The 72,089-nt window shown below is 42.4% G+C and overlaps 2 protein-coding genes across 2 annotated transcripts; both read right to left on the reverse strand.

Moving 5' to 3' along the window:
* Window positions 1-9,439: 9,439 nt before the first annotated feature.
* On the reverse strand, window positions 9,440-25,082 carry CAV1 (caveolin 1). Its single transcript, XM_082006465.1, has 2 exons — window positions 24,883-25,082; window positions 9,440-10,418 (listed from the first exon to the last, which is right to left on the reverse strand). The coding sequence occupies exons 1-2, from the start codon at window positions 24,985-24,987 to the stop codon at window positions 10,077-10,079; spliced, it is 447 nt and encodes a 148-aa protein (XP_081862591.1). The 5' UTR covers window positions 24,988-25,082; the 3' UTR covers window positions 9,440-10,076.
* A 9,307-nt stretch (window positions 25,083-34,389) lies between these two features.
* Window positions 34,390-42,559, reverse strand: CAV2 (caveolin 2; the record flags this gene model as incomplete). Its single annotated transcript, XM_081999106.1, has 3 exons — window positions 41,813-42,559; window positions 41,429-41,616; window positions 34,390-34,540 (listed from the first exon to the last, which is right to left on the reverse strand). The coding sequence occupies exons 1-3, from the start codon at window positions 41,960-41,962 to the stop codon at window positions 34,390-34,392; spliced, it is 489 nt and encodes a 162-aa protein (XP_081855232.1). The 5' UTR covers window positions 41,963-42,559.
* Window positions 42,560-72,089: the final 29,530 nt, after the last annotated feature.

Below are 72,089 nucleotides of genomic sequence, written 5' to 3' on the forward strand. Positions count from 1 at the left end.
CCAACCGTATCCGGGGCTGCATCCAAAGCAGCATGGCCAGCAGGTCAAGGGAGGTGATTCTGCCCCTCTACTCCAATCTGCTGAGACCCCACATGGAGTACTGTGTCCAGCTCTGGAGCCCTGAGCACAGGAAAGACATGGACATGTTGGAGAGTGTCCAGAGGACGGGCACAAAAATGATCCGAGGGCTGGAACAGCTCTGCTGTGAGGACAGGCTGAGAGAGTTGGGGTTGTTGAGCCTGGAGAAGAGAAGGCTCTGGGGAGACTTGACTGCAGCCTTCCAGTACTTAAAGGGAGCTTCTAAGAAAGATGGGGACAGACTTTTTAGCAGGGCCTGTAGCGATAGGAGAAGGGGTTTTAAAGCAAAAGAGAGCAGATTTAGACTAGATCTAAGGAAGAAATGTTTCACAGTGACGGTGGTGAAACATTGGCCCAGGTTGCCCAGAGAGGTGGTAGATGCTCCAGCCCTGGAGAGATTCAAGGTCAGTTTGGACTGGGCTCTGAGCAACCTGATCTAGTTGATGATAGAATCATTAAGGTTGGAAAAGTCCTTTAAGATCATCCTGTAAGATGACCTAAGATCATCCTTTAAGAACTCTAAGATCTAAGATCATCATTGACATCCAACCATCAAGCCACCACCACCATGCCTACTAAACCATGTCCCGAAATGCCACGTCTACACATTTTTTGAACACCTCCAGTGATGGTGACTCCACCACCTCCCTGGGCAGCCTGTTCCAATGCTTGACCACTCTCTCAGTGAAGAAATTTTTCCTAACATCCAGTTCAAACCTCCCCTGGTGCAACTTGAGGCCATTTCCTTCTGTTCTATCGCTAGTTACTTGGGAGAAGAGACCAATACCCACCTCACCACAACCCCCTTTCAGGTAGTTGTAGAGAGTGACAAGGTCTCCCCTCAGCCTCCTCTTCTCCAGACTGAACAACCCCAGTTCCCTCAGCTGCTCCCCATAAGACTTGTGCTCCAGACCCCTCATCAGCTTCATTGCCCTTCTCTGGACACACTCCAGCACTTCAATGTCCTTCTTGTAGTGAGGGGCCCAAAACTGAACACAGTATTGGAGGTACAACCTCATCAGTGCCGAGTATAGGGGCACAATCACTTCCCTACTCCTGCTGGCCACACTGTTTCTGATACAGGCCAGGATGCTGTTGGTCTTCTTGTCCACCTGGGCACACTGTTGGCTCATGTTCAGCCAGCTGTCAACCAGAACCCCCAGGTCCTTTTCTGCCAGGCAGCTCTCCAGCCACTCCTCCCCAAGCCTGTAGCGTTGCATGGGGTTGTTGTGACCCAAGTGCAGGACCTGGCACTTGGCCTTATTAAACCTCATACAGGTGACCTCTGCCCATCAATCCAGCCTGTCCAGATCCCTCTTCAGAGCCTTCCTACCCTCAAGCAGATCAACACTCCCACCTAACTCGGTGTTATCTGCAAATTTACTGAGGGAACACTCAATCCCCTCATCCAGATCATCGATAAAGATATTAAACAAGACCAGCCCCAAAACAGAGCCCTGGGGAACACCACCGGCCACCAACTAGATTTAACTCTCTTCACCACAACTCTCTGAGATTGACCATCCAGCAGTTCTTTACCCAGCAAAGAGTACACCTGTCTAAGCCATGAGCCGCCAGCTTCTCCAGGAGAATGCTGTGGAAGATGGTGTCAAAGGCTTTACTAAAGTCCAGGTAGACAACATCCACAGCCTTTCCTTCATCCACTAGGTGGGTCACCTGCTCATAGAAGGAGAACAGGTTGGTCAAGCAGGACCTGCCTTTCATGAACCTGTGCTGGCTGGGCCTGATCCCTTTATTGTCCTTCATATACCCTGTGAGCTCCCTCAAGATGAACCTCTCCATAATCTTTCCCAGTACTGAGGTCAGGCTGACAGGCCTGTAGTTCCCAGGATCCTCCTTCTGGCCCTTCTTGTAGATGGGTGTCACATGGGCAAGCCTCCAGTCGTCTGGGGCCTCCCCTGTTAACCAGGACTGCTGATAAATGATGGAGAGTGGCTTGGCAAGTTCCTCCACCAGCTCTCTCAGTATTCTTGGGTGGATCCCATCAGGCCCCATAGACTTGTGGGTGTCCAGGTGACATAGCAGGTCCTTAACTGCTTCCTCCTGGATTATGAGGAGTTTATTCTGCTCTCCATCCCTGTCTTCCACCTCAGGGGGCTCAATTGCCTGAGGATAACCGGTCTGACTATTAAAGACTGTGGCAAAGAAGGCATTAAGTACCTCAGCCTTGGTGACAATGTTCCCCCCCATATCCAGTAAGGGATGGAGATTCTCCTTGCCTCTCTTTTTGTTGTTAATTTATTTGTAAAAACATTTTTTGTTATCTCTTATGCCTGTGGCCAGACTGAGTTCTAGCTGGGTTTTTTCTCTAATCTTCTCTCTGCATGACCTAATGATGTCCTTGTACTCTTCTTGAGTTGCCTGCCCCTTTTTCCAAAGTTGGTAAACTCTCCTTTTTTTCCTGAGTCCCAGCAAAAGCTCCCTGTTCAGCCAGGCCAGTCGTTTTCCCTGCCAGCTTGTCTTGGAGCACATGGGGACCACCTGCTCCTGCGCCTTTAAGATCTCCTTCTTGAAGACTATCCAGCCTTCCTGGACCTCTTTGCCTGTCTCCCAAAGGACTCTCTCAATCAGTGCCCTGGACAGGCTGAAGTCTGCCCTCCGGAACTCCATGGTAGTGATTTTGCTGCCCCCCTTCTTACTTCACCAAAAATCGAGAATTCTATCATTTCATGTTTGCTAAGCCCAAGATGGCCTCCCATCACCACATCTCCCACCAGCCATTCTCTGTTTGTAATGTCATGTCCCTGCTCACTGCAGGGGGGTTGGACTAGATGACCTTTCCAACCCTATTCTGCGATTGATTGATTCTATGATTGGTTCTGTGATTGATTCTCCACCTAGGAGAAGGTTATGAAATACTATTGAACAGGGCAGTTCAATTGAGTGATTTTATTTGCATAAGCCTTCTATCCAGAATCATCTACATAACTGCTGGAAGTTCATGCTGAAATGGAGCCAGAGTAGAAGACAGATCAGAACAGAAACAGAGCAAGGACTTTAAGACTCCTGCAAGTTGTAGACATTCTGCAGACATTGTGATGAGCTAATATGGAGGTGGCTTTGGAAGGAAAGAACTACTTTGGGCTGAAGCTGCTGAGCAGAGCAGCAGGGCTCTGTGAATTCCCTGTAAATCTCTTGAAATAAGTGAGGTAGGGCTGAGCATCCCTATGAGCTAGTGACATGTCTGTGTGAATGAAGGAATTCTTGGATATTGTGGTGACATAACCACTGATGGTGAAACAGGGAGAAGACCTAGCTGAAATGGCAGTAGTGACCAGAAAAGGGCAATAGCTGAAGGAAGTATCACGGTTGTGGCTGTGGAACTGTGTAAAAAGTTTAGTGCAAAGTAGTACAGCATGTGCCTTTAATTGTTGTTAATATAAATATATGATTAATTCAGCATTGTTAATTCTTCCCAAGTTTATTTTACATTCCCTTGTCTCTATACAGGCTTAATCTTCTAAATGAGAAGTATTGCTTATCAAGAGAGTCACGGTCCAATGTCCCCAGGCCTCAAGCTGAGGGTTCAGACTGGAGGGTTTTGCTAACGCTAAGAGGAATCCCTCTGCATTTAAGCCCCGTTCTTATTGCATCTTTGTTTCACAGGGTTCTCCAGACTGTTTCAGAAATTCAGCACAGATGAAGCAGGCAGAATTTTAGCTGCTTCCAAATGTAGTTGAATCATTGTCTAGTAGGGAGTAACAACACCTGGTCTTGTTAAGAAAAGACAGCTGAATTGACAGATGTCTGTAACAGTTGAACTGGAGTCTACACATCATGAAATAAAGAGATAAAATACAAGCCAGAAGATTAAAAGTCGGGGGATGACCAAGTATCAACAAATGTCAAAGGCACTTGTCTAAACCTACAAGACCTCATACGCTCTATTCAGTTGTCAGTTCCTATTATTGGGATGTTTACTGTCCTACAAGGAACCTAAACTACAATGGAGGATTTCTGTTAGTGAGATAAAGCATAAGTATAAAATGAGTAGTCTGGCAAGGCAGCATACGCTCATCGCAAGGAACACAGGCTAAGTATTGCCCACCAGCACATCTGGCTTGCGCTTTGGGTTTGCATCGAGAGAGTTTTCATGAGTCTGCTGCTGGCAGCATGGGGTGATTCTGCAGCCTGCTTCCCAGTGTGCTTCTCCAGGACGGGGAGCAGCTCCCAGGCTCGGTTGTCCGCCCAGCCAGGCTCCTGTTGTGTGCATCTGGACATACACACCACGTCCAAGGGAAATTTTAAGCTGACTTGTCAGTGCATTTAAACCTAGCTCTATCTGACCATACGTATGGTTATTCCCCTTCAAGGTAAGTCACACTTAAGTAGAAGTGTGCACATCATGATGACACTTCAATGCCTCAGTTATTGCTGTCTCTGTTGGTGCCTGCACTGTTCATATTTGCTCTCCTGTATGATTCTCCTTCAGTTCAGAATTCATCTGCAAAATGTTACAGGTAGGAACTGAAGAAAGGTATTAAGAGTCATCCCTCTCCTTTTTTTCTTCCAAAAGTCCCCATCTATCACTCTTAGAGGGAAATGCGCCTGCTGTGCACAGCTTCTCCTCATTCCTTGAATATGCAAGGCAGACCCCTAAGATTCTCTCATCCCGTCGTTCTCTCTATAGAATATACCTGTTCCTTTTGATGTACTTCATTTTTTTTTTTTAGCACCAACTTTTTAGTTTCCACATCACTTTTTTCACTTTGGATATTCTGCCAGTAGGATTTCTCGCAACATGTACACCTGGCAAGCTACATCTGGAGCTCCAGTTGCTGGAGATGGGCAGGCTGAATGTTTTGATGAGTAATAGTCAGAGATGAACGCCTATATTCTGATAGTTGCCAGAAAGTTACACAGCTACAGATCGCTTGCTCCTTTAAGGTTCCTCTGAGCTGATCCACTGGTGTAAGGCATTTTGTAGCTCAGAAAAACTATCCAGGAAAGAATTGTCAGTGCCTAGATGTGCTGTAAGGGTACTCCGTATCTTGGATAAAGATTCAGAGGTGTGATCAACTGGAAAGGTTGCAGCTATGACAGCCTTAGATTTAAGTTAATCCCTGGGTGCCAAACAACCCCTGAAAGCTGCTGTCAGTCTGCAGAAAACAGAACAACCTTCAGCCGAGGGCCCTAGTCTTTCAAGATGGAAAACAGAATTATCTCTAGAAGTGCTAGAACTGGAGATTATAATGCCTTTATTCCCCCCTGCTCTGCCAACTGCTTGATGGGTGGGAGAATCTGAGTTCTGAAGACTTTAGACCAATAATGGTGTCACAAAGCTCAGGCAGTGCCTTTAAGGCAACCTGGCACCTCCTGGAAGCCATCATGCCACATCAGGAGTCTATGGTTAGCTCCTGCACAACGCACATAGAACTGGGCTTATAAAAATTGTAGCCTAGTAGTCAGCACACTGAGCAGTGAGCAGCTTAAGTTTACACCTGGGAGTGCAGTTAGAGGAGTTTGTCTCCTCTATCTCAAGGAGCAAGATGCTAGATTACAAACCTCAGACAGGCGTCGTTTCCCAGCTCATTAGTGATCGCTGAGCCGTCACCTCCATTTCCTGCAGGAGAAGGCGGCAGCCAGAGGAATATCTCAATTGTAGGTCCCAGCAGTGCGTAGGTGTGACCTGGGCACATTTGCGGTGAGTTTTGCTGACAATTATATGCCAAGGAAATTCAGGTGTCTGCAGGGTTATGTAAATTCAGGTTTCTGCAAATCACCTACCAGCACTGAGCCTAGGGCCTTTTCTGGATTGTATCTCAAATCAACACTAAAATGTGCCTTGCCTGTGAGGCAGGACACAGGCTCGTCCTGAGTCTAATCACTCTCTTCCCACTTTTTCCATCCTTAGTAAAAGTAGTTACAAATCTAGTGCAAATACTATGAATTTATATACTGTCATAGTCATAAAATGTACAACATTTTACCACTGTGCCTCCAGAAGGCCATAGTAGAGAAAAGCATCTTGAAGACAGGATGTGCCAATTGTACTACACAATTAAGATTTTAATTAAAAAATCTGCAGAAGAAAGCAAGATAGAAAAAACATAACCTGTATCACATGGTGTCCCAGTGTCAAATAACACAAAGTGAAAAAATTAAGGTTTGTAAGACACAGATGAAGATAACAAAGGTGTTCTAGCTTAGCAAAGACACTCATTCTAAGCCTCTTTTCTCCTCCTCAGGAGATGAGGAAAAACAGGAGGAGGATACAGCAGACACACAAGGCAATGAAAGCAAGCAAGTGAACAGAGAACAGTTCTAGTTTAATCTAAGAGAGGGTCAAAAGGTAGCCTGGATGCAGCTATGGAAATTCTCCACCATTAATAAAAGCGTATGATTTGTCATTAATTTCAATAAATGTATTTGAAAAAAATATTCTGCATATAGTTCACTGTTCTTAATCAAATTCAGAGGGATCAACCACACAACCAAGCAGTGCACGCTCTCTCATTTCTCAAAACTTAGGTGCTCCAGCTAGTTTTAACGGGAGTGTCCAGCTCCCCCATACGGGTCTCAGGGTTCAAGCTAAATGGCAACCCAGAGGATGAGAAGAGTGGCCAGCAACAGCCAGGAAAGTTTTCTGGTAGGAGGAAAAAGTGGTGTTGAGCCCACCTGAACCCACAGATCCTGAGGCAGCTTACTGCACTGACTTTCATATCTAGAAGTATAAGACTGTCTACACCACATTTACAGCCATGATAGGAGATTGCCTGATGCCGCTGTCTAACAGCTGATGTCTAGTCCCCTAGAAGACAAGCTATGGATCTTGCTATGGGGTGTACCATGACTGTGGTATTGATCATGAGTGTTGCTGCATTGCGAGCCTGGCAGGAGCATAGGTGTGAGATTCACCCACAGCACAGCCCTGTGACCACTGCCTAGGGAAGCGCCAGGGATGGGGCAGTCCCACGGGAAATCCGCACACCTCCCTCACGAAGAGTCTTGGAGCCGTGGCATTACAAATGGGTAAGATGAATAGATGCGTCTGTCCTGAGCCTTGCAAAAGTAAGATGGTTTGGAATACCGGAATCTCAATTGCTTTTTTTTTTTCACATTACAACCTCCCTTTTACCTTTTAAAACCTTTTAAATTTTCTTACAATCCATAGTCCAATTCAAAGTACTATTTGCCACCATTGGACTATTAACTACCATTAAATACACCATTCTGCTATTGGAAAAACATATGACAGACTACCTTAAGCTGGTATCTGCCACTTGAGCATTAAAATATGGTTAATAGATCTGTAGGCCAAAATAGCCTGTTTTGTGTACTAGTTTAACAGTGTGACAGGTATTGTGCAATAACCCCATAGAAAAGAACTGTCCCGTCACAAGTTGGGTCTATACACGGCTGGATAAAAGCTGTCATTCCCCTATTTCCATACATTAAATGCTTAGGCTAATGAACTTTTTTTAGGAACAATCCTGTTTGCACTGGACTCAAAACAAAAGCTTTAAACAATTTTAATTGGAGATCTGTTGGGACAGTCTAGAACTGAATTTTGGATGGCCAAAGACTTTTACATAAAATTAACTAAAAGCAACTCATTGTATTATGATACTACTCTGCTTATTGGATATTAAAATTGTCTACAAGTAAACATCATTATCCTAATTTGAAATATGGGGAAACTGAGGAACAAGAAATCAAAGGAATTTGTCATCATTAAGCATTTAAACAAGCTTATGCTCCCTATTTAATGTTGTATTCACTAGTCCTACTGCCTACTTATTTAGCCGCAGAAAATATTTACTTGGAAGAAAAATGTAATTTTTTGCTGGGGAGAAACTTCCCAAGTGAGATCCGGAACCACATTTTGTGCTTTTTTTCTTGAGAATCAAATGGCATCGCTTTGTTTCTTTATCAATAAATATTGAGGTTTTCTTCCTAATAACGTGAGATTTGTTCGCATGACTTTCAAGGAAAAAGAAGTCAGACAGGAGCTACCATTAAACATCTTTTTATTGTAGTCTTTAATGTACATGCAGAATTAAAAAAAAGTGTCAGTTATATCTGTAAGCGTATAACAACAATGTAAATGTCTTGGATCAGCAATGTATTTGGATTAGGGACTAATAACTCTAAGTGAACAGACATCTTTCAGGATATACAGTTTATATGGTAAACCAACAAGGTTTTCTTCAGAGTGATTTTCTTCATAAAAAGATAAAATATTTCTTGTTTACAATCTTGCTTGTTTTTAATACTGAAAAAAATCTATAATAGTACACTCTCCATTATGTACATAGAAAAACATAAAACTATATCCATACCAGTGTCTGTTTTAAATGCAAACAATAGTAGTTAATAGCTTTGTAATTTTTTTGTGCACCCTCTCCCACTGTCTCCCCTCCCCGCCCGTAAAAAATGCAGCATTTCCTAAAGTTTTCAATGCTTTGGCAGAAACTGAACCGAAGGCAATCCTGTGTTAGGTAAAGCAATAGGTGAAATATGAGCGCTAAATAAAAAAGCTGTAGGTGTACCAGACAGCTCCATGCTCATCCCAAGGGCCAAATCTTGCACTCTCCGAGGTCAAGAACTGGTTTGCTGGAGATCCCAGCTGGAGCAGGCTCAGGCCCCAGCTGGGTTTACAATAAAGCTGATTAGCCTCACCACTATTTTTACAAATGCTTCACGCGAACCGTAAGAGGGTGCAGAGAGCACCTCTGAACACAGTACTGTCACGAGGGCAAAAAGCTCCTGCAGGTCGCAGCATCAGAACGCGTTGCAAAGGCTTTGCTTTCTACGCCTTGCGCTTTGCAGCGTGGTAGTTTCACACAACACCCTCCGTTTAAGACTTCCTGATGTTGCAGCTCAGCTGAAAACGAACAAACCAAGCCACAAATGTGAAGTTTCCAAACCATCTCTTGCGATGGATTAGCTTAGACTCAGCAAAGCTGAGGGTAACTGGCGTTCTCCGGAAAATAACCCGTGTGCTAGTGGCATGCTGAGAAGTTTTGGAAGCAGATAGAAAAGTTTTTCTCAGGGGCAGCTCCTCCTTGGCCTCATGCGGCTTGTGTTTGGCACACTTTCATTTTCCTTGTAACTCAGGATTATCTCTGGCATACCTGCGATATGTATTTATATGAATACTTTGAAAAAAAAATAAAGAGAAGCCTATGAGATAAAGCACCTAAATGCTTTCTAAGGGATGTGTCGTAAGTCACAGTCAGGAAAACTCTTCCATAATGACCAGTTTTAGTTCTCAAGCTGCAGTTTGCTTCTGCAATCCTAGTGAAGGTTAAAAAACGACTGCAAACTTCCGAGAGAATGAGACAGAAAGGCACTGCCTGAAGCTTTTTATGCACATGAAAAGCTTTCATGTGTCAGTGTCTCCAACCTGATAAAGTGTTAGATTTTCAGGACATATATTAGTTCAGTAATTTGTTTACTTGACTAATTTATTCATAGTGCACCATATCTGACCATGACTGTAAATAGCTGCAGTCAACTGACAATCCAATTGAAAAAGAACATTCTCCTAAAACCTGCCAGCTGGTCACGTTCACTCTGCTGCAATAGCTCTGCGCTCTTTGGCCACAATAAAATGAATGGCTTTATAGCGTTGGAAAGCATTTTTGTCGTTCTTCAGTATCACTGTGGATTTATCTCACAAGGAATGAAGGGCGAGATAAAAAGGCATCCAACAACACTTCAGTCTCTGAATTGAACAGCCAGCAAAATGATATGCAGCTGGCATGGAAGAATAGCCATTTAAGGTTAGTTTGAAATGCAGACTGAAGGGAAAAAAAAGAAAAAGGGGAAAAAAAAAAAAAAAAGGCAAGTAGTCCGGTAAGAATAAACAGTAGAAAAAGAAACTGAGCAAGTGATTCTTTGTTTTGGGCCAGTATATCCACCACCAGTTGCTATATGTTGCTTTGCGAAACACGAAACTGGCACCAAAACACTCCAAACAACACAAAACCCCTACCCCCTTCCTAGGCTGATGGCTCTCCTTGAAATGTCCCTCAAATCTCTTTCCGTACTGTGGCTCGGATGCTGCTGAACATTTTGCCTATGGCCTCAAACAGTGGGTCGCAGAACGTGTGGATGCAGATTGAATAGACACGGCTAATGCACTGGATCTCAATCAGGTAGCTCCTTATGCACGGCACCACCGCCCAGATGTGCAGGAATGACAAAATGGCAAAGTAGATGCCCCAGATGAGAGCCATAGGAATGCCAAAGATTGCTGATAGTAAACGATAAAACCAGTATTTCGTTACAGTGAAGGTGGTAAAACTGGCCTTCCAAATCCCATCAAAGCTGTGTGTTCCCTCTGGCTCAGCAATCACATCTTCAAAATCAATCTGCAGCAAAGAACACAAAGTCAGGTCAGTCAGATGTTCACACGAAGGGTGGATTCCAGAAACACCTTTCCTGGATAGCAGTGGTCTACTGCAACACAACACCGAACCACGTTCTTCCTACGTCCCAACATGATTCAACCCGTTTTAACACATTGTTTAAGCCATGAATCTTCAGTAACCATAATTTTCCAGTGACTGTCAGGGAGCCTCAATGATTAGCTCAAAATTAGACATCTACCTTCTAGATGGAGATACCACAAAACTGAATATATTTTCCTCTTCTCCTACAGCCCTAAGGGTATGCAGTGCCCTTAAAATCTGCTTAAGGAACAAACCAGGTAAAGAGAATCACCGTGTTTGCATTGCCTAACTTAACTCTTTCACATCTTTATGAATGGAATACATGCAGTCACTACTTTGACTTTTTACACACCTCAAGCATGTATCAATAAAATGTGTTTTATCGTCCAAATTTTCCCATCCTTCCTTGTACAGCATTGACAAATTTTGACAGCAAATAAACAGTGAGGCTAGCTATTTAAATATATACTCTGAAACAGGCATAGATAGTTCTTAGCAGACTGAAAAATAAAATGCTGGATTTAGATCTGCATTAGGTAGAGCTCCTCCTTAGTCTGAAAGGGTTAGGGAGCTCTTTCATCTTATTAAACATAAGGAGGCTCTTCACATTAGAGCTGTGTTGTTCTAGCCTATCTTGTTTATGCGATAACAGTCTTCATGAAAGACGTGGCTAGGCTAACATACTAATATTTAGAAGGAACACACTCTTCCACATATTTCATAGTTTTGACTATCCATAAATCGTTCAAAAAGTCACCTAAGGAAGCAGTGCATTCCAACAGGCATATTTTACCACTCTCTGTTGAAATACTGAGCTATTCAGGAAGCTTAATTGTCATAACATTTCTATTCAAAAATTAACAAAATTGCGATGATGTTCAGTTCCATGTCACACAAACATGTGTTTGATATAACCCACAATACAGGATATTTCATTTAGTTAGCACAACCAATCATATATGTACTGCATTCAACAGGAAAGAGAACATCACAACACTATTCCCCTGCAAGAAACTAAATGAGTGTTGAAGTCAGATGAAAGAAAAAAAAGAAATTGCATTCCTGGGACTGGATCCCAAAGTGAGATGACAATGCTGCCGTAAGTGAAGACTTACAGGAGCAGGGTAAACATGATATGGGCCAGCGGCCTCAGAAACTTGGGCAACAGGACCTCATCATGCTGGAAGGAGGTGAATATACACCCACTAAGTATAAAAGTATTGCTCATACCGTAGGAAAAAGCTCACAATCACTTATTTTAATCTAAAATATACATAATAACTGGAAAGAACCCCTCCCACTCTCCTGTTTAATCTCCAATCACCTCCAAACAGAAGTTACCAACAAAGGGAAAAATACTATAAAACTACTGGACTTTCTAGTTTCTTAAACAAAAAAGAAAATTCCAAAGCAAAACTGCACAGTCTAGGTGCAATTTACTTGAAGGGCTTGAAAGTCCTTGGGAGAAAATTTCTGAATCAGCTGTGATATCAAATATCTGTCTTAATTCAACACATTATTAGGCCTGTCTGCCCATGCTTCTCTAGACATCACATAACGCAAACTGTAAACCTCCTCTTTATCTGCTACTCTGAACTAGGCTCTAGTGATCTGAAAGCGATCTATGATTCTTTGGGATGGGAATTCATCATCATCACCACCATCACACCTAAAGGTAGCATTTGGGTTGAAATTCTGTCTCCACAGAAACCAGTGGCAGACTTTGCGTTGGCAGAGTACCCAAGGAACACACCTCAGCGCTGCACACTCGTCCATAAAGGCGTGCAGAGACAAAAGTCTGTCTGGACTTTCTGAAACTGAACAGCACAATTTTAAATAATAGCTACAAAAAGAGAAAATGAAAAGAGTTTGAATCACGGTTCTCTTCTGCAATAGTTCTATGGGTATACAATAACCTCTGAGTCTGCACACAAAAATGCTGTGCACGTGAATTTTTGGTAAAAATCTTAGAAAACAGTTTCCTTCAAACCAGTGTCTAAAGACAGCATAGAAAGTACACTACATTCACCGCTGCGTGGAGACAGGAAAATGGAAATTATTTGGGCTCTGTAATTTCAGTGGGTGCAAGACTGAAGCTCTGGTGGAAATAACTAATTCTGGGGAAGGCATCACAGCTAACAATATGCACTCTATTTTCAAGTGGGGTTATTAGATATAAAAATTCATGTTTGAGGACTAAACAACTGACAAAAAATTAGCTTTATGAAGTACTTTGGCCATAAAATAAGCACATGAATCAGTCATTAAAAATTAGCTGCAGTCTAGCAAGACAGAGCAAGGAACTTTGCTGGATGTATTGTGATCTTTTTACCAAATGAACCAATCAGCTCTCCTTGTATCAATCATGGGATTTTAGGACCGCACCATGAAAGAAAGAAGAAAAGGTTGCATTTGTATACATGGAGAAGTCAATAATATCTACTGATGACGACATCTAATTGTCTTATATCTACCCCTGCTCCCCTCTGCCCCTTTCCCTCCCCAATATGATTTTAAGAAGATCTGTATTTTGTTCATTGAAATATAGATCATTCAACTGAATACACATGTTGGAAAAAGGTATGCCTGAGTTTATGGAGCAAGTATATTTTCTTTCTGGAATACACAAGCAAGTATCTGTTTCTGCAGCTATTCAAAAGCAAACTTTTCATTGCAGCCCATATCCCATGTTAGCTCATTTTCAAAGCAAATGGGTGTTCTTGGCTTATCATCGTTTGCCTTGAAATCACATAATAAAAATATGCAGATGATGGCAAACCCCAAGATGATTACAGCAAAAAAAAGTTGCTTTTCAAAAACTGCTACTGCACAAAGACTACTTTTTTTCTCATAGGTTAAGCATAACTGTCTTATTCCAAAACTTCTGGCAATTTATTGCATGCTTCCCACCAGCTGATGTGATCATTGGCAGAGCCAGTTTGTGCACACAGCCATCACATGCACTTCAGTACGTCAAGGACTATTTAGGGTCACACCTAAACTCTTTTTATTCAGTTGTGGCGGAGTCTCTTGTATTTTTCCAAGGTCCATAAGGGAAATATTAAATCTCAGCAGGAAAGCAAGTTTGCATTGAGGTCCATCAGCCTTTTCATGGTTACATCTTCAATTTAGCTGTGGGACCTATTTTTATCAGCAAAGCATGTTTTTGGCATGCAAAAAGAAACCATAGGTTAATGTGAAGTTCCTAGAACTTTTAAAATAAATAGTAAGACTGGCCTGTAATTTGATTCCTTTCACAATAATTCATTATAATGAATGCTTTACTGAAAAATGGAACACAGTAAACTCTTCAGTTTTCAAATCAAATAGTAAACTTTCTGTAATCGTGATTCTTAGTAACTGATGTTTTTAGCCTGTTGTGCACTCCAAGATGTCCATGGAGTTCACCCTGGGGAGCTGACAGAAGAATCACACCATGTAACATTTCCAGATGGACAGCCCTGTCCTCATTCCAGGCGATGATGCTAATATTAGAACACTTATGATATATCTTTGGTTGGGATTTCCCAGCTCAAGTGATATACAGTTGTCCTAAAAGTACTTGGGAATCAATCTGCCTGTGAGATGGTAATAGCGGTCTATCCGTGCCACCAACAATTGTCAAGAGATTACCTTCTTGGAGCAATTTCAACAGCTCTCAGAACGTTTCTACCAATGCGCAGAAGCTGAATAGATGGCCCTGTAGGAACCACAGCTGATGTTTCACTACCATATCTTTCCCATTTCATTATTCCTCAAGTCCCATGTTCCACATTGCTCCAGTTTGGATATGGGAGATACCAAACTTAACTTGAGAGTGAAAAGATGGAAAAACAGCGTTGCAGCTCAGAGACTCTCAGCTGAATACGGTGTTAAAATGAAGCTGTTATCTCCCTGAAAGCCATAAGAATGTTATGAAACTACATACATGTCAAGAGAGTCCAGCTACGACTGGAATGCGAACATCCACGGTGCTGTCCAAGACCAGACTTATCCGCAGCAGTGTACAATCTAAATTACAGAGGTAATCTGGGCTCTTCTGTTTCTCTGCTGCTAACAGATCATGTACAGAACCACTGGCTGGGAAATGCTGTTTATTTCACGGTTCAGGCAGTACAGCTAAGTCCTTATGCTGCAGGAACTGAGATTATCACCCAGATTCTTCCTGCACTGAACCACTCCCATCAAAGATCCTGTTTTTAACTCATAGGGATCAGTCCTCCACAGGCAGCGGGAGGAATAGGTGACTAGATGCATTTTGCCTTGCTATGGGTTCCATTTACATCACTTGGCTTACTCACTCCTCCATCCCTCCTATTACGCTGTTATGCTCCTCTGGTCTTTAGTTCAGTCGCACTCAGTGACAGCGAGTGTCATCAAGACAGATAACGGTAGTCCAACTGAACTAAGTAAAGTAAAAATAGGACTGACAGGAGAAAGAGCAGTGGCCAGAAATAGGTTCCTAGGGAAAAAAGACACTCTAATTTCTGGTAATGAATCTAACTGGCTTGCCAGAATAAGATACCTTTTTTAGGGTATTGTTCTCAAGGGCACTTTTGCCAAAGCATCACGTGCATCTGTGAAGAACTTTTGTTTTATCTACATAAAGGCATGCTCAGGTTAGGCACAGGTTCAGTAGATTGCATGTTCAGCATGCAGTTTGTTCCTCCAGAGCTGTCAGGGTGTGCTGTGAAATCATGTTGAGTTACCTGCCAAGCAAATGAAAATACAGGCACGTTCACTTGCAGCAAGGAGAGAAGTAAAGGAAATTTGTTTTGACCCTCCAAAGGATGCTAATAACTTGCTACAGCCTTCTGTTTCAGCCAAAGCTATTAAACACTATCAACTCCTGTTCCATGCCTACAATACACTTCCTGACTTCAGCTATTCTTTGTTTCCTACTATTCAGTTGGGTAAAGCCAGTTTTTACATTGCTTGAAGCTTTTGTCTGATTCTGCTATGAGAATTACCGCAGCTTCTTTTGCTCTGCATATGTTTATTAAACTTTTATCAGGAAATTAAGGAACCTGCTTTGATTCTAAAAGACATTTATTTACAAGAAAGGGAAACAGTATGGGGAATTTGTCATCTTTTTTCAAAGTCTGTTAAAGAAAAAAACCATTCATTCAAAAAGCTTAGCCGTGTGAAGTTACTGTTTTATCTAAAAAACCACAGCTGACTTACGAATATATGCCTTATATATGAAAATAGTTGACCTGTTGACTGTACCACTTTAGTCCCTATGTATTAAAAGCTGGCAGGCTGGAAAAGTGTGTTAAATGCCAACCTCAAATTGCCTACTTACCAGTTGTGCTTCTCCTCAAAAGTTTGTTCTTTGAGGTACGTAATATCCATTACATAGAAAAATTTACTGTACTGAGTCTATCAGAAAAAAATTATTCAGGTCATCAGCATTTTATGGGGGCTTATAGGAGTAAAGCTGCTCTTCTCCCTTCCCTCACCTGCCAGACACCAGGAGACTCATTCCCCCTTTCAGGAGTCCTCTGTAATCTCCATCTGGCAAACATTTACCTGCAGTTATGTGGAGAAGCTGGTACTTTGTTCCTGAAAACATAAGAGCTTCATGATGCCCAGATGTTCTACTTCCTCATTAATCATTGTTGTCGACAGCAAACATTAGGTGCTGTCAGGTGTGTAGTAAAGGCAAAACTCACTCTATTCCAGAGTATTTCTATGAGCCTCAGGCTACAGCACTGGTGACTACAAAACATGAACATCCATCAGTGTTCAGAGATGGGCTAAGTTCCATCACAACACAAGAAACCGGCTCGACTCTTGGTATGGCGGCAAGCACCTAACAAGGGAACCCAAGAATCACTCCAGGCTGGGGTGCAGCAAGATTAGGCTCTTCCTGTCAACCTTGAACTCTCTCTTCAGAGCACACTGCTCTTCTGGCCAGATCAGATGGCACAACACTCACTCCTTTGCACGAAAAAAGAGATGCCATGAGCGCAGATGGCTAGGACCACAGGTTTTGTGTAAGGCTGCTTAAGTGCAGAAAAATGACAAACAAGTAATTCCGAAGCGAATGAAACCCTAAACAAGCAAGCAGAACTGTTCCACCCCAGCTACGTGTTCAAAGTGACCAATGAATTTGCCAGTCTCCCTGTGCCTGCTTTCCATAATACGGCAAGAAAAGCGTTCTGCTGGCAGATCTCTTAATGGAAATAGTGAATCTTTCCCGAGTACTATAGAGTATGCCAGAAAAGCAAACAATGCTTTAACAAACAAGGATATTCATGTTGAAAAGTGGAGTCGAAGGACTACACTCTTCTAGCCAGAGAAGAAAACCAGTCCGGGCAGGAGTGACCCCTACTGCACTCATAACAAATATTGAAATGGATTATGAAAAATACTTAATAATGCCATGACTTAGAAAAAGGTCGTGACTGCAGATCACCCTTTCACAAACTGAACATCAACGAATATAGCCAAAAAATAATTCGCTACTAATTAGTGAGAGAACAACCTCCTGCTCCCTGCCCGTTCTGAATTACTGATTACGGACTAGAAAAGCCCTGGTGAAGGGCTTTCTTTTATCAGATGGGCAGGCTCATCGAGAGCTGCGGAAGTACTCGTGAGAAAAATGCGACTGATGCCAACGGGTCAGCACTGTAGCAACCAGCCGTTCTCCAGAGATCAATTCCTGAAGCACTTGCCTGTCCTGCCTCGATACAGCCCAGCAGAAGGAAAGACCAGCAGCCTCGAGGAGACATCTGCTCCTCTGAAACACAGCGACACTTCCTGCGCAGGTGGGGATATCATGTCAGCCCGTTCCTTGGAAAATATGTTGATGTCAGTCAGAAAATAAAGTGGCTGTTTTCCTCCCTGGAAACTGGGCTGCTGGGAGGTTATCGCCGTTTTCCCCAAGAGAAACTCTTAAGAGGCTTCCTTTGTTTTGTTATTTGTTTCGTGTTCCGCAGTTCCTTGTTTGATACAGCTTGTTGTAGCAAAGAACTCTGTTGCGTCTGTATGTACCTCAACATATGTCTGTCCATCTGTATGTTTAAAGAGGTATCTTCATCAACAGGAACACCGGGTGAAGTTTTGGCTACACTAAAGACAAAGGGAATTCTTTTATTGATTCCAGTGGGATCTGGAGTTAAGCAGAATCCAGAAACATTAATAAAAGTAAAAATATTCTGAAAACAGATTTTATATTCTATTTTTATATTTTATTTTATATATATAATATAAAAATAAAATAAAACATTTAATTATGATATTGCCCTCAATGCAGGTTTACAGACCTGCTATTAAGGTAATAAACTATTATGTATAACTTTTTAGAACTTTAGAACTCTAGCCTCCTCCCTCTGAAATTTAGGCACTAATGGGAAATGGAAATATAGTGACCTTAGACTCTTTAGTAGTGCAATGGAGAGAGGCACCTTTGGCGGGTGCTTTAGATCTGGAAACCGCTTTTTTCTCTTTATCATTTGTAAAGTGAGTCTAAGGAGGGGAGACTCTTAACTAGGTATGCCACCCACAAACACATTCCTGTTAACTGCTGCAATTCTTTTTAGCAAATCTGTATAACTTCTTCTCACCTGTTGCTTAATTTCTACCTGAATATGCTTATTGCTGACAGTGAGTGTGCAGTGATGCCCAGCTGCCTATCTGTTTCTTTAAAAAAAAAAAAAAAAAAATTGTCTCTGCATTTCTCCTGTTGGAAGATTGTACTTCTTATGGAAGATCTTAAGTCACTGACCCTTAAATATGAGGTAACTATTTCTTCAGTATTTCACAAAAATCAAGACATCATTAATCTACAGTTCTGGTCCTGTCATAAACTGCACTAGAAGAGAGATACATGAACTTGGATTTCATAAAACAACAGGAGACTTTGTGGCTGTGGTCTACAGGAGATATTAACCTGATCTTGAGGAAAAAAATGGGGTTTTTTTGTAGAATCTGTTTGAATTCCAAGAAGGATTTCAAAGTTGACAGAGGAAGTGTTGCAATCTGTCTATGAGCCTCCCTTAGGCTTTTTTGGAACTCCAAGTATAAATTCAGCACAGCAGGAGTTTGGACAGGGAATGTGATGCTTTCACCTTCAGCTGTGAGAACATCGTCTCACTTCTTAGCTACGAAACTGAATTTATCAGTTCCCATTTATTTGAAAATAAAGTACATGGGCCAGATAAAATAGAAAACTACGGACAAACACCATCCTTGTACAGGCCTACTAACATCTATAGCACAGCTCTTTGACTATCTTGAATAAAATCAGGTGCAAGTTTTATCAATTAATGTGCTCATGAGAGTGGGGGTAGTGGTACTGAAACTATTTGTCCTTTTGAATGCTAATCTGATGACATAATTTCTGACAAGAATGATATTGCATAAAATTCAAAGTTTGTTTTGAAACTCTTAAAAGACATTTTCATAAGAAATCTGCCAGAAAAATATAAAGGGACTAACAGAGTTAAACCTGCCTCCCCAGTAAATCAAATGAAATTAAATGCCATAACTTCTCTTTCATCTTCAAAATAACAAATCCTTTTCAGGCCAAGATGGTTTTTATTACTGTTGTTTGCCTGGAAAAGAGAGATGGTAGTTCTGGATCAAAAAGCTCAAAAAATCAATTGCCAATGTAGATTTCATCCCGCTGTCTGTTCAGAGAGAGATAATAATGAGAGCTGTGGGAGACACAAACTCATTATCTTAGTTTAGCACTATATCTCTCTTCAGTTTTCCAGAGATCACAAGTTTTATGGAATCATCCAAGTTAATTTATATTCTCTTCTCTCGGTTGCCTAAAATACAACAAAGATCAAATTCTCACTGGGCACCTCATTGGTCCCCAGTGAAACCACTCTACACATTTATCCCTCTTCCCTCTGGTGAGTTTTGGATTTCAACAATTATTATTTTTTGTTTTAGGCATCCATACTCTCTGCAACAGGAGATGGTATTTCTATTCATACAGTGGGATAAAAATTCTAAAATGAATTCAAATTGTTCTAATGTATAATCTGAATTCTGTTGCATTTATCAGAAATTAAAAGTATTTGTCTCCTCTCAATCTGAGATAGTGTCCAATAAATTCTAACAAAAGGAACATCCATGCTGAATCGTTGGCTCTGTCCCCATGGCCATCAAGTGAACATTTTCCTATGGAGTTATGAGTCATGTTCATGCTGAGAAAGAAGGCAGTGCCATAAGGCTTTAATAATACTATGAGCTTAAACACAAACACATTTTTGGGGGGAAAGAAGCTTTCATTAGAACAGATGTCATTATTATCTGTAATCTCACGGACATTCAGAAATTCCGTATCTGGGAACTCCTAATTAATGTGCAAGAAAACTGTTTTTCAGAACTCTAAAACTTCGCTTAGTCCTCGTATAAACTGGCATTCATAATGACTCCAGTTTTTAATCTCTCGCTCCTAAAGCGATTGGAAGAAATATCTGAAGCAGAATTACACCACGTGGGTAGCGAAAGTCAAACGTTTGAAAATTCTTGCATTTTAAATCTAAACCCCACAGCTGGATGTTAATATGACGGAAAGTTGCAGAATCACTTCATTTGAAGGCAGTTTTGTAAAAGTGAGGTGCCACGTCTAGGCTACCTGTATCGTCAATGGGGAGGAACACGCCCTCTGAGAGCACCGCTCGTCCCGTCCTGGGGTCAGGCCTGAGCTCCGTGATGGCAACCTGCCTCCAGAGATACCTAACTGCCCCCACCGCCAGCAGCAAGGGCCCAGATGACAAGCTTGGATTAGAACATACACGCACACATGTATATTTACATATTCATACATCATTTATACATTTACACTTGCATGTATTTATATTTGTATATTTGTATATTTACATGTTTACATATTTACATACTTACATATTTATATTGATGTCTTTAAACTTACATATTTATCTGTTTTCTCAGGACTCTTAACATCAGCTGAAAACAAAGAACGCGGGGTCTGCATTAAATTCCACTTAGTTCCTCGTTTCAGGAAAAGCACCTGACTGAGCTCTGCTCTTCTCTTGTTTTACCCTGCTGAAGCACAGAACTCTGTTCCTCCCAGGGTGACGCCTGCTGTCACATCAGAGTGACAGCCCTCCACGCCGTAGCCCTCCCATCCAAAAAGAGCGGGGGACGATGCCTGCTTTCCTTGCAGGAGGTTCTCAGCTGTGGAGATGGGAGGTGCTCTGCCTACTCACCTGCATCTCACCGTGCTCAGCGCAACAGGGAGGGACCGCAATTGCGGAGGATTAAAAAAAAAAAAAAAGGCAAACGTTCTTTAAAAAAACTCTCTTTTTCTTAGAAAGAGGCAGAAATTGTAAAAGGCTTTAAAATGGCCGAGTGATGTTTTCCTCCCTAATGCCTACATAAGGGTGTTATGGTATTTGTCAACATCTGACGAAAAATTCCAGACTTTTCCTTGCAGCGAGCTGAATTTCCTTAACTTCATTAGTTTTAAGAGGAAGGCATGAATACACAACTGTTTAAAACTTGGTACAAAAGCTCTGCATCCTTACATCTGTAGCCAAGTACTGGAATTTTTTTTCCAGAGAGAAAAGGCCTCTTATGCAACAAACAGCAGATAGACACCACTTGTTTAAAACAAAATAATAATTATGTTCTGGATGGTAGACCAGGCACAGGCCTCTCCTCCTGGCACACCACCATAGGAAAAAACTGTAATCTGTAAAATGTGACGGCATGTTCGGTCCTCTCTAGGCCCAAAGGAGCAGACTTCGCAGGGCCGGCATCCCCATCCTGGGCAAGGAGCAAGGAAGCACTGAGAAGACCAAGCTGCAGGAGAACTGTCTCCCTCCTCTGTTTCTTCCAAATTCAGTAAACTTTGTGCAGACTTGACCACAGATACTTTGAGAAACTCTGAACTCCAAAGAGTTGGAAGGCTGTAATTTAGCCACCCTCTGGAAAACACAAATACTGTGTTGGGAAACAGGAAGAGCAAAAGCTGAACTTCAGGCACCTCCATGTGAGTCCTGGGTCATCGGGGAACGAATGAGAGAAAAAACCTATCAGCTTTCTATCCTGTTTGTTGCGTCTCGTCACCCATAAATAAAACCTGTGGGACACAAGTCCAACAGTAGACTCGTCCAGTGAAGGGCATAGGAAGCAGATACAGCTGTGAGGCAAAATAGCTGTATAATCACCGGCGCGACTCCCGGGGAGCTCCCCGGTGCACAGAAGCTGTCTCTCCCTCGCTAGATCCCCACCTTGCCGCCTGCACCACTAGCCAACTTGGCAAGCCAGCGCCTCAAGGAACGGGACCACCCTTGCAAGTTCTCCCCCTGCCAAGGTGACGCATGAGGGCAGTCGTGTGAGGAAGAAACCCCTTCCTTTCCACTCCCCGCTGAAGGAACTGGAACAGGAAGGAAATTCTGGTAACTTTACTAGATCGTGCTTCCTCCAGCACAGAGCTGCCAACTCCGCTGCTTGCGGACCTCAGGTTGGGTAAGGCCTCATTTCCATCCCTCTCTGAACAGAAATCCAGTCATTCGCCCCACTTTTCTGGAAACCTCCCAGCACTTAGCTTCCACCTGGTAGCTAGTTTGAAGATAAACCCTAAAGAAAGTTGAGGTCACCAATAACTTTGGTATAAAGCTGCTCCATGTGTCTAGTTTTCATAAAAGGATCTCGACTGGGTCTCTCCCTCTTGCCTGGATCCCTGCCCTATTGCTGCCTGCACCGTGTATCTGCTGCAGAGGAAGCGGTGGAGATGCTGCATGTTGCACACCAAGGGAACATGTCTCCAGCTTCTCACAAGCAAGGGTTATTTTTAAAATGTGCTATGGGAAGTATTTGAATGCAGACAACACTGAGGCCTTTTAGAGAGCTGCTTACAGAGCAGATTCCTCATTCTCTGTCTAATCATTTCTATTTCATGGCTGACTGATTTGTCCCCAGTTTCCATGCTATTGTGCCTCATAGTCAAGTGGCAAGAAATGCATTAAATGCTGGGTAAAAAGCAGAAGGTTCTCAATCTAGAAAAATGCAACGGCTCTAAATAAAACTGAGCTAAGCCTGAACCATACTTCTGGCTTACAGTACCACCAAACATTATTTTTTCTCTGTCTTTCAGTACCCAGCTGAGACCGTGGACTCCTTCTGTCATACAGGCATATTTTTTACTCTCTGCCTGGATGATTTACAACTGAAGTAAAGGCTGATACATGACAGAAGGGGACCACAGACTGATAGCTAAGGCAGTAACTGAATCTGTGCACCTTCACCCCAATCTGAGCCTGTCCCTTAGGTACTGATTCTGAACTTCATGGCTACTTCTAACAAGCTGAACCTAAAAGTAGTGTGCAAATCAACTCAAATTGTGGCAAAATTCCTCCCTCTACTTTTCAGGTTGGACCTATCCATGAAATAACTTATAAAAATCAAAGCAATTCTTTTTTATCCTTGTAACATGACAGAAAAATGTTGTTTCACAATGCCCACTTTTTTTTACAAATGCTGCTGTTTTATGGTGCTAAATGGATGCTGTCTGGTTGCCATCAGATTAATTTTGATGCATTCCTGTGTCTTGACGTGACTACGTGCACTACCAGGAGCTTACTTGCTGACACAGAGGCGGTACTGGTATTCTGGCTGTTTGCTGGTTTTCAACGAACGTGTTTGTCCACAATTATTTTGAAAACACAAACTAAAAAGTTTGTTTTTCTGTTCCTGTAATTCTTACTTTTCAACTGTCTTTTGGATGACTGGACATAACAGCCTTTCTTAATCATTGCCCCGGTGGGAGGTAGAGAGAGCAAGGATGGGCTTTGTCCGCTCCAGTTTCTTTCAAGTACATTAGGAGTTTTTTCCATCAGTGGTCTCCCGCTTTTCCCAGCAGGATCTTTCTTTCCCTAGTTAAGTCTGTGGACACTCGGATTCCGACTTGCTTGGGGGCTATGACTCATCCTCAGAAGGTTTGGTTGCTTTGGGGACTTCTTCTGTTGATGTACGCAGTAAGCCATGATGCAGTCTCATTCTTCAGCTCTTGCATTCCCTGTCTACTCAGCTGCTCCTCCATGGGTGCAAGAAAAAAGAATCTCTCTCTCTCCTTTTTAAAATCAACCATTTTAATGGAAGTTTTGTACCATTAGGTACACTGATGATTTTTTTCTCTAAACAAATAAAAACTTTATTCCTTTTCTTCTAGATTGCAAAGATGACAACGGCTCCTTAAAGATAAAGCCTGCTCGGAGGGATAATGCTTAGTGCTGATCCAGCACGATGGCTAGTCATATTCATCACCTTCAAATTGCATTGAAGTCAGTGGAATATGAGGTTACTCGGCACCTTGCTATATTGTCTCCATGTAGCATGAATCATTTTACTGACACACATTCAGGAACCAGAGTCCAATCTTTTGATTGTCTGGAAACAATGAAATATTTCTCTTTTTCAATAATGGGTCTTCCTGACCAACAAACATGGTGAACTGCACACACTCTGACTCTGCTGGACACTAAAACAAGCCAGTTAGTGACTTGGTCACTCACTACAGCTGGGCAACTCCTGTTTTCCTTCGGTTCTGACAAGCCCAGATGACAGCATCCTCAATTTTCACATGCATAGTGTAAAATTTGTCTGCTAAGAGAAAAATCAACTCTGTGATTTTTCTGACCAAAGTGACTTTAAGCAAAAATCTCCATCGACGCTGATTTGTCAAAACAGTTCAAACTCTGAATTAAAAACCCAAACAACAACAACAAAAATCTAGACAAGGGCACAGTTAGATTTGGCTTAGCTTGTTTCCATTTATCATTTCTTGAGGGAAGGAAAAACACCCAAGGAAAACAAAATAAAGCAAGGACAAAAATCCAGACGACCCCAGGACCTCTGATTTTGCACTTGGCCATGGGAGGCTGGTCTGTCCCGCAGGCCGTGTCCAGCAGCACAGCTCGGACCGCACGGGTTTGGTGCCACCTCCCTGCCCTGCCTCTATACGTGCCCGCGGGAAGGAAAATCCCTCTGCCGGTGTTGCGTAAGGTCACGGAACGTTCTCCCCGGAGGGAAACGGGGCCGAGCTGCCGGCACACAGCTGCAGGGAGCCCCGCGGCGGGACGTAGCCCCGCGGTGCCCCGACCCGGCGCTCCGAGCCCGGCGGGGAGAGCGGGGGCAGCCCGCCGGAGGGTGTGCAGCCCCGCCGCGCTGCACGGAGCTCCCCCGGGCTGCCGTGGCCCGCTGCCCGCCCCTCTCCCGCTTCTTTAAAGAAAAAGATAAATAAATTACGAAGGCACACCCCACCCCCACACCCCGTCCTTTCCCTCTTGCAGCAGGTGGAGAGAAGCGGTTCGCGGGCTGCTGTCGCCCTGGCAGGAACAGGCAGCTGCCCGCAACTGGCATCGCCCCTCGCCTCGTCCCGCCTCGGCCCCCTCACCTTGACCACGTCGTCGTTGAGGTGCTTGGGGTCTCGGTTGACCAGGTCGATCTCTTTGGTGTGCACGTCGTGCACCGCCTTTTCGCTCAGCTCATCTGCCATCATCTTGTTGTTGGGCTTGTAGATGTTGCCCTGCTCCCTGATGGGCGCCGTGTAGAGGAAGCCCTGCGGAGAGGGAGAGCGGGCGGGAGGGGAGCGCCGAGCCGAGGAGGGCCGGGCAGGGCCGGGCAGGAGGGCGGGCTGGGGGAGGCGGCCCCGGGTCCCGCGGGGAGCGCGGAGCGGCGGGAGCCTGGCTGCGGGGCGGCTCTCGCCCCGGCTATTTAACCGCGGCCGCGGGGCGCACACCACACCCCCGCGGTGCCGGCACCGGCTCCCGCTCCCGCCGCCAGGCGGCCCTGGCCCCGCCGCGCCCCGCACCGCCCGCGCCCAGCCCCGCTCCCCGCGGCGCTGCCCCGGGGCGGAGCGCAGCTGCCCCGCGCTGCCCTCGCCATACCGCCCTCTCCGCGCGCACCGAAGCACGGCGCCCTCACCGTGCCCCCTCCTCCACCCCGGCGCCCTCGCCGTCCTGTCCTCACTATAGCGCCCTCACATACTATACCGCCCTCACATACTATACCGCCCTCACATACTATACCGCCTTCCCCCCACGGCCATCACCGTGCCCCCTTCAGCCCCGCGCCCTGGCCGCAGCGCCCTCCATATACCGCCCTCGCCTTACGGCCGACACCACGACGCCCTCACCGCGGCCCCGGCCCCGCCGCCGGGGACGAGGCCCGCCGTGTCCCCCCCACCCCGCTGCCCCTGCCCCTCAGGTGCCCGGTTGCCCTCCCTCCCCGCCGGGCGCCGGGCGCGGGGTCCGCCGCCCAGCTGCCCCCAGCCCCGTCCCGCTCCTCTGGCCGGGCGGGCGGGCGGCGGGGCAGGCAGCGGGGATGCCCTGGCTCCGTCCCCGCCGCAGTCCTACCTCCGAGTCTACGTATTTGGTAGCGGACATGCTGCCGCGGGCTGGCTGGCGGCTCCGCCGCGGGTTTCTCTGCGCTGGAGCGTGTGGGACCGGAGGCAGGAGAATCCCGCTCTGCGGAGCGGCCGGCCGGGGGGGCGCAGCTGGGAGGGTGACGGCTGGCCGCCGGCCAGGGGCTGCTCCCTGCCTTCGGCTGGGGTGGATGACAAGCCGCGGTAGGGCCCGGCGTATCGCAACGCGGCTGGGAGCAGCCGGGGGTGGGAGGAGAAAGCAGCCCTGCCCCGGCAACCTGAAAGCTGGCGGACCCGGTCCCGGATGCCTGGGCCACGCCGCGCGGGGACGGGGAGAGAGGGACAGGGTCTAGGACAGGGATAGGGTCCCCTCCACGCCGCCCTCCCTGCCCCGGCCGCCCCCGACCTCCCGGGCAGTGGCAGGTCCTCGCAGACGGCCAGGAGACGAGGGGAGGCAAGGAGGCGATGAAGAGATGGAAAACTTTCGTTGTGTTTCACGTCCAGAGCGAGCGAGGCGTTTGTAGGGCTCCCCCCCACCCCCACCCCCCGCTACCGGCACTGACAGTAGTTTACACACAGTCACCGCTGCCCCAGGAACAATTGTGGAAACTTGGACATCCGTGGGATGAAGAAAAAGAGATTTTCTCAACTGGTTCATTACAAAACTATGCAAATATTTAACAGTCTTGCACTTTAACTGTGCTATATTTTTTCCCGAGAGGACACTGACCCATGCATGGCTGCCACGCATATTACCCACTGGGATTTACTTTTACAGAGGGATGGTGGGACGCTGACATTTTGCCATGCTCTGTTCTCGAGGTCCTTTGTAAGCTCCGGGGGCGTATGTTGGTGTAAAAGCTATAAGGAATCATCGCCATATTCAAGATGGTCCAGGTTAGGGTTTCAATGGCACTATGCATCTATAAACTGGGTTTTATTGGTTTGGATTTTTTTGGTGTTTGCAGCCATCAGTTTTCTGTTAGGAAATCAGACCATGCTGAAAGATTTATAACATTAACAGAAAAATAGTGACCTTAGTCTTATGCCATTTAGCACAGAATTGCAGCAACAGAAGTAGAGAATTCTTAACTGTGGTATATTTGGCTTTGGCAATTCAACAGAGAAACGACCTCGAAAGGGCCCCTGGCTGAGCGGGATGTAGGCTCCACAGATGTAAATAACTGCACCTGCTGGAAGTGCGGTCCACACGGACACATATTACTGATATGGTCATCAGTTAGCAGTGAACTTTAAGAGTTTATATTGCTCATAAACTTTAGAACAAATGCTTTGGATGGATTTTTTCCAACTTTCCAAGTTAGTTGTAATTTTTAAAAGTAACCTTTTTATTGATGCAATAATTCACTTAGGCCATCATTAAAATATCTTCGTCTATCCAAGCATCTCAGTGTGTGCACAGGGTCAAATGGGTGGATTGAAGGACATAGTCTGTGCATTTTTTAAACCCATCTGAAAAAAACCAACCACAAGATGGTCCTTTGTTTTCATATTTAGGAAAGTTCTTCAATTAGTCAGTGTCCTGCACGTAAATGAAAAGGTTTTGACCCATCATTCAGTATTACTGCATATCTCAAGGATGACAAAAAAAAAAGAGGTATTTCTTATTTTGAAATGCTGAATTCATTCTGGAGTGCTTCTGCAGAACCACAGCCCCTTTTAAAGGACATTTCTGAATCATGCAACACTACTGCAGCTAGAAGAATATTGGAAGCTGGTGGAATTTATAAACTTTATGAGATGAATCCCAGAAGAGGCTGCTTATAGAGCTGAAATGAACCATCACATCTGATGAACCTTAAAAGTGCTCACTTGAGCTTAAATACCAAGAAGACAGCCTACAGAGAAAATGGCATGGGCACTACCAAGTTGCAAGCGTGAGGAAGTTACACCTGCAGAGATGGAGAGGGATGGAGCCATGGCCCATTGCCTCTAGCACTGCTGTGTGAGAAATGCACGCAAACTCAACAGCCAGAGGCTTGGCGTGGATGCGCCCAGGAGTTCTGCAAGGAGCTCCCATTACATACAGGAAGAGCATAGCTCAGCTGGAAAGGGCCTGGTAAAGACTTGCAGGAATCTTCTGAAAATGCAAAGGCTCTGGTCCCCTCCTCAGTTACTATGAATGGATTATACAGGGATGGCCTAAAATTTCCAGGGGTTGTAGACACCCAAGCTGGCCTTGGAAATGCCACGTAAACTGTCTTCTCATTGAGCTTTGCTGTGTCTTTAGTAGCCCAGGTCAGCTGTTGAACAGGACTACATGCTACCTTGGCTGGCCACCTCACTACCTTTCTTCTTCCTCCATCACACCAGCCTTAGGCATTTCATGCCTAATTTTAAAAAGTTTTTGTTGCTTCAAAGTCTCGCTTTAACTGAACTTTCAAATCTCAGGATTACCTCAGTTGAGAACTCGCTCTAAACATGGAGCAAAGTGTGTGCAAGTTATGACCTGTTTTTCCCTATTGAGAAAAGGAAAGGTTTTGGTATGGGTAGGAAACATTTCTTCCCAGAAGCCAGTGCAAAAAAAAAAAAAAAAAAAAAAAATTGGATTGGACAAAATTCCTCAAAAAACTTCAGAAAATGAGTCATGAAACTGGAGTGAATGTGCATGACTGCTCACTGAGTGTCTTTGTCTGCTATCAAACACTCCCTCTCCCTCCACTCCTCACTCCCCCCCTCTCCCCTTTTAAGCTTGTGTAATTATTCCAGTTATGGTATTAGCAATACTCCTGATCTATTCCAATGTGAGCAAGATCAGAATCAGCCCTGGGAAACTGTATTCTTTAAGCATAGTTTAAACAGCAGCCTGCCTTATGCAGAGCACTTAAAAACCCGAGGCTCAGGAGAGGAAGATCATCTTTTTTTTAGTGTCTTCTGTTCAACTGCTTAACTGCATCCTTTTACGTGCATTTTTTGGATGTTTTGCTGGAGGAAAGCCTGAGCTGCCAGAACTGTTGGTAGTGAGCTTTTATCAGCCCTGCTGCTGTCTTCCACTCTGCCGCATGATACCAAGCGTTGGGATGGGTTTAACACGCAGGCCAACGTTTTGCTCATTCCATTATTTACAGATTTGCATTCTTGGAGGATTCATGGTGGTCATCCTGTCCCCACTCTCTGGAGGCTTTCTGTGTTTTAAATTGTAAGTCACCAGATCAGAACTTTTCCACTGAGATGGGTGCCCCTCGCCACCAGTATATAGGACCGCACTTTCATATATATGTTTGTTATTTGGCCTGTTTGTTCCTTCCATCAAAAAGAGTAGTTATACCAGGAGGGATGGTGAGATCCCCTCACATTCCTTCCTTCTCACAACCTCTAGCTAGGAGTGATTTCCCTTTACATGGAAGTGCTGCTGCCATGAAACGTTTCACAATAGCCTGAGGACTAGAAGAAGTAATCCAATGCTTGAGAGACCTGAAATCAATTTTTGCCTGTCTGAGGTGTGTCAATGCATTTGGACTCGCTCCTGGGAAAGCATATTTTGGCAAGTGCCCTATTCTGCTGATGTCCAATAAGTGTATTTTAAGGGGTCCAAGGCATTCTCTTCCCTGCTTTTGGGGTTCTGACTGGGCTTAGATGCGAGTAAGATGCCAAGTTGCTCAAACAAGGGCAGTTCTGGGCATGACCAAAGTAAAATTGTAGGTACTGAGGGGAAGTTACATGAAAGGGAGGTGCCTTCTGAGTTTAGACATGTTCCTGGTTGGGTGGCAGCTGGGCAAGGATTACAATTTTGTATTGAAATGCCTGACTCTCATCTCAATCCTGCAGTAGGTGTGTACATTTTATTAGAGATAGTCCCTGTAGGTCTTGATCAAGATCGCTTGTAACTGCCTTGTCTGGAGAGGCAAATAGATTGAAAGCTTTAATTCTGCCAGACCTTGTGCAAATGAAGTCACTCTCTCCTCAACCCTTTTCAATATCAGATTCCTTGACAAATACCAAGCTGGACCATGAACACTGTTCCATGTCAACACTGTTCTATACCATTCTGCCAGTTCTAGCATATTATTAACTGTTCAGGTGTCTTATAGAACTATTAGACTGTGAGAACGAGTCTCATTAATGGGACTTAAATACCCACTCCTTGAGGCTTACATATGATGGGACTTTTTCTCACCAATCTCTGCTGTCTAAGCATTTCATGGCCAACCCTAGCTTATATACTTGTAGCATTGTGATGGTTCTGATAGTGTAAAGTAAAAAGCAAGGTGAGGTAGGTACATGGGGTGAAAAAGCAGCTCTTATTAAACTGAGGCAGTTGGAAAAATAGACAAGCTTTTGTTGAAGTTTGCAATAGAAGTGTGAATCTCTACACTTTATTCCATTTAAGTATCTAAAGTAGGATCTGATTCAGTGCCTTGTGAGGCGGTCCTTCTTCCTCCCACTTGCAGTTGGAGAGGGAAGCCAAACAACAGACAAAACCGAACACCTAACACAGATGACACTCATCCCTGGCCTCGAGTTGTGAGAGAAGTGTGCAGAGAAGAACCTGCCCCACTACTTACATGGAGCTCTAGTTTCGTCCATAGGCCTGCCCAATTTCTGCAGCAAATAAAACTTTTTTTGTAGCAGAGGAAAGGAGCCAAGCCAAGCCAAACATTTTGCATTAGTCAGTGCAGAGTGTCTTCTCTGGAGGATGATTCAGAGCAGGAACCCATCGTAGTTCCTCTGAATTGCTTCTACAGAAGACATTTTCTTTTTGTTGCAATAAACTTAGGAAGATTAGTGTCACCAGGTTAAAATTAGCCTTTATTAATTCTCCCCTCAGTTGTAAATCCCTGCATGAAGGAAGCACCTCAGTTTTTAATGCATAATTGCTGGTTCACTATACTCACTGGAGGTCTTCAGCTCCAATTTTCACGAGCACAATGTACTAACAGACAATGCCGGTAGCGTGTCTGGTGTTCGACCTTGTTCCATTTGCATTTTTATTTACAAATACCCAAAACACATGTACTTTTCCACGTATTTTCAAAGGAGAGTTAATACAGCTTAACGGCAATAGTTTTATCTCTGCAGGTGGCGGAATGATCACACCCTGTAAAAATAATGGGCTTATTTACCATTCTTTGGCTTCCACTAAACAAGAGTGTGTGGTCTGAGGTCCCAGAGCTGCAGGGATGTTCTGAACTTTTCAGTCAGTGTGTGTCTAAGAGAGCTTTTTGGATAGGTGGAAAAGGTTCCCCATTTACTAATATGTCAAAGTTTCTATTAAGAATTAATTCCAATTTATATGGTGAACAAGTAGGGTGGGGAAAGGTAAGACATGAATATAAAAGTTCTAGAGTCAGATTTGAAGGATTTTATGAAATAGCTCTCATAAGGAGGCAGGTTAAATTTCTTTATGAATTGAAAGAAAAAAGTCCATAAACACAAATCTGGGATTAATTCTGTATGTTAGTTGTGATCTTCATGAAAAACAAGATGCTGAAATATTTTGCATGACAGAACTGAATCTCCAGCTCATGATTATAAATCTAAGGTCTGCAGTAACAAGAGGCAAGCTGGAATCGGAAAATCTCACACTTTTTATTTATTTATCCTCATAACTCTACCATGATGATGGAAGGTCTACTCTTGTTAAGACCAATAATATTTACTCCATTCCAAAGAGGGGAAGAAGATGCATCAAAGTAGAGAACCTGAATCAGGCATACATTTTCCTGCATTTGTTGCGGACAATGAGACTAAGTTTCTGGACCCACTTCTTGCCTAAATTCTCATTTGCAAGTTGCTGTTAAGGGATTGGCTGGGATGGTTTGCCCACATTTGAAACAGATTGGAGATGAATTTAAGGAACCTGTCAGCTATTGACAGTATCAACTGTGGCAAAGCTTCGGGATATCTGTCAGAACCATCAAATTCATAAAATCCAGAGAATACTTGCCAGCTAGAGCTGCCCGGGGCAGATTCACACCTAAGTATTGAAGAGTCTGTATATATTCACGCTTCCTTCCACTACTTTCATGGATGAAGTAAGCCTATCTGCCAAACATCCAATATTTTACCCTAAGCCTAACAGTCCATCTGGTATTTTCTTATAGTAAAAGGACAATTGTTCCAGAGAAAGATGCTGCTGTAAAATATGTAAGAAACTAGCAGCTTTAATTACTTAATTACAAATTCACTTGAGTCTTTTAACAGCTGGAGAAATGGTGACAAGAACTGACTAATGACAAGCCTAAATCAAAATAAGAATAGACCAAACCATTCCACTTGATTGATTGTCTGTGGTAGCTAGAGCTGGATGACCTCAATAAGCTACTTAAGAAAGCATATGTCTAGCGGTGCATGACCTAAAATGACACCTTTTTCTCCAAGGAATAGCCTCATTCTCAAAGTTTGGATCCAGACCTGAGTTCCCTGAAAGCTTGGGCTTTTGTAGGGCTCCTTTTAGACAAGGACTAGTACTGACTGATTTTTTTTTTTTTAATGAATTCATCAAGGGGATATTTCTCTGTAGAAAATATCTTGGTCAAAATCCTTGGATGTTGTAAAATAAAATAACTCTGAAAAGGATTCAAGCCTAGCCTGACCAATTTTTATTTTCAAAAGAGACATTTCCATTTTTAACATAAAAGTATCTTGAAGAGCACATCTGAGCAGCGAGCTAACTTCTTGCAGAAATAAAAAAAACCTCCAGGGAAGTTTCCAAGGGCACTAATCATTAAGATCCAGTTTTGACAAGCCGTATGAATCCCTCTCTAAATGGCACAAATGGTAAAAATATTTTTAATGTACAAAAATGTCCTCAATGTACAAAGAATATACAGTGTCAGCTAGCTTCTGTAGGCCAATAAGGAAGAAAAGGAAAATTTGGCAGCTCATCTGTAAATAAAGCATGCGCCCATAAAGAATTAAGCATTTTTTGGAATGTAGCCAAAATTCAGCACCGAGCGCCCTGCTTCAGAGAAAGCAATCATTCTGTATGGGCTTAATTACACATAGAGATACATAATTTTCTATTATAAATAAGTTACATGCAGTTGATAATAGTGGAACCGTATTGATGCTCATCCATTTCTTCCCCTCGCCATATTTTGGAAGAACTGCGTAGCATTCTATGCTGTCTGGCATTTTAAGAGCTTTTTAAAAAGTTGAAAAACCTGTAAAAATTAAGTTGAAAATAGGAAAAACCTGACATTTTATTATTTTATTATATATATCTTGTTTGATAAGAAATCTGTGACATCAGTTTAGTAAATAACATTCTAAATCATACAAACATTTTACAATTGCAACTTATCATCTGTATCTAAAGAAAACAGCAGCACAAGCCCATCAGAAGGCTAATGTAATTTTAATGTACCTCTGCATACGTTCTGTTATTCTGCCATATTAGGTGCAGAAGGAAGAAGGGCTTTTTTTATGGGTTAGGCTTTAAAATAGCAAATAAGCAACATGAAGAGTCAAGTCAACAGGTGAGGAGAATTAGACAAGGATACTAATTACACTCACTTGCCTTCTGTAAGAGCTTGCTACCTAGTTAAAGTGCCAGCATAGTGTCTATCATTTTAAATATCACAATGTTCACACAGATAATACACAGAAATAGGCAGAGTTGCATTTACTACACCCCGTTTTTAATAAAAACATTTCTCATAAACAGATATTTCCAAGTCTTTTGCATAGTCTTGTATGAAAACACTTACAATCTGCTTTTAAAGGCAGCCATATATGATGAATAGAGTAGAATTACACTGCAGCACCTAAAAATCTATGTAATTTAGAAACTGAAATTTTAGTTATCTAAAGTAATTTTTTGCAGTGTCTCACTCTCGCTGCCTAATAAGTTGGTTAGAATTCAAACACTACAGAAATAATGCTTCAAAGAAAACCGATCAAGTGCCATTTACAAAGGTACAAAATATACAGCAAAGTTAACCCCTCATTAAATAAAATATACAGATTAGCTGATGTCCCAAATCATTAGCTAACACCTTATTTTAAGGGATAAACTTCCAGGGAGCTTTTCCTCCCCAGTATAGGAGAATTACACAACAGTTCCTGTCCCTGTATGCTTATGCAATGAGTCACATTCATTTTAACTGCTGATAATGAAGGTCTGAGTTAATCATTCTGCACAGTGAGGGCCAAAAATCATCCCTGCTGGAACTGCAGTGAAGTCAATGGGAAACCCTAGAGATCTGTTTCACCTAAGGTATCACAGCCTATTTAAGTATTTATACCAATAACACCAATCATTATCACTGTGGCGGCTGTTAAACCTTCATGAGAATTCTCCTGTAATCTAGCAATTGATGTCCCTTCAAAATAAAGTGTTGCCAATATACTTCACGTTCGCTCCATTGTTAAAAAAGTGAACTATGAAAACTGCCTACTAATCCTTAAACTGATCTCCCTGAAAATAAATGAGTTTCAGAAAAAATAGCATGTTCCCACTTAAACCAGCCATTGTAATTTAACAGTTTGGAATGAATGGTAAGTGCTTGTATGTTAGGTTAGCAAAGAGGTATAACACCAGCTACAGTTAGAGCAGTGTCACATCCCTGACGTTTACTCTTGGTCCAGGCGTATATTAACCATGGCAAAGCATCGGCCTAGGCTCTGAAAGAACGGTACGACGAAAACATCTGTCAGGCTCTTCCATATAGTTTGCACTGAAGGCAAGACCATGAGACAGGTTTTCACGAAAGGCACCACAATCCTGCAAAAGAGAAAAAGGAAGAATTGAAGATTGCTGCTGCTATAGCATGTGGAAATCAGGATAATCCATTACAACTGTGTGATCTTATGGATGAGGAAGTGATTTCGTAACTTTCAATCTCTAAACAAAGTTGATTTTATACTCTCACGGTCATTCTCCACCAATCTTGACCGCTCACAGCCTCACACCTTGCCCATGCAGGAGCACCACGATGCACGTGTTCCTCCGGTCAGGACCATTTGTGTGCAACACAGGGGACAGGAGAGGCCAGCTTTCTTTTCATCGTGTCTCTGCTGCTTCTTAATCGGCAACGCTGAGCTAACTTTCAGACACACCTTTCACAGGGGTGAACTGCTGCTGCTGGAAGGGCTGGTGTATGCCATGCGCTGCAACCCCAACAGAAACACCGCGCTCCCCAGTTTGATCGCCTGGGAACGGCGCTCTTTACGACCTGTTCTTGCTCTGCCGTCTCTTTAGGCGTTTCTTTTATCCCTCTCCCTCACACACGCAAACGCACAGGCACAGTGCACACCGCCATTCCCGTCTCACTCCGGCCAATCTAACATCGCTGTTACAAGCCGCTACAATAAAAGCAGAAACAGTAAATCCGGTTACGCCGGATTACTATAGTACAAACAGATGCCGAACCTCAGAAAAATGGGATCTTGTTGATACTGTCAAGTTTTTCATTTGTGGATGGGAAACTAAAGTAGAATGAGGTCAAAACTCCTGGTCAGGGGCAAGATCTTTTTCTTCACTCAGGGTGCACACTTGAAGGCATTGTGCCTTCATCTCCTGAGCATCAGGAGCCATCTGGGGATGCTCTCCACATGTCCCAATTCCAAAGCAATGGCATTAGTGGTAGCTTAAGCCGAGCATACTAACAACAGAGGCGAGCCAGAAGTGCACATATGGGCAGCTCACAAGGGCCAGTGGATACGTGACAACTGACCACACTATTTTAAGTTATTCTCCTGTTTTAGTCATTTACTGGCCAAATCCCCTGGTCATTTCACTAAGCTGGATGTCCTGATTTGGGTGCAGACAAATGAAGTGTATAAATAATTTATGTAAAACTGAAGTGGTACTAGAACAATGTTTTTTTTAAAAAAAAATCTCTGTGCTTTATATCACACATTTATTTCCTAAATTAGTAGAAGCAGCTATAGATTCTCTTGATAAAGATAATAAACTCTGTTCTAGTTTGCTGTTGCTTTCAAAATTTAAGATCCCAGTCTTGTGGCCACATAATTCCATTGCAGAACTCTTATTGACTTTGGTTGGAATGACAGGATATATTTAATTTACTATTTCATCACAGGTCTGAAAAAAAAATTAAGTATTGTGTATTTCCAACGAGTACCACTCAGAATAACAAAGCAGAAAAAAAAAAATGGCACATTTTAAAAAAGTTGAAGCTTAGCAACATAAAGAGTCAAAATTAATTATTTTCAGTGTTTATCTAACCAGATTCTCAGCTTTTATTATACAATGCAAGCCACATACTAGTATGTCTATGCTGCACTCTAAGCTAACCCAGATGGATTTAAACAAGAATAGTTTTTTCTAAAACCTTCTCTTCTTTTGTCTCTGCTGATACACACCATATAAAACTGTGAGCGTTACTGGAATAACGCGTCTCTAGGTTTAAACTGGAACCTGTAAACTATGTGTTTTATAACCACCTGTAGTATGACTGCATATAGAATAGATAATTTCTAGAGAATAAAATTAGGGCTTCAGGTGTTAGAATACAGTTGATAAACCAGTAATGCAAAGGGAAAAAAAATCGGCATTTCTCCAGGCAACACAGGGAAAACACCAGAAATGGCTACTCAGCTTGTGTTGACTTCATCCCTTTTCCATTTCAGTTAGTTTATAAAGGCTATGTCACTGCTCCTTTGCTGTCATCTAAAATTAATTCAGCCTGCATTTTTAAAAAATCTCTACCTGAGTTGCAGAGAAGCAGAAAAGCTGACATTTCTATTGGACCCTCTGTTGAATGGAGGATCGCACAAAATACAAACTAAACAAATACCACACTATGCAGAAGTTTCACAGAAAGATGTAGTGAGTCACCAGGATGTCATTATGGAAGGCTGGAAAAGCATAATCATACTACTTGCAACTGCTGTAGAGATCATACACACAGTACCAGAACTCAATCTCTTTTGATAATGTGAAATACAAAAAATATCAAAATGTTTCAGTAATGTTTTATAATCTTTTAAAAAATAACTTTCAGTTTTATAATAAAAGTCAGTCTACTTAGACAACAGTTACTCAAAAACCTTTCCTCAGAGAAGAAAATCCTTTACACCCAAGAGAGCAGTAAAAGGTATTTTCTAACTTTTAAAATATGTGAGTGTGTCTATATATGTATCTACAGATGTATCTACATCTGCACGGCGGGTTCTGCACAGTGTACGTTGTCCTACTGTGCAGCACTTCCAAATCATCAGAGGGTGAGATGTGCCTTCCGTAGAGTGACCAAGCACACTTGAAAAATAAATAACCAGGCACCATTAGGAGCCATGTATTTGCTTCTGTGACTGTCAAATAAACATTAACATATACATCCTTTACTCCCAGTGCTGTGGGTTTACTCCATTCTTCACTTCTACTCACAGAGACAGTAACTGCTTGCTTGAGTAATGCCTAGCAGTGGAAGTAAAGTTGGCATATCCCACGGATATCAACATTTACTGCAATATTGGTACTACTAGTGTTACCACATGGTACAGCATTGGGAAGAAAATCAAAGCTCTGTTGAATTTGGCATCTAAGATGCCAAATAGCCAAGGTATTTCAACTACCTATATGATCTCTCATTGAACCTTGCTATGTGTGTGTATATATATATATATATATATATCATAAAATACCCATCCTTTCACTAAATAGAAGGAACCAGCTCTTTTGGGAACTGTTGAATTGAAATTAGGCCATTTTTCCCATACTATCCTATTTTCTTGCTGTTCAAGGCATGACATCTACAAAATTACCATCAACCTTTCTCACTTTTACTCACATGACTTTTTTTCTGCTAATCCCTGAGAGAACCAAGCTCCTCTTAGAAATAGCAGAGCACAATTTATTTCCCACTGATAAGGGTATTTTCAGTTCAAAGCAGCTCAACTTTTCACAGAGCCATTCAATATTAATTCAGATTCTTGCTTCAAAGTGAAGAATCACATCTTCTGCTGTAAAGTTTTTCAAAATGGAACCTCAGATATGTCTCAATGCTATTTTTCAAATGCTATACCATTCAGTGGTTAAATTACCTAATTCCAGGTATGCACATGTTTAAAAGTCTTACATGACTCTACAATACAAGCAAGCATTGTGAACAGATGGCTAAATATTACTCAGCAGTTGCAGAGCTTCTTGTCAAGTCCCTTTAACCCTTGGGATATATATGAGACAAGAGAGAACCAGGACTCATACATAGTATATGAAGCACATTAAAACCAAACATTATATATTCCAGGGCCTGGGTAGACTGGAAAAGATCAAACTAAAAAGGAAGCAAGACAATATCCACCTACTTCCCCTTCAGAAGCCATTCATTCAGACATGAATGAAGAGGCATCAGATCATAAGGTGAGTCTTCATGGCATAGCTGTACTGTAATTTCTTTTGATTTCAGACAGCCAGTAGGAAGATGGTTTTGGGGTTGAGTATGATAGTAGTAAGTTACGTAAATGGAGTTATGGAGAAAGAGGAGATGCACATCCATATCTACTTCTCTGCGTAAAAGTCCCTTAGCGCTGTGAATGGAAGCTCAAGTCGAGAGGAACTCTGAGTACCTACTGCTCCAGCTGATGACAAGAGCATAAAGCTGGCTGAGTCCTTGTGCTTTAGAGCCCATCTCAGATCCACGACTCAAGTTATGGATCTTCAGATGAACCACTGATTCTTAGCACAAATATGCAACACACTGTTCAGGCAAGACTACAACAAAGCATATATGAGATTCAAGTGTTAATTTCCAAGAGGTGGCCAACGTATGGCTTGGAACAAAAATCTCAGGGATTTCCTGGGAACAAAATAGTCCCTGACCTATAATAAATGTCATTATTTTGTGTGCTGCCTGGAAAACCAGCAGTGTTCTGCTTATGTTCAAAAATCAATTACCTTAATAAACATGTCCTCAACCTAAGGACATGGTTAAAAGCTTGCTAATATTCACAGAAAAAATATTAAAACTCAGTCTGACAAATTCTGACATGTATAGTCTGTGGTGAGAATGACAGCCATCAGTAAAGGAGAAGAAATGTGAAGAAGTAGCTTTCTTTTAACTGGCTTGTATGTAGGTCACCAGCCTGCTAGCTGGCACAATTTCAGCCCATTAGAATCTTTTACCAGGTAGCGTAGAACTGGATTCTGGCTCAAGCAGCCAGTTTGAGAACAGGAACAGAATATGCTCCATCTTTATAGGCAAAAATGAAAATTAAAGTGTTATTATTACATATTTCTTTCTCAGCTTTCTTTTTGCTTTCCATGAAGTCTCACATATTTGCCTCCTTCTTTAGCAATCTTTTTGCTGGTGAAAGACAACATTTAATATCAGGTATGAGGGGTACAAGTCATGAATTGTCCTTGATGCATGAGGAATGCTGAACTAGACTTTTGTGGATTTTTAGCATGCTGACAAAAGTGCAACAACATGTTTGACAACCAACAGAGCTTTGTGCCTGCGTGCTTCTAAACACTGTTGAAACACCTTTGAATTTCGCCTCCAGAAAGGCTCCCCTACCACAGATCAACATCATCATCTCACTGGTTTGGATGATGAAAGTGAGGCACAGAAGCTCTGATAAGCCCTCCTGCAAGCAGCCATCTGGGAGGGTGTGCCCAGGGTTTTCCCATGACATTTCAACAGCTGAAGGCAAGACTTATAATGGAATTCCCTTCCTCTCACCCACAAAACAAGGAGTTACTAGTTTTTTCAGACCAAAGAGGGCTACGTGGGAGGCAGTACCATGTGTTTAGGGTTCCTATACCTGCATCGCTCCTGCACTACCCTCTCAAACGCAGCAACTTTGAACTCCTTATTTCCAAGAAATCTGGAACATGGATTGCTGCAGAGAAGCTAACAGACTCAGCATGTTCCACCTTTGTGTTTGAACAAATCCAGCTTGTGGTTGTGGGAAGATGAGACAGTGCTGGCTTTGGATTGTAGCACTGGGTGGGACCCAAGGGGGTGCAGATAGCGCTGCTGAGTTACATGATTCTTTCACACCCATCCCAGGTGCAAGGAAGATCAAAATGAAAGATCACTTCTGTAGTGACAATGAACGTAGGGAAAGAAAATCAGTTGTTGGGGAAGCAAGCGTGTTCACAGAATGTCACGGGAAACTCTTCAAATCAAGTGCCACATTCAGACAGTCCTATTTCAGATGTACTGAGAACCCACAGTTCCTGAGAGAGTCATTAGGGACTGCTTGCATAAATAGAAACTGACCTCTGAGTCCTGGTTCGGTGAAACTCATGCCTATGTATCCAGGCTGTGAAATCCAGATACAAGATCATTCTGAAGCACAAAAGCTTTAATTAGACTCTTAATAAATCTGGCATCAATGAGTCCTTCCACAGATATTCCACTACTGGAAATCTATAAGCCCACCAAACCCTTATGCAGTACAGTACTGCACAGCAACAGTTGACAGATCTAAAAGTCTGGGCACACTATATAATGTTGATTGTAATTTTGGGGAGTAGCAGGTGGGCAGCTCTAAGCTATATTGCCACTCCTTTACATATGATACAAACTTTATGCTCCAAAATTCAAGTTACTCAGTTTTTGAAGCAGCTCATGGAAATGTCATCAACCCAAACTTCCATTCCACTTTTGAAAACTGAAATCTGCATCCAGAAGATTGCAACCACAGGTTCAGACAACCAATGTATTCCTATTGCTTTGAGTTTGTTTCTCAGTTTCTGGATTGTATTTTGTTTTCCTTAACAACTTCTTCATGATGTCAGTGTTACCCAAGCCACATGAGACTGTCCAAAACCCAGGTATATGGAAAATCCTGGTTTGCAGGGATGACGTTGATAATCTGCATTCACCCCTTCCTCTGCAGCCTGCTGGATTCTCAGTTCTTTCCTCAACCTCATTCTTTTCCCCGCCTTTCTTCCTTCTCCACAATCATCTGCCTTTCTGGTCTCAAGGTACTCTTCCTGATATTTTGCCAATATATTCTGTTTAAAATACACCAGGTTTGCTGTGACTTGGAGGGCTACTGTACTTGCCTGTGAACCCGGGCCATGGCCAGAAGCAGCTTTCCAGAGCTCAGCAGGGGTTCTTTGCTTAGGTGGAAGCCCTTTGGGGCACTGCACCTAGAGATGGCCATGTACCAGATGCAAGGCAATGACAGTAGATATTGTGGCAGTAGTAAAGAAAGAGTGAGCTGGGGCCTCAAAAGCTTTCTTCAGTCTGTGAGGAAAAGAATGAGAGAGGTAACTGTACTGAGAAGGTGTCAGGTGTAAGTAATACTTCTGCTCAGGTCTTTCATTTCAAGCACACGTTTTAATGACTTAACCAGTTTAAAAAAAAAAAAACAAAAAACAAGCGATTAATATTACTCCAGAAGCTAGCCAAGGTGGAATGCATTGCAGTAGGTGCCATACATATGGCAAAACAGGCTCTCTGCCCCAAGGAGCTTACACAGACATGACAGACCGCTGGTAAATGCAAGGCAGAGAATCACAGAGAAAATGGTTTTTATTTCTCTCCCCTTAAAAATAAAGCAGATAATGTAAGTCCATCTGACTACCCGTTGTAAAGACAGTGGTCAGCGGTCCAGCAGTCATGCTACAAGAGGATGGTTCTGCGAGCTCTCTGCAGAGCCCCCGCACCGATGAGCAACAAAACGTACTTACCAGATGTGCAGACAGCTGAGCACGGCGAAGACGATGCCCACAACCAGGGCCAGCGGTATGGCCAGGACCAGAGTCAGGAGCTTGTAGATCACGTACTTGCTGAGCTCAAAGAGAGCGTGGCTGCAGATCCAGATTTTGTCGAAGGAGTGGGTTAGCTCGGGCTCCGCGATCACATCCTCGAACCCCAGCTGCAACAAGAAGCAGCTCTGCCGTTACGCGGAGCTGGGACGAGGGGAGACCGCCGGCCACCCTCGCCCGCAGCCCCGCCGGGGGCCCGGCCCGGCCTGGCCCGGCCGCCGCGCCCGAGCCGCGGCCCCGCCCGCCCCGCGGCCCGCCGCCGCTCCCCGCTCCCCGCCGCCGGGCTGGCTCCCCAGCGCCGCGCACCTGGAGGTGGGCGTTCAGCCCGTGGGGGTCGCGGTCCAGCTCGTCCTCCGCGCACTTCTCCGCCTCCGACAGCGCGGGGCCGCCGCTCCGCGGGAAGTTGTCGTCGTCCATGAAGATGCGGGTGTCCGCCTTCTCCGTCTCCAGCCCCATGGCGCTGACCGCCGCTCCGCGGCTCCCGGCCCGGCCCGGCCCTTCCCCGTCCGCTGCCGCCGGGCTGGGGCGGAGCCGGGCCGCTCGGGACACGCCCCGCGGGCCGGGCCCGGGGCCGGGAGCGAGCGGGCGCCGCCGCGCCGGCCCGCAGCCCGCAGGCTTGGCGGCGGCTCTGTCGGTCGGGCCTCGCAGCCGGAGCCCCGCAGCTGTGCGGAGCTCGGCGGGCGGGTTTGCTTTCCCCGCTCGCCCGAAACGGCCGGCCAGCAGGTCCCGCGCCGCTCGCCCCGCAGCCTCAGGCACCACTGACGTTTGTAGGAGCAAGCGTTGGTGGCGTTGCAACAGCAGGCAGCAGGGGAAAAAAAGTTAAAAAAAAAAAAAAAGGTGGAGGAGATTGTGTATTAGGCCGTATTGGGCCGTATCCGCTGCCCTCCTTGCAGCCGCAGGGGATAAATGAAAAAAGAGGGGAAGAAAGGTGTGCTGCCGCTGCCCTCCGAGGTTCCCGTGTCCAGCCCCACCCGTCTGTCACGCTCCAGCGTTACTTACTTCTCTCGTGCTCCCTAAACTGCCTAGTTGTTGCTGCAATAAAATAAGGCACCCGTCATTACGAGCTATTATCATGCCCTGCTTGGGTTTTAGCTTCAGACTGTACAAATTATTTCCTCTGTTTTATTTGAGAACATGTTTTAAACCTAAGAGCGATCTATATAAAAGTGAGCAGGTCGCTATAATGGCTGCTGGAAGTATTTGATAATATTGCTACACAGCATGAGCTCGCGAGCGGCCGGGAGCACATTCGTGCTGCATTCAATAACCACGATCACTTGTCACTCTCAGAATGAGAAGTGATATTACTAATCAATGATCCAGGCTTGTTAAATTAAAAGGAAGGTGATACTGGTAACTCTATTTAATTCTCACCGCTGCATTAAATGAAGGATAGCTTTAAGCTTTGAAAAGCTCACAGGAAAGTGATATAAAAATAACTGTGCAAGGTTTGCGTAGGAAACCACCTAGTACAATGCTCTGGACCATATCGCATTGTTCTTGACCGGATAACTTCTGCAGAAAAGCTTTGCATCTATGCGTAACTCATGTTGATGCTTTTTTCTCCCTCGCTGGTGAGTTTAGTGATACTGGTGTCACGTAAATGTTTTGGATCCAGCAATATAGCTGTGGCTCATGAAGTATAAAAGCCTGCAAATACAAGTTTACAATAGGTTCAAATGCAAGCAAAGAAACAGCATGATGACTCAAGACATACTTATGAGCTGCATTTCTACCCCTCCAATTCCTCTTTGTTCCTTGAGTGGGAGGAATAAAAAGGCCAATTGACAGACTGAGGTTCAGACTCATCCTTCAGGGTGCTTCTGTCCAGCAACTATTATTTTTTAACCTATAGATACGGAGAGCTGAGTGCAGCCCAAAGGCATTCAGGAGGCTTCTGGTGGCTGCTTGTGTCAGGCACAGAAATTTGGGTTTGGTGCTGCTGAAAAGCAAGGTAGGAGCAATCAGCAGAGGATCCCAAACTAGCCCCTTGGCTACTGAAGTCAGATTGTACAGGTTTATGTTAACTACTTTCCACCTTCCCTCTCACTAGGAGTTGGGCTGCATGTGCACAACCAAGGAGCTGCTTCTGAGCAGCTCTCCCCATTTCCCAACCAGTCCTGCTGCATCTCACTCTACCAACCAGCTGGAGCAGCGAGACCGTAGCTCCGCTTGCTCAGCTCCAGCTTTGCTAAAAGCTAGGGAGTGGTTCTTCTTGCAAGATCGCCCAAATCACAGTCTGCCACTGGAGAGTGGTCTTCAGTATAAGCCCCCTTCATAAAAAGCAAAAAGCACTTTTTTGTTCATGTCCATCTGATTTTTGGAATGTTGTTGTAATAGGTGATAAATGTTGATGTCTGTTAAGACAGCACCATGGAAAATGAAGAGTTTTCCTTCATAATCTCTGAGGATTTGAAATAAAGTCGTGATGCAATTGCTCCTGAAAGAATAATATTTTTCATGAAAAGCCTGTTTAAAAGCAACAAAAGCTCAAGGCTGCATATGACTTGGGATGTTGTTTATTAAGAACCCCTTAAAACATGCTGTATTCAATAACTCTGGTAGTTATTTTGGAAATGATTTGTGTACGATTTATCAAATGAAGTTGATGGCAAAGCCTGAGGAGTGTCAAGCTCTGATCCCTGAATATTCTGGGAAATGTGCAGAAAACAAGGAGACATATACAGTGTTCAGTAAGGGGGATTAAGCCCCCCCACAGGGCTATCAGGCTCAGCTTTCTGCCAGCATGACTGGACAGAACAGTTTGAAGGACAAAAGTAAGAGTAGAGAGCAGTCACCACAAACAGGGTGGAAATCTTCTCCGATCTTATATAATGTTCTGTAACATCCTTTGGACAGAGGTTTTTTTTTTTTTTTAAATCTCTGCATAGGTAACAGACAAAGAATTATAGCATGTGACATGAAATGCGAGTGTATGTATGTGTGTTTCCACATTTTGGCCCAGGTGTAGTTCTTTATGGTGCTAAACTTCTGCTTAAAGGTACCATTAGCTCTTGAAGAGCTCTGATGTATCTCTATTTTCTAAGCATCACGCATTTCATCGCTGTATTTTTAACAAGTGGAAGGGTGAAATTGTTCATTATTACAACTTCTTTGTACTAGGATAATCTCTCAGAACTTACTGTGGTACAGAGTGCACAAACATTGACCAACAAACAGTCTCTCAAAAAGCTTGTAATAAAAAATATAGACCCAGGAATGAATGATGGATGCAGACATATAGATGGGGCATCACAGGAAACAAGCAAGGCCGTGGTAGGCTCAGTAGTTTTATTACTATTTTCATACGTATTATTGGAAAGGGAATTTTTAGAACTGGTTTGGAGAAGGATTATGAAGATGCATCTTGCATGCACACAGTAATTCCTTTGAGGCGTGAAATGCAGCATAAGAGGAAATATCTCGGCTCACATACAGATTTTTGGAAAGTTCTCAGCAAAGAAGTTATCATATTTGTCTGTGGCGAGGAATGGGTTGAGTCAGTTACATTTAGACTCTAACCAATGTGTAGTTTTATCGAAAAATGTGGAGTCAATTCAACATTTGTTTTATAAGGGTGTTTCTGTTAAAGCATTGAGCATTACTTTGATTACTGCAGTGCTTTATATACAGATAGAAACTGTCTTTCCTGACCGTGGCAGTGATGTCAGTTATATGTTTGTCAGCAGAAGCTTTCACAATTACACTCTGCATTTGAGAAAACGCCCCAGTCTTTGCAACAAGACCGTAGACAAGACCCAGTTGGGCCTCATCTATTCTGTTTTGCTTGTCAGGATATATTCAGCTCTCAAGGTGTCCTTTTCCTCTTTTCCCTCTTCTTTCCCTTTTAAAAAATATTTGTAACTTCATCTAAATGTATCATATGATCATCATATAAATAGCACTTTACATTTCAAAGAGATAAAGGGCAAGGAATCCTATTAATTTCTCTTGTAATTTCATTGGCGTGTTAACAGATGTGTACTTTGAATATATTCTTTTCCTTTCAAGATCAGTATTGAAAAATCTTAATGATTTCAGAGGAGCTGTGAGAAGAGTCACTTATTTTATCCTCCTATCTCTATGATATATCCGGGGAATTTTTGTTGCTGCCGTTTCACAGCTAGACTACTGGGGTAGAAAAAGGGCAGATGGGCTCTAAATAGTTGTGTACGTTAGGAGTGAGGTGTGAAAATGGCTGCTGCAGCCCTTGCCTGATGATGAGATGAGGGTGGAAGGGAGAGGCAGCTGCACAGCTATTTCAGCAGGTGAACCGGGCAGTGTTGGTGGAGAGGTTACAACCCCTTTTCCCAATTTTCCTTCTGATAAATGTGTGCCTGGGTGTAAATCCATATGAAGGAAGCAGGTGTAGTGAACTGAGGAATTCGGGTGGTACTCAGGGGTATGCAAGATGGGGTAAAACGAAGGAAAAACCTGGAGGGTCTTGCAGATTAAAGATGTGGATTAAATATAGATTTTCTTGTTTTCACCATGGGCAGATTAAATATTCAGATTTGACACATATAGAGAGGTTTAAACGGCAAAATCCAACACGTTGTCTTGATGTAGCCATATCTATATAAGCAAAAAAAAAAAACCAAAACAAAATTACTTGTTTGAAGACTATGCATAAGAAAACCTAATGGGAGACTTTTGGAAAAACTGGGTTCATCATATGTATGCTATTTTTTCACCACCAAAGCACTGACTCTTGACTTGTTCCATGAAAAAGTATAATTAGATCCTGTCTCTGTATATGGAAACTCCCTTGCTCTCAGATGCTTTTCTTGTCATTTTCTGGCCTGTGGAGTGTAAAATTCACTGTTTTCAGTGATCAATCAATTTAAATAAATGTAAGCTGCAGCTAAACATTTCTATTTATTTTGCTGAATTATATCCAACATTGCTGAATTTAAGCCAAAAGCTTCTATGAAGACTGGTTTTCTATGTGTCAGGCTGCAAGCTGCTTTGGGAGGATAGAGATCACACAACAAATGCGTGCAGGTCAAAAACTGGTTGCAGAAATGATTTTAGGATTTTCTGGATCTCTTTTAGCCTAGCTAGGTTAGTGGTAATAGAGATGTTTACAGTCACTTTCAGCATAGCCTCTGATTTCTAATATGAGAAAGGAAGAAAGCAAGTACTCCCATGAGGTCTCCTGAGTTACTGTTTTGACGATTTACCAGTTAGTGCTCAAATGGTCTCCAGTGAGGGGGTGAGAGAGTTTGCTGTTTAATACTGACAATGGGAATACAGTTCCTCGGGAGCAGATGGAGAGCGTGGGGAATAGCAAAGGGGCTGGGCTCAGACATTTATAGATATTTCTTTTTTCTTTTCTCCCATCAGTGGAAGTCTGGAAACGTTTTCACTGTGTTTTCATAAGTCATTCTTGTCTGTTTTAATTTTTTTTTTTCAGTTTTTGCTTCTCACTGCAGTTTACAGGATTTATCAGCAGAGCTGTTATTAATATGTCAGCATACGTTACAGGGTAGAACTCACAATGACTCACTGGGATCCAGATTTGAATGCTGAAATAAGTGATGATCTAGTGAAAAAGGTCCCAGGTTGGGATTTGGGGGCTGGCTGCGCGTGTGAGATGTACTCCAATGTTTCCAGCAGTACAGGGACAGTTATAATCAACGTTTCCTACGTGCATAAGTGTGTTCAAGATTATAAGGAACCCTAATGGGGTTTGAGAAAGTATTTAAGACAGGTTCATGTGACGCGGGCCAGCTGCGCGTTGTAGAAGGTTGTGAAAGGGGTGTAGGGTATGGAGAGGTGCTCAGCGCTGGGTGGAAGCTCATGAGCCCATTCGTGCCCCAGACCTGCCAGAGCTGGGGAGGAAAACCATCTGCTTTACCCTCGCAGCACGGTGGTCAAACAGGCAGCTGCTACTGTTCAGCTGACTGGTGGTAGCTCGTTAAAATGTGGTAACCCAAGTGTTTATGACTGTTTATTCATATAAGCAGAGCAAAGAAAGGCATTAAAGTTTGGTGTAGCCAACTAGTGAAACCAGAACCTGAGCGTTGATCAGAACTTCAGAGCTTGTGCTGTTTGACCACTGAACTGAAAAGGGAAAAGGGATGTTGTGGAGGAGATATGGAAACAGCTCTGGTGCTGGTGGGATCTGCAGGAAGGACCAGATGACTGCTCTGTGAGCATCCAACAGTTAAACCAGATTCTGATGGAAAATCATTATAAGAGCAGTAACTGTGCTTGGCCACTCTCTGTTGCAAACATTCTGTGATTAGCTGTCAGTGATGGAGGGTCCAGCTCTTTAACTTGGACCGCACCATGTTTTCTGGAGATTGCTAAATGCTCTGGTTTAATTAGGACTCTGCTAATGGTGGTTTTATACTTCTGTTGATGGAGTGTTGCTTTGCAGGATGCTAATGTCTGGTGGGAAGCAGGTGCTGACTGGGGGTGTGAAGCAGAGTGCTGTCTTTGGTGGATGACTTTTGAAAAAATGAAAAGCAAAGCCTTCAACTCTTCAATAGCTGCCACGAGCTTAGGTGCTTTGGACATTTGATAAAAACCCTGATAATTCTTGTCTGAAGATGCCGATTCCTGTCCATTCAGCAGCTGCATCAAATGCACCTCAGATCTGTTTATGAAAGCTGTCCATCACTTTAAATGTGACAGTCACTTGATTTAGACTAGCATGGTATATAGTCTGCATTTCATAAACCACACTTCAGGGGTTTACTACCACTAAGCTTTCTAGATGATTTCTGCAACTTGCTATTTAACAGCTTTCTAAGTTGAAAGCTCTTTGATCTTCTCACAGGTTTCTGCGCTTTTCATGCTTTGGGTATAGAAGGGGAATACTGAGCACGTTATGCTTGAATTAGGTCATTCTCTCGTGCAGTTCCTTTACAAAAATACTTACGATCTGATAAACTACTTATCCTAGGAATGCATTTTTGGTCTGCTTGCAATATGTTGATGAGCCAGAAAGTCTCCAAGGAATTTAGGACATTCTCAGCAATAAATTAGTCCAACCTTGGAGAAAAACCAAAACCTTTTTTTTTGCTAAAATATAGAAAAATTATTTTCCATTCTTATTCATCATATAGTTTTAGAATGACTTACTGGAAAGCCAGAAATATATATGGGTCATCTGCCTACCGGGTGATGAGTTTTTCCTTTCCAGGGCATTGTCCATTCCTACACTTAGGGTTCATAAAGGTCTCACTTTTACTTGCTCAAGGAATGCTTCACAAACACTATTGTTGTTTTTCTTCTTAATGTATACTTTATTTATCTTTTTATACTCTAGTGTCTTGGTTGAATCTTGACTTCTTTAGGTAAATTAGTCATTAAGTAATTTTTGAGGAAAAAACATTTTATGAAAATGGATGCTGCTTTGCGAAAAGTAGAATTTACAGAATACTTTTTTAAACAGCATACAATTTAAACATACCTACTTTGAAAACAACACTGAGAAGAGTTATGAGGAGAGAATGGAAGACAAATGCTCATGTGAGCAACTGATAATTTTGCTAACTATTTCGAGTCAAATGAGTGTAGTTGTTCCCATTCTTGATGGTGCACTTGGATTACATTCCTTCTCTCTGTAAGAATTCTCTAGCGTCACTTCGACGGCCCCTGTGGTGCCCATGCAACTAGTCCATGCATTATCACACACATGCATATAATATATATACATATATATACATTATATCTGCAAATGTATATGTGTTACAGTGTTTTGCCCTGTCCAGCTTATCCAAAAGAAAATGATAGGAGCAGATAAAATGCAAAGTTACTTTCCAGACAGGATGTACATGATAAGTAGTCAAAGTCTAGCAAACTGTGACTAACCTTCACTTGGCTGCTTCTGGGTTTTTTCCCTCTAGGCCACTCCCTCCCAAGGCTGCGTGCTTTTTCTCTGTCTGTCTGTCACATAGCTTTCTACTAAATCCAGATGGAATAAGGAAACTCTTGCCTAAATGAATCAGCAGCACCCAGTGAGTTCAACAAATGCTGAAAGAAATTCTATGTATATGATGCTTGCACCTTAAAATTTCCTTCAGTGTTTGTGCCTGTGGAAGCGGTGGTAGGACACACAGCAGAGAACAGTGACTAGGTTAGGGATCGGTTTGTTCTCCACAACTGTTTGGATCAGAGCTAGATGATCCTTGAATAAAATGCCAGCTATGCTGTTTTGTTAGGCAGGATCATTGAATTATGGAGATGAACTAACAAGAACAGGAAGAAGACATTTTTAGGAGACCTACTGTAGACAGTCTGGGAGAAGAAAACACTGTTAGTGCTAGACTAGCAGATCTCTTACACATTCCATGCTTGGGAACCTACTCAGTCTATTTTGGAGATCCAGCATGCATTTTTCTTTTCTTATTTAATTGCCCTTCCTCTTTTGCCATAAAAGTCCCTCTCTTTTTGTATTCATGCCTTTCAAGCTGTAGATTGCTGTATCTCTTTAATTGTCATAGAGCCAAAGTCTTAAAAATCCAGTTCTATTTTAGTCACTCACTGTGTATGAGTCTCTCCAGCGCTCTGATCATTTTTGCTGTTTTCTGGACTCTTTCCATTTTCTCCCTCCATCTTACTGATAGTTAGACGGCTACAACTGCATGTCAAATTCCTGGCAGGCACACGAAGAGGAAGGTCATCTCCAGATAGGTTTTCACCTCCTGTCTTTTTGACACGATGTGTTTCTGAAAACAGCTCAAAACTGTTTTGTTTGTATTGCAAACAATACATTTAGTTTTTTAGTATGGGATCACTTAGGCATTATAGCTTTAAGATTAATCAGAATAAATGCTTGGCCTCCATTGCTTCTGTTTATGCCAGCTGAAGGTTTGGCCCTTTTATTTTCAGTTGGCTGCTTCAATTTATAGCTGAGAGTTTGGTGTTTTTTTTTTTAATGTGTGTTCATGTTCCTTCATTGATGCCCTTTATCGCTTTTCTATGGCTTGCTTCTTTTCCTCTTTGACAAAGAATTCTGTGTAAAGACTCCCATCCTCCAGTGAGAAGCCTGTTAGTCCTACAGCTGAAATAAGTCAGAGCTCCAGCTTTTCCAGCTGAACCTTTGGGAATAAGGGCAGAATCAGAGACTTGACTGTCAAAGTACTCAATGACGGTGTCCAGGCTATATATGGTAAAACAACCCAGGCAATACTCTGAATTCTACGCCACTCCTGAGGCTTAGTCCCATCTTGCCCTTTGAGGCAGTTTTCCCTCGACCTGAGCTCTGGTTCCTCAAAAATCCTGTTCACAGTGGGCCAGGCGATGCTCTGACAAGGTTCCTGGGATGCTTCTAAGGAAACATCTGGGAAGCATCTCTCTCATCCCCAAAGTACAAGGGCAATGAAGGTGCATCTATATCTACACTTTGTTTTGGTGACTATCTAAAATGTATGCTGGGCACTCTGAACCTCTGAATATCAAGTTTATTAGGTAATATTGACATACTATACTGAAAGCATAGCAAGCCTGAGGTGTTTCTTGGATTATGACTCATTCTGTTTTCCATTTCAGCAGCTCCACGTTTATCTTGGTGCCTTAACTGAGTATTTTAGATTTGTTTAGCTCTTTGTAGACTTTCTAGTTTACTTCAAATTTATTAGTAAAAGAGAAGCAAAAGACAGGAGAACACAGCTTTTGAGGACCTTCTGACATGAACAGGAAAGTAGGAGTATGGTCAGCTGAACTGAGAGCTGATAGACCAAGGCTTTGTTTTCCTCAGTATGTAACTTCTGGCAAGGCATCTGTGCTTTTTGTGCTATATTGTCTTTATCGGTGTGACTCATTACCATTTCATTTTGTGGGAATGAAATGCAGTTTTGTCAGGCTCATGTTTATTAATCCTGTGAAGCATACCGGGGAACCCATTTGGCTTTATACGTGCCCAGGGTGCCGTTTAAAAACCTCTTAGTGTGTGCTGCACAATACTGTATACAAAACTTGCAGCTGTATCATAAAAATTCAAAACTTTCTGGCAAACTTTCCTTTTCTTTCAGGTTGATTTTATAGACCACATCCTGGTGACATTGTACGAGTACCCAAATTCTCAGAAACAGTATATTAAATCTTTTTATTCACTTACTTTGCCTCATTGGTGTAGCCTTTGCTTCTTGAACTGATTTGTAAAAAGGAAAAGTACTGTTCAACATGCTTGGTAGGGAAAGCTATGAGCAATGTGAAAGCTGTTTCAAATAGACTCTGCCTGTTGTGTGTGGTAGGGTAGATGCAACCTGCATCCTCACAGTGAGTTTGAAAAATCAGTAAGGACTCAACTCTGGGATCACCACAAATTCTGATGAAAGAGCAACATGTCAGGTTGTTTACTAGTTCTTCTCTTGCTCCAGGGGAGACACATTTTTGCGCAGTCCTTGATTTGCAGTAGATCAGGTCAATGGAATGGTTAGGGTCGAAAAAACCACCACTCTTTTCCTAGCTTACTGCTTGCCCATCCTATTGATAGGAAGCAGATGACTGGTTTCACCGTTGTGTTGTTGCCTGTGATGATCTTTGTTAATGCTGGGAGGAAAGATGAGGTGCAAAGGGACGCAGAAGGGTCCATTGCTACCCACAGTGAGTGCATAGGGATGAAGCACAAGCCCGTCCAGAACTGTTACCAGTACAAATAGCAGTGCAACCTTTAGGGCCAGGCATTCTGCAGATTGGCTGGGATCTACGTTACTGAAAATGCTCAGTCTGCCTGGAAAGACCTCCTGCAGGGAGCTGGCTAGGAGGAATCTTTAAAAAATAAATGAGAATGCAGTTGCAACACAAGGGCTGTGTAGTCTAACTGTCCCTCTGATAGGTCTCAGAAGAAAAAAAAGGCTCACCCTTGTCTGTCATACATAAGATACAGATAATTCTGGTATTTTTAAAGAAACCACTTTAAGACAGGCCTGTGAGAAAATGTCTTTTCTTTCTGTTTTGTTCCATTCAGAGACATTATTTCCAGATCACTGTGACATGAAAGAGCATGTATTTACAGAATATTACAGAGTGTCTCTGACAGAACATAGCTGAAGGCAATATAATCTGGAGAAAGATGCCTCATAAATTCCACCCTATCTCATGACCCATCCAGCAAAGGTGGTTTTGTTCAGACACTGATCAAAACCCAATTACCATCATGTAGGCAAGGAAGATTAACAACAGACAATGTGAGCATTTACCCAGAGCTCACCAAGGAGTGGGCGGAGAACAAAAATCTAAAGAAAATTCAGAAACAGAGCTGAAGCCTGACGTGATGAACAGAAACATGTTTTTGTAATTAGTATGTTCTCAACAGCTGAAATCTTTTGCTGCTTGCTGAGTGCTCTGTACGGGCCGGTTGGGCAGTGGGGAAAGCTGGCCAAACATTCCCACGTTTGCAGGGAAGTGCCACATGCCTCCACGGCATGTGATGTTTGAAGAGGCTGCAAAGTTAATTTTTCTGTGATGTCTGCAAACTATGACTAACAAATAAGTAATTAGAAGAGTACAGTACTGGCTCTGCCATCCTTCCCACCGATGAACTCGCTCTCTCGTATCTGCCCTGGCAGCGTGTGTGCTCTGGGCATCCATGTCCTGACGGCTGCTAAATGCCACTGCAAGAAAGCACATGCTGTGGCAAAAGCAGGTAAGCAGCACGGCTCAAGCTGAAGTGGTAGAGAAGGGGTAAATATGGAAGGCAGGGAAGGGAAAAAGCCTGATATCAAAGCAGCATTGTCTTTTCCCCTTGGGCATTATACAGATCTCCACTAATAACCTGTATAGTAGGAATTTATAAAACACAATCTGGATGGAGAGGAATTTTGCCTCTCATGTGCTCTGAGTCTAGTGGATTTTACACACAGTGTCCAAAAGAAGCCGAGCACTGCCCGGGTTTTATGTTTCCCAGGTACAGAAGTTACAGGAACAATGAATCTTGTCTGTGTTTTTATCTCAGCATGCCTGGCAGAGAGAGGGAGCTTGGCCTTTAGAGTCCATGCACAGCTCGGCCAAATACATCATGTCAACTCAAGTTCAGAGAAAGCGAAGCGAGATTCAGCACAAAGAAATTGTTTGCATTCTGAGGCTGCCCTTTCGCAGGTGGAAATCGGGGTGGCTCTGTCTTTTGAAAGCCTGAGGAATGGAGAGGTTGAAAGGCTGCGAGCACGTAGCCCTATTCTTTGCTATGCGAGATGGACTTATTCGGTCTGATTTCTCTGTGAGGAAGGATTTGAAAGGTACTGAAGTAGAAATCCATATGAAAGAAGAAATTTGTGGTTTATTGGTTGTATAATGCAGTAATTGAGGTTAACTACTGAAACAATAGTTGTTGCTCTCTTAATGGTCAAAGAGTTGGATAGTGAAAATACGCTGTTAAAATAATTGTTTCAAGTTTCTTATATTCACAGTAACTTTCAAAGCAGGGTGTCAGCTCTGCCAGGATGTCAGCTGGCGTCACTGAAGTTCCTGCACAGCACCTCTCCGCGCTCTGAACTGAGGAGAATCGGGGACACGAGTACGGTAACTGAAGCAGGAACTGGGGCTGAGTTGCTTGCTGGGCACAAGGCAGCAGTGAGGTCCAGTGTTGCAAGAGAAACACAGATCTCTAAATTCTGATTTTGGACAGTAAGAGAAAGGAGACATAACTTTAAGCATTTTTTGCATTAAAATGTGCTTTAAATTGCATTAAATTTTGCGTAAAATTGTGCCCACCTATGTTGTCTAGCAGATGAATTTTGGAATGCATGATCTGTCAAAGTCCAGTTCTCTTGCTACTAACCGATCTCACTGCTAGGGAATGCTGGTGGTTTTTGAAGAGCTCTGGGAGCAGGTTGGGTTTGATAATGACTTTGCTAACATCTGTCCGGGTGGTTGGTTAAGCATTTTAATTCCATTCACCAGATCAGAATTAAAGACTGAGGACTCATTCCATTCATTCAGGAAAGGCAGCCTCTCTGTCTACCCACTCCATCTACCAGCACAAGTTTGAAAACCTAACAGAAAGAAGTACTTTATAGTTAGAAGTACTATAATTTAGAAGTGCTACATAAAAGAAGCTCTTCTACGCCTCCAGCAATGCGCCGCACGCTTTTATGGCGGGCAAGTAACTGTTTTGGGTACGCCAACAGATCAAGTTTAACAATTTATGACCGGATTAAGAGAGACATAAATATTGTTTGATGGGAGCTGGCTGAGTGCCGACCTGCAGCATGGTTCCGTGTCGGAGTTAACACCAGGGACTTAACAGAAAGGTTCAGCCACCGCCGGGAGAACAGTGTCAGCCTCGGGGGTGGCTGTTGTGGTTCCTGGTTCCTCTGCACCCGTTTAAAAAGGGAACCCTTATTTTTTAGTGGTGGGGTTACTGTTTCATTTTGTGGAATGTAAAAATGTTTGTAATTATTTTTCATGTGGTTGTGTGACACCATTTACATCTAAAGTTTGGTTTACGTGAGGTTTGATAAACTGCTGTATTCACAGGCTTCTTGGGTATTGTTTTGGTGTTAACTCTGTGTGCTTTTATTTGGCTGAGCCATTTTAGCTGAAAAATTGTCATCTTATATGCTTTTGATAAAACTAAGTCTTTTTTAAATTTTCAACAAGGTGGAAACAGTTAGATTATTTGTATTGTGTGCCAGTAAAAACCACAATATCCTACTTCTTCCCCATGTTGGCTGGTTAGGGCACATCCCTGTGATTTGCAGGCTTTAATTTCCAGCCTCCTGACACTGAAAAAGCTGAGAACACAGAAACCAAAGCTTATTTATAGAGTGGTTCTGCTAACCACATTGATACTGTGCAAAGGTAGACAGCACCACTGACTGTTCTGGTCTCAAAACTATTAATATATGCTGACTGCAAGGATATCTACTTTGCAAATTGCAGGTATTTTAGCTGGAGATGTATCAGCTCAACTCAACCAGAGAAGAAGAATTCTTCTGGGTGAGAATAAATGAATAGGAGAAGCTAGATGCCAAAATTACTCTAATAATATAATGCATTATTTCCACTTACAGGGACAGTTTACTGTACTTCTAGCCTAAAAATTTAGCAGGGGGATTTGTCTAGGCTGTGAAATTGTCTTGCTGCTAAAAAAGAAGAGAGACAGACTGTGCTCAGCCCCTTTTGGAACCACCTTCAGAAAAAAAAAATCATTCAAAACACGAAGCAAACCAAATATGTGTCCAAAATGCTTTCACAACATCAGCAGAGTCTTCCGTACTATGTTATTTATGTTCTGGTGCTCAGATTTATTTTTGTCCCAATTTCTTAATATCTTGGTTTACAGCCTTTTGTCATCAGGCAAGGAAAGAGAGAAAGCTTATTGCTCCTAATTCCGTGTTAGAAGAAAGAAAATGCAATTGTCTTTATGAGTGCTTTCTCTCTGTTTCATTGCAGAACATTAGTCTAGAACCTGTATAAACTGTCTCAGAGTAAAGGAGTATATAGTACGCATTTCATTTCATGTTCCAGTATTATATGGTGGAGAGTACTTTAGGATAGCTTTAAAAAACGGACTTAATTTTTTTTTTTAAATAAGTAGGCAAGCCAGAAAGTCATGACTGTACATGAAAGTGGTTCTCTACAGGTATGAAGCATGCCAAATACTATTGACTAGTCTGATTTTGTATTTCTGTTTACATTATCACTAGTATGCCACTGTTTTTCTAAATTACCCTGTGTCCTGCAGGATAAGATAGTAACATACTTCCCTTTGGCTTTCAAGATGTAATTAAGTTGGGCTTAGTTTACCATTTTCATGAGGAGAACTCCCTACACAATTCTCTGTATCATGCATAAACACGAATTCCTGTTTATTCATACTGAGAGATCTGTTAGTACTGAATTATACTAACATCTGCATCTTGAAAGAAAATGCACCCATTTTTAAAAATTCGTGAATCAATAGCGTGTGTAGTCAGGTTTATGGAATATTAAGCTGATTAAAAGTTCAAGTGTAAACAATCAGGGTAATCCACCTGAGCTTATTTAATTAAGATTCAGAAAAATGTGAACATGTGGGGAGAAATTTTCCTGTGTGTTTTGACACATTTCTTTGTTCTTCTACCCATCAAGATACAATCCCTACACAATAGACGTCTGGGGGTTGTTTAATGTCTGGGTAACTGAGAACAGAATAAGGGCTATGCTGCCTGTTTATGTGTCTTGTATCTTGGATCTGTCAGGAATGTGCAGCTTGGCTAGGCTGCCTTCCCGTGGGAGCCACATCGTGGTGGGGAGGGACACAGGGCAGCCCCAGCACCCTCCCGAGCATGGGTGGGGTGTGTGGGTCCTGCAGCTGGGAAGCCCTTCCAGCTCCCACGGGTGAACGTACCCCTCGTGAGCTGGATGCGGCAGGATTTGATGTGGGAGGCAGCGCTGGTGCAGAGTGAAAGTGTCTCCATCCCGCGCAGGCTGTGACAACAGGGGTGACCTGAATTGTGGTTCTTGCAATGAAGTGAACACAGGGACGGCTCCCTGTCTATTATTTTGATGTAATAAGGTGATGTGAGAAGTCAGAAGAAAAATTGCATGGCTTCATGAAGTGTCCTGTGATGGAACTATCTGGATTTACTGTAAGAGACATGGCCATGCTTAAGTGGTGCTACCTACTCTTAACGAATCTGCTTTTACCAGGCAAGGTTTTTATTTAGAGACAACTGAATAATGGACGAGCATTTTCAAGTGGTGCTAAATGCTCTACGAATGCATGGAGCCACATCTGAGAATATTTTTATTGAGATGACAACGTTAAAGTAAAATACTGAACTGGTGGAATGACAGAGTGTGAACGGTGGCTTAAAAGTTATCTTCTAGTGAGAAAATGAATGATAAATTCCATTTACAGGAGAAAAGAGAAAGCTTTCTGCGAAAGCCTTTGTTGTAGAGTGTGTGTCTGTCTCCGTGAAAGAACTTTTGGAGCTGCTGGAGAATTATGACATGGAGACCCCTCCAGCCCCAACATTCCCTATAAGCATATGTTTAACTTAACATTTTGCCTACAACATTTTCACTGCCTGAATGCTAGCAGTATTTTAGCATTTGTGATGCTAATTTGTATCTATGGAATGTTTTTAATAGTTGGATATGAAAGAGCTTTAGGGTTGTACAATATGAGATGGCTGTGTAACTTTCTCAGGGTCCTGTAAAAATAGCAGATTCACATTCCTCATCAAATTGGGGCATTCCTTGAGCAGACGTTGCCTTGCTTCATAGTAAATCAGCTCCAGTACCTTTGGTACACATGAATTTACCAAGAGCATGTCTCTGAAAGGTCAGCAGATTGCTCAGTCTAGTCAAAACGTCTTTCCAAGTTTTAGATTACACAAACTTCGGTCTTGAGAAAGGTCCCCAGCCTGTCCAGATCCCTCTGCAGAGCCCTCCTACCCTCCAGCAGATCAACACTCCCACCCAACTTGGTGTCATCTGCAAACTTACTGAGGGAGCACTCAATTCCCTCATCCAGATCATCAATAAAGATATTGAACAAGACCAGCCCCAGAACCGAGCCCTGGGGAACACCGCTTGTGACCGGCCGCCAGCTGGATTTAACTCCATTCACCACAACTCTCTGGGCTCAGCCATCCAGCCAGTTCCTCACCCAGCGAAGAGTAAACCTGTCTAAGCCACGAGCTGCCAGTTTCTCCAGGAGAATGCTGTGGGAGACGCTGTCAAAGGCTTTACAAAAGTCCAGGTAGACAACGTCCACAGTCTTTCCCTCATCCACTAGGCGGGTCAGCTGGTCATAGAAGGAGATCAGGTTGGTCAAGCAGGACCTGCCTTTCATGAACCCATGCTGGCTGGGCCTGATCCCTTGGTTGTCCTGCAGGTGCCCTGTGAGCACTCTCAAGACCAACTGCTCCATAATCTTCCCCGGTACAGAGGTCAGGCTGACAGGCCTGTAGTTCCCAGGATCCTCCTTCCGGCCTTTCTTGTAGACAGGCGTCACATTGGCAAGCCAAATGTGACAAAGAAATTCTGGGTCCCGCTTCAGTCAGTAGAAAATATTCGGCAGTTCAGTGCTGACACTGTAATCGTTATTTCCCAATGGCCTGTTGCAGTACTTTCCAGCCTCACATTGTTCATGCCTTAATCACTTCCCATCTTAACTATTCCTGCTGCCACTTCTGTGCTCTTAAGTCTCATATCTTCTCAGCGTCCAAAGTTCAGTGGCTAATTCATGGGTTTACTCAAGGAAATGGAAATGTCCCACCCTTCTCCTCAATCACTTTGCATTGGCCTTCTACACAGCTTTAAGAACAATTCAATCTTTGCCCTTTGTCTTCCAAACCTTTCCTCTATAGGCTGAAACACAATGTCTACTCTGTGATGATGAATTTGACCAAATTTTAGTTGAGCTATTCGTGATGTTCAAAGGGGCCAAATACTACCACATTTCATATTTTTCACTGGGAATAAAAATTGCCATGAGCTACATGCGTTGCATTAGGCAACATTGTGAGGCGGAGTTCCCCGAGATATCTATGAACACTGTCTACCGGACATAGTTTTCAGGAAATAGTGTGGGGATGGCAATGAACTCTAGATATCTTCTGGGGATCCCTGGAAGAATTTGGTCTTCAGTGGTATTATGAAACTCTGAGGTTCTCTCAGTGGAAGCAGCTGCATATTTAAGCATCAACGGCCATATTATTTGCGTACAAAAAGACTGGGTGAAATTGTGGCCGTCTCAAGCCAATAATAAAACATAATAATTAAGTATTTCTCTCTTCCAAATTTAACTGTCTTAAAATTGGAAATTCTGTGATTTAGACATTTAGCCTAAGCTGGTTCTTCTACGGTTGCAGAAGGAGAAGCTCTTCAAAAGGTAATTCGGCTAGTTATTTTATATGTGTGTTTTACAGTTAGGCTAAAATGCCCTTAGGAGCCAGTTTCTCTCCCTTAGGAGCCAATTTCTCTTCCTTTACTGTAGACAGTGTAAGGGACAGGCTTAGAATAAAATCCAGGTGTTGTATAGCTGGTTTCAGTTATGCATTGTCTTCCATGGTTTTGTGCATTATAGTCTTGGGCTCAGCACTGCGTTGTGCACTGTGTGATCCTGCCCAGAGTCACCTTGATTTCAATGGAAGAACAGGTGGTGGTTTTGGGCCGCAATCTGGGTTGCATCAACCAAATTATCTTTTTTTCTATATTTTACTAAAAAGGAGACATTGAGCAAGTATAAATCAATTTTAATGCTATTTTGGTAGGAAATAGAGAAACATCCTGGTTCATAGGAAATAACAGGAAGTTTTAAAATTCTCTGTTTACAGTTTTAAACACATTTTGTATAATTTTCCACAAAATGGAAAATCTCATTCCTGTAAAGGTCTGCTCAAGGTACAAACCTTCTCAGATGTTTGCTTTACTATGAAAACCATTGACAAGTAAGGACTACACAGAATTCGGTACAGCTTATTTTAGTTAAGCTGTAATTGCTTTGCAGAATTTTTCCAATTTTAAAAATATTTTTAAGAATTAGGGTATATCAGGAAAAAAAAAGCAAGCCATTTGCATTTTAACTCCTTCTGTCAGCATATTGTATCGCATTTTCCTTGGCTTTCACTCTCCAAGCACTGTTTCTCAGTGGTTGTTTCTCCCTTATCTCAACACTTGTTTCTCACTTAGGCCATGATTTTGTGATCGTATTCTTGCAAGCTAGGTGTCGATTTACACCCAGTAGTTATTGTTTGGTAGGTGCCTGTATTCACATACCTACCACAAGTAAATGAGAGGTGTTTTATAAAATTTCTAGCAATATCTGATGAATTAATTAGTCAAAGAAAATTGTAGAAGTAATCAGTGAAAGTGGAAAATACAAACTTAATTGTGAGAGATGCAGAAACTATTGAATCATTAGGCTTTACAAGAGTCTTAAAAATTGGCAGTTTGTAGCAGAATGTAGATATTTCCACTTGCTTCCACCATCTCATGTTCAAAAAATTAGTCATCCTTTGCTTCCCCTAGTTCTGCCTTACACAATAGATATAGAGCAATCCACTGGGATAACCGTGGAGTTCCAAACCATTGAACTATATTTATTTAGATTACAAAAACAAAAGCAGCAAACCTGACTGATGAACATCACAGACTGAAGGAACAATGCCTTTAGAAACATGCAAATAGATTTCCTTTAATTCTGGAAGGAGATCTTTGACATAAACAGCGTGGTAAATTATTTAGCCTCTATTTTTTTGGAGGTTGAGCTTGCTAATGTTCCAGATGTGAGAGAACAGGAAGTTCTATCATTTCCTCAGAATATGTGATGTGTAGACTTTTTTTCTTTAACTGCAAATTGGTAAAATAAGAAGAAAAATAAAACAGTCATTCCCTTATACATATATGTTGTGGTATTAGTATTATTCATGACACAACTTTTTCTGATTTTTAACTTTTTCCTAACATAATTGTTTTCTACATCGTTAGAGTCAATCCAGCAATAGAGACCAATATTTACTGCAAGTGGGATGAAAAATCATTAGGATGATATGGATGGAATAAGATGGAATCTATGTTGGGTATTAATGATTAGTACTACATATGTGGAAATATATTTTCCACTACAGGTACTGTAAAATGGTGTGTGGTATAATTGATCAGACAGATTTCTCCATCAATTTGTGTGATTAGAAAATCCATGTTTGAAAAGAAAAAGGACATAATTAAAATTTGTATAGATAACCGTAAAATTGTTTCCAGTCTAATAGCAGCTGAAGTTGAGTAGCTCTTAAATCAGTAATTTCCTCATTAATTCATTTTAATTATGAATTTTACAAGTTTTTCTTGTTCTGTAGACTCAGCTCTTCAGTGCTGTGCTCTTTTCTTAAATACAGAAATTCCTACAGTATACTCCTTCCCCACCAAAATATATTTCTATTTTTATGCATGTAAGTTTTATATATATTTCTTAAGAAAAATAGTGAACATGAGAAATGATGACCAAAAGATGAAATTACATAATCTTTGGTCATCCTTTTTAGAGTCCCATTCCTTGTTCTGGCTCTGGTTCTGTCAATAGGACAACCTCAGATCCTCAGGGTTGTGGATGGTAAGCTCGCACAAGTTAGCTTCGAAAGTGGGACAAGCAAATCTGTAGAAGGCACAGCACTGTCCTTAGATGTCCACAGGGTATTGAGTATTAACAGAAGGAAGCAATAAAAAGAAAAAAAAATAGTTAAAAACACTTTAATTTAATAAGTTTTTGCTCTGTAGTTCTTTACAGTCTGATAATTTTACTGATTCTGTAAATGCTAGGAAACCCTCCAGGAAAGGCAAAACTTGAATTATGCATGAATTCACACATCCTGAACAGTAAAAGAGGCAAGCCAACAACTTTCAAGAACATCTTTCATTGGATCATATTTTTTAAAAGTACTACATCCTATGAACAGTCCCTGTTTGGTCTTAAAATATTTACATTTCAAGATCAATTTTGACCTACTGAATAAATAAATATCTGTGAATGGTTTTCTAGGTGAAGACATGAGTGAGTGTCCCAAACACAGGAATCAAACAAATTCACTGGTAAAGCTTAAAAGACAGCGATTCCCCTGGATCTAGTGAGATTTAAACCTGATCTTTATTAAACATTATTTGTTTAATTCAATCTACTGAACTATACCTATATTATGTTTACTATAACTGTCATTATTAATGATTAGGCATACTACAGCTGAAGTTATGTGAATTTTGGGAAGTATTGACACCGTAAGAATTCAAAATCTAATGCAAGTACAAGGTGCACAAAGGAAGATGGGCTATAGTCCTGTTGTAGTGCCAAGTCTGCCAGGATGCCATCCTGCCTTTGTAACCCACCGAGCCTGACAGTAGGTATGTGATAACACCAAGAGAGCAGCTGTGTTGAAAATGTCAAGAAGAGGCTTATCAGTGCCCAGCTGGAGCTATACTGAGCCCTGAATTGCATAGATCCTGAAAAAAATCTGATGTCTGTAGTAAGTGTGTGGGTTGCTTCAGTATGGAAACTAATTTTTTTTTTTTTCCACTTGCAGAAACCTCAGGCCAGGGCACTTCCACGTTAGAGGTTTATAAAATGATCATGCAAACAAGATGGCAGGAGAGGTAATAACTCTGTTTTACATTTGAAGAGAAGAGACTATCAATTATGAGTGTCAATATCGCTTAATCATTTAGGATTATTTCCTGAATTATTTCCTACATTTCCTAAATTTCCTAAGTATACTATGCACTTACCTCCAGAAAAAAAATTACTTAAAACACTGCAGTATGGCAACACATTCAAATTTGTCTCTGATTCAGCTCAAAGGGAACGTGCTCTGTGAGGTGCCAGAACTCCTAAAATTCACTGAGATATATTTTGAGAAAGCTGTTCTGTAGAAGCAGACTATCAATAAATTAATTGGCTATCAATAAAGAGCCCATTATGAATTGCTTGGCTTCCAAGAGCTTGCCAACAGCCTGCCGAAAGTTGCGCTGCGGTAAGGCGAAATGGGCACACGCACCTGGCAATAAATACTGCTTTCCTGTCATGAAATAGAACAGTGCAAGAGGTAAAGACATGCGTTTGGACACATGGTTATATCTCAGGTGTCACCTACAGTTGCACTGATCTCTCTGAAGACTTCATAAAACTGAAGGTGTTCCCAGTGTTGAATATAAAAGGTACGGATACCTCCATACCTGAACAGGCATTGAGTTACGTTGTGTTGTTTCATAAAATACAGAAGAAACTGAGCCACAGGGACAGAAACCAGGACTAATTTAGGGAAATCAATGACATTGCTCTGAAGTTAGTGCAAATTCAGAATAATTTGCTTCCCCAAAGGTCCACTTTTAAGAAGTGTCCAAAAAACAGGAAACTATAGCCAGCAATCCTGCAAACACCTTGGACCATAGCAAGGAAATAAATAGCTCCTTTTGACTCCAGGTTGTTGGCTGTGTTCACGCATTGTTTTCTGGCTGGGTAACAGCTGTGAAGGGAGGAATATTTTCCAAATGCAAATATAAAAATGCCCTTAGGATGCAGACACTTTTATCGCTCTTTGGGAACAGTGCATTCTGTTTTAGATATTAAAAATGCTAAGTACGGCACATAGTTCACACCTATTCACTCGATTTGTAATGGTGGTTGGCCAAAATAACACTGTGTGTGGCAAGGATATAAGGAAGAAAAGACCTGATGGAAATTAAAGGGCTTCTAAATGTATGGTCTTCACAGAATTACGGTTAAACATTCTCGTTCTATTTCCGGTCCTTCTCTTAGTGAAGTCAGTGACAAAACTAGTGTCATCAGTGGTGTACAGGCAAAATCCTTTGCTTTTAGCACATTATCTTGGAAAAGTCTCCATGTCTAAGACAGTACGACATGTTTTATTACCCTGCAGAAGAGGATAAAACACCATGAGTCAATGTTATCTACACTAAATTGTCTTGTTATGAAATATAATGTTCTGCAAGCCCCGAGTCATTAAAAAACAACAAGGATCCCCAGCAGGATTTTAGCTAAATAATCAAAGAAGAACGTATTTAAATTTCAATAGAATTGTAAATTTATTATCAATTAGATTTCCAGGTTTTGTTTAAGGAACAGTTGAAAAAATACTCATGGTCTATTTTGTTCTGATTAGGAATGGACTGAAATTTTCTAGAAGAACAGTTTTCCATGAGAGAATATGATCTAATGATATTGAAAAATATCTGAGAAGATTTATATTCAGTTGAAACTGCTAACGGAAGCCAGGCTGGCTTCCAGATTTTCACACTGTTTGTTGTCCCATTCACTTTGTTCTATTCACTACCTCTTCAGCAGCTCTATTGAGATAGAATAAAATATATCTATCTATCTATCTTTGTCATTTAGGAAAATTTTATATTTTCCATCGTTTCATCAAATTCAGAGGAGAAGAAGTACATATTTCGTATTTAGTTTTAGGGGGTTTATTTTACAGAAAGGGAAATGCATGTCCCACCCCAAAATATTTACAAATCCAGAATGTTAAGAAGAGCCAGGTTAAGAAGAGCCAGGACATTCTGATCATCCACCGAATCTTGGCTTTTAATCTCAAGTAAAAACCTGCAAGGAGGTAGGAATAAAAAGTTAGTGTCAATAAATAAAACTCCTTATTCTTGACTTCTTTCTCTCAGATTTGACATCAGTGCAATTATATTATCTTATCTAGAAACTAATATAACTGTGTGACTTCCTGACACAAATGTTGTGTTGATAGAAAAACTATCATAATGTGCCATTAGAAATTAAGAAGGCCTATAAGTGCAGAAACCTGTATTAGCATTTACTTTGGGGCAAGTGCCAAATGACATAAATTCTATAAAATGATCACAAGAGAGTTGACTTTATGGCTGCTTTTAGCTTCCTGTGAAAGGTGAAACATCTACTAGTATTAATGGTGGAGGCACTGCCTCTTCGCTGACACTCACAGCAAGGCTGGAGCATGGCAGAGGCTCTTACCCTAGATGTGACCAGTCAAGGCAAAAGGTCGTGTGCTCATGTTCACACTGCAGATGCATTTTGCTCATGGTTTCTCATCTTCTCCTCCAGCGTTCTCCAAATTTTTCCTTAAAGCCGTGCCTGAGTCTGAACTTCAGTATGTGCTCAGGCTCATGTTTTGCACAGCATATAGACAAAGTCAGAGAGCTTAATGTCCAGGCTCACAATTCAGGTAGCTTTATTCCTTTATAAGCCAAATTTAAGAAACTAGACTCCCTAAGCAATTAACGTAAAGCCGGCCTGGGCAGCATAGGTGCTCAGACACTTTTCTTAAACCCAGAGGCTGGCTTGGGTACCTTTAATGGCATTGCTACACATGATGATACCATAGTTTTTGGATAAATGAATCAGTTCAATGCTTCTCTCTGGAAGGGCTTGATTTGCTATAAGTGGTCTGAACATTCCCAGTTCAGCAAGGGATAGCAATAAACTACCTAGGGAAGAAGCAAAGCCAGTGGCCATGTTGTCCTGATGACCTGGGGGGAAAGCGCTTGCCTGGGAAGTGGAAGATCTGATTCAGTTTCCTCCACATCCTGAGGAAGTCCCAGCCCCCTCCCATTTCCCAGTCTCTAAACTGGGCTGGGATGGGGTCACACTCCATCCTTCCTATTGCAAATAGACTACTGATAGCCCAGGTGATGGGCTATCATGAACCCAAAGAAAAGGTAGACAAGAGGGCTCCCGTGTGTCTTGTGCTGTGTTAGGAGTAGGGAATCTTGGCTTCTGTTCTCTGATGAAGAGTGAATATGTAAACAGCTTGGGAAATGGGCATCAGAGTCCAAGAGTTACTTCTAAATGAGTAATATCTCTTCTGGGCAACACCACAACCTGTGATTTTGGACTGATATGAATGACTTGGTGTCATTAATGAAGTCTGTGATGTGGCTGCTCTTCTAAATACATCACCACTGTCAGTGGAAGGAATACATCCATTTTGGCCCATTTAACAAATTACCAAAAAATAATAATAGCCATGATAAGAAAACAGGAGATGACTAATGAGTTAAGACTTTTTTTGGCAAAAGTGTTAAAAAGACATTAAACATTTTTCAGAGGTAAGAAATGTAATAAGCCTCTGGACTGCCATCAAAGGGCAGTGCTAAGGCAAGTGAGAAAGAAAACACTTGTATTCTTCTTCCAAAACAGAGGGGGTTGAACGATTCACACTTCTGCTAAGCTAGTGAGGCAACAGAAACTTGTGGTGAAGAAGAGGGAATAAAGTAGCAAAAGTCTTTTGCTGGGGTCACTATGCTTTCCTTCATCCTTGCTTGTCCTTCTTCCCTTCTGTCCCATCTTCCTTATCAGAGTGGAGCAGGACAGGAGGTATTGTGATATTGTGATTAGTGCAGAGCATGGAGCAACTTTAGTCTTAAATGCCTGTATGTGTTTATGCATGTGTGCATGTGGGTATATTCATGCACTTGTACAAAATTCCATCTGATGCTGACAAAATACATCCAAGGGAAGGACTGATGGTATTTCCTCCTTTTGTTCTTGAGGAGGGTAAGACATTTTTTTTCTGCACACAAGAGGTCCCCTGTTCCTGATGCAATCACTTTCAAAATGTGCTGTCCCACCCAAATGAGGATTGCATCCTACTTTTCTCCTCTGGGGACTGCAAGCTTTAACTTTTAGGGCTTGTCTCTACAAATACAATCTTTACTTCCCTCAGGCTCCATGTAGCCAAAGAGAGGGGAGAATCTGGTCTTGCATCTGTTGTGTATACTCTGTATATCACCCAGTCAACGGGTAATCTTGAAAAAAACAGGGTATCTCTTAAAAACTGGATGGAACCTCAAGACAGATAGGCAGAAAAGAATCTCTAACTTAAAAATGATGTTTAATAAATAATAAAAACTTACATCTGAGAATTTGGTGGTGTTTTGCAATGTCAGTCTATATTATCTGTGTTCTTTTGAGCGTATGTCTCCAGGGGCTGCAGGGGTAGGTGCTGAGCCTGAGGCTCTTTCTGACTCAGAAAGGCACAGGGCCAGGAAAAATGGTAGTTCCCAGCCCTTCATTAATGAGAGCATGGGGAGATCTTTCTATTTACAGAATCAAAGACCAGCTGACACTTGTTCTGGCACTGATAAGATTATAAATAAGGATCCTGCTTTTGTGAGTTCCTGAGCACCTTCAAATCTCTTTGACCTTGATGAAGAGGAAGAAGAAATTGTAAATATCACTGTCTGAAGATTCTCTGTGAAGTCCTTACATTCACGTGGGACAACAGTGACAAATGTCAGGAACTTGAGCATCCTCAAGATATCATGACCTCTTTGGACTGTTCCAATCAAATGCTTTTTGCTGAAGCCAGCATAAATATTTTTGGAGTACAAAGTTATGTTTTCCTTAAATGACCATTGGAAGAGATGACCTTGTGATATGGGTGAAGTTGTATTGAATATTTCAGATGATGAATGATGATATTATATTGTATCCGATTACATAGTTCCTGAATAGGCATAGTTTGGCTACAGGAAGGGTATTAACTTGCATATTTGTTACCATTTCCTTTTTGTATTGTGAAAACAAAAAATATGCACATTGGCTGTGTATGGTTTGCATAAAAAGATGTGGTTGGTTTTCTGTTATTTACTAATGAAATGCTACGTGCTATTGTAATTTTAAAAATTTTCATCTCCATAGCTTAACTTTATGCAGTTTTCGATTTTCCTGATTTGTGGCAGAAAATGAAAAAAATGTCGTATCTGGGTTTTTACCAGTAGGGCAGTACCTTGCTTTGGCAACTCGATGTATTTTTGTCTTTAGTTTATTTATTCTTCTATTTTGTCAATTGTTTGTCATTGGTTATTAATAATTAAGTTATTAATTACCCAACAAATTAATTTTATCTAAAATGCCCTGAATGGAACAACAGGCAGAACAAAGAAGTAAATCATGACTTAACCTTCAGTTCTCTCTGCTTTTGACATCTGCCTCCTGTGAATCAATGATTTGCATATAAACACATTTAAACTGCTGCTGTTTGATTTTCAGTCATCTACTGTGGACCGCTGTTGGCGTGAATACTCGTGACCATATCAAACAATGCCAAAAATCTAATTAACTTTTTAAAAAGCATGATTTTAAAATGCCAAAACCAGAGATAACCAAATTGTTGGGAATTACTGTATTATTAGAGAATTACATCATGCAGATAGAGTGATTTGGTATGTGGCTTTGCTTTAGGAAAAATAAAGAGAAAGTGTATTATAAAGATTTAAGATTGAAGGATGATGCATTTTATACAGATGCTGTTCAATTTCATTTTTTTAAGATTTTTTTTTTTTTAAATAAAGTGAGATTTTTGAAATTGGCCACCCTCTCTTTCCTGGCAGCAGCTCAGCAGCTTTTTGCTCTTCTGACCTGTGAGTCTCTTGCTTTTTCCCCCACTATGTTTCCATATTTTTTTTTTTCCTCTTGAACATCTCCGTCGGTTCTGCAGCCTCTGCTCCGCTCCTGAAGCCTCTGCATGCGAAGTACTGCTGCTGCATGGGACAGGCTGCTGGGCAGAAACGCGCATCGCGAGAGGTAGTAGTAGGGGAGTAACTGGGGAGTAATATTACCCTGATTTCAAAGAAGGGAAATGCAAGCACAGAAGTGGCATTGGGATCCCAGGTACTGGATCAACAAGTCTAAGCACTAGCTTGACTTTTTTTATCCCTTTATCTTTCCTCCCTCCTAAGACACTGATCTAAGAAAAATCACCATAATATAGACACAATCTCTGCCAAGTTTTGGTTACACCAGGATATTGAGAAAACTCTGTGGCAAATGTCTTTGTGACTAAGAGCCTGTAAAAAGGTTTGCAGATTGAAAGCTGCATTCTTTCAGGCTTAGCTCTAAACAGACCAAATGGTCTCAATATCTGCCTTATAAATGTTTATGCTGACAATAAAATCTGTAAAGGACAGATTGAATGGAAAATTCACCTGGATTAAGTGTTGATCTAATTGAAAGACATTTAAATCCACTTTCATAAGAGAACCTTGTTTACAGTGCTGGAGTGTATAACTTGGAGGCTTTTCAAATGAAATTGTTTTGGAAGAGCTTTTTTTCTTTTCACTGGTTTCGTGGGCAAAACTTGCAGGCTGTCAGCTATAAACACATATTTCAGTGGGAACAGTTTATAATAGCTTCATTCTAATGTAAATTTACACCAGTTTTGCACTGGTGTAACGGCTGGCTCCAGATGAACATCAGTGGAAACGAGATCACGATCGGTCCCTGAGGAGCTGGAATAGGGAGAAAAAAAGGGTCAAGATACAGTCATATAATATTCGACATATATATTTAATTAGGTATTTATATAATGCTCTGTGTGTGTGTATGCAGTATATATGTAGAGAGATTGCGTATCCATATGGGTGAAGCACTGATGCACACATTTATCTGGTGCAGAAGCTCACGTTTATGAGAGTTACTAACTTATTTTAAGCTTGACTCGAGGCTAAGGTTAAGAGGCCATGGGAGCGGTGTGCTAAGGAGGACTCTTCCCCTCTCGCCGTGCGGCACGCGCTCCTGGCCCCGCAGCCAGGGTCCGGCTGCGCAGCCACGTGGCCCCTTCTGCTCTCGGCAGAATTACATTATTCCACATGATTTGTGCACCCGTGATTTGAGCTCCCACTGTCTCCTAGTTGCCCTTGTCGTGGAGGGGGTAGCTGCCCCTGCCAGGCCCCGACTCGTAAAGAATTGACCCATTTTTCTGCCCTTGAGCCAACTCCGTTCCAGCCAGGCTGGGGGAGCTCACCATGGCTGCTTTTCAAACGTCTCTGCTATTTTAGCCTGGATGTATTAGTTCACGTTATTCCAAATTCAATTTGATTTTGCATCCATTTACCTCCCTTGGTCCCTGTAGGTTATTTCCCCGTTCTGACAGCACTCCAATCAGCTCCATGCTGAATTAATGATCTATGTACTTTCTAGTCCAGATTGTTAACAGCATGACCCTAGTGCGTGGAGTTCAGTGGCTTTTATTTGGTTTAAATTGGTCCTTTAATAGGGCTGCTCACTCCCGTCAAAGCCTGGGAGATTGACTTCATTTTTTTTAATTTGTACCCACAGCATAAAGATCAGAAACACATGATACTTCTAGCATAGTTGCTTTTCAAGTCAGTACAGGTTTGCTTTTATTTCTGAGATTTCCACTGGGTTTTCCAGTCATAATCCCTTGCTCAAGCAACAGTTCTTTCCTTTTTTTTTCTGGAAAAGGAAAACAAACTGCCTTCCCCCTCCCCAAGTCTTTTGTACAGCTCATAACATATTTCTTTGCAAACCTGCTAAAAGTAAATGTCGGAGGACCTGGATTACTTGCAGTTACTGGAATGAAGCTTCTAATCTCTTCCTGCACTTGATTTATATGTAAATAGAAAGGAGGTGCCTTGTAGAGAGTCCAAATAGGAATCCCTTCTGTTATAGGAAGCCACAGCTATGAGTCACTCCAAATGAGAAGCTTAGTGAAAACATCAACATCCCTAAAATATCTGTGGAAAAAAAAATCCATGCAAAGGAAAATTAACCTGCTGATTCTAAGCCTATATTACAGGACTGCTTTTTCCCCCTGAATATTCATTCCCTTTGCTTGAGCTAATAACAGTGCTTTACTACAGAAAGTGGTTTTAAATTGTACACAGAGCCAACCCTTTGAAGCTTAATGGCAATGCAGAGATGAGTGAAGCTTTCATGTGTTACATGTCAGAGGATCACTGGCATGAACGAACACTGAAGAATAAAAGTGATAAGGAAAATAGGGACGTTACAGAGCTACTGTGAAGTTTATGGCTTTATTGAGATACCAAACTCTTACACGTTATCTAAAATCCCCATCAGAATCCTTTAAAAGTGAAAAAAACCCAAACAACTAAAATTCTCGGTACCTTTTAACTATTTACACTTCCTAATTCTCCCCACAGCAAATTCTATTTACAGACTCAAGCTACTTTCCTCTTCTTGGGTTCCTTACCCCTGCTTATCAGCATATTTTCCCTTGTTTTTTTCCCCTACTTTTTGATGCCGCTACCAGAAGGACCCGGCCATCGTGGTCTTCCCTTCCAAGGACAGCACTGCTGGGCACCCTTGCCTCTGGGCCACCAAGAGGAGCCAGCAGCTATCTCTGAGTATGAGCACAGCCAAAAGCAGAGCTCACTGTGGCTGTTTTTCTCTCTTCTTCCTTTTTTTTTTCTCTGTGGGATATTGTATCTCGTCTCCTGTTTGCATCTGGCACGCTAGTCCTGCTGAGTGGTGGCTGGCTTTGGGTGTCCAGCCTGCCGAGCTGTCTCTGGGAGCCTAGCTCAGTTAGAAAAGCTCTGTAGGGTGCTTGGAGGCCTCAGGTCCTCATGGAGGATCCTCACCATGCACGTTGAGGAGGGAGATAAATGGAAATGAATACTGCAGGGCCAAAGAGTTGCAATATCTGCTCTTCTCCCTGACCCTGGAGGACCCTCCATCTGTGTCCAGAAGAGCCGGCTGCCGAGCTGGGTACTTCCACCCACTGTCCAGGGAGGGGAAGTGGCTCCTGCTCCCTGTGTCCGGGCTGGCAGCAGGAACACTGCATCATTCTCTCTCTCTCCCGCAGGGCCAAAGGCCGAGTTTCAGGCTTGGTGGACAGAGAGCCCGTGCGTGAGGCTGAGGCTCAGCGTGGGTGCCCGTCCCTTGCATGTGCTCCTTGTGGGAGCTCACTGCGCCACATCACCATAGAGGCTTTCTCTTTTCTGAGCCTGTTTTTGTTTACTCTAACTCTTCATTTGGTTTTTTCTCTTTCCAATGAGAAGAACTGTCATAAATCAGAAAAAGCTCAAGTCAGACTAGTAGATACTACCAATCGCACGTATCATTTGCCTCTCTGTAGCTGCAAACACCTTCACTGGCAAGTGTCAGCTATCTTGAATGGCATCCAGGGATGTGCTCTACCTCTCAGTACAGACAGCCCGTTGCTGTCTGTAGCCATTTTCTCTTTACGGTTTCAAAGGCTGTCAGAATGAGATAGGCAAGCTTTGACTTGTCCCCAGGTTGCCCCCCTCGGGCTTGAACCCGAGCCCCTCCCTGGGTCAAGTGCTCATCAGACTTAGGTTTGCGTTGCACACGGAGATTCTCAGCCCTGAGAATGCTGTGGCTGTTGTAGGAACAGTGAAGGATGAGAGCCCT

This window comes from Phaethon aethereus, assembly GCF_964289735.1.
Source record: "Phaethon aethereus genome assembly, chromosome: 1".
In the NCBI taxonomy this organism is placed as follows: Eukaryota; Metazoa; Chordata; class Aves; order Phaethontiformes; family Phaethontidae; genus Phaethon; species Phaethon aethereus.

Excerpts from the sequence above, each read along its gene's own strand:
- CAV1 (XM_082006465.1), bottom strand. The coding sequence starts at position 24,987 with ATGATGGCAGATGAGCTGAGCGAAAAGGCGGTGCACGACGTGCACACC. Across the intron at positions 10,419-24,882 it reads TCAACGACGACGTGGTCAAG|ATTGATTTTGAAGATGTGAT; the intron begins GTGAGGGGGCCG and ends TCTTTGCTGCAG.